Raw genomic sequence first — 72,089 nt, forward strand, 5'->3', positions numbered from 1 at the left:
CATATGTGATATGACAGACAAGTTCGGAACACAGAAGTTGCCCAGTTCAAGGATCGCTGGCTCTTCGATGCCAGCGTTTAATACAAAAATGTACCTTTTTAGATTTGTGAGATCTACTTAACAAGTGCATTTAAATTGTTAAGAACCCACATTAAGAAAGTAATATTGGCAGCTTCAGAGAGGCTGCTGTATTGTCAGATCCCTTCTTAGGCTTGCCTCGCACGAGTCCTCAGCTTCCCACAAAGCCCCGCTCACCCCTGGCTCCACCAGCGTCTCATTTCCTGTAGGAGAAGGCTTTAGTCCAAGTGGACGTCTCTTCAGGCAGTGCTTAGGGGCCAAGAGACTGAAGTCCAAAAGCACAGGGTCTAGGGATCTTCTGGGTGCTCAAGGTTACCCTGGATCAGGAGTGTTGAATCCTGCTTCCTGCTCCAGCTCTTTCCTGGTTCCTGTCTTCTGTCATCAGGGTTGAGGATGATAAAAGAATGTAGTTAGAAGTCATTTGCCACTGCTCTTAACCACTCCTCCCTGCCATCTCCCAATCCCTTAGGGTGATACCAGGGGAAGCTTGATGTTGGGGCTGAAATGACTCTCCCCCTGGCCTTATCATCTCTGCTTTACCAGCATGGGCTGATGCCCTGCTAGATTTTAGTGCTGAGGCACTGTTACACCTGACTCAGTCCAATTAAAGATACTTAGCATCCTGTGGATCACCCCTGGAGACTTCCTCAGAGCTCCTCAAATGCCAGTAGGACTCTCAGAGCTGCAGCTCGATCTTGACTTGCATTTTAGAGCTGTGAGTTCCTTGGAAGGTCTAGAGGTGGGGCCATGGAGTGACAGAAAACAGGATTTTTTTAAAAGTTTATTTACTTATTTTGAGAGGGAGTGCACACACGTGCATATGTGTGCGTTGGAGAGGGGCAGAGAGAGCAGGAGAGAGAGACTCCCAAGCAGGCTCCATGCCCAGCGAGAAGCCAGACTCAGGGCTTGATCTCATGATTGTGAAATCATGACCTCAGCCGAAACCAAGAGTTGGACACTTAACCAACTGAGCCACCCAAGTGCCCTGGAAACAGGAATTTGAGAAGGGGGGTATCTGTATCTTCACTTTATACTCTTATCAACTGAATGTAACTTTAAATGGAATAACTATCTTTAATATCTATAAATGCATATTGATACTTTTAGGGTGAGATTATTTTTTATTTGTTGCATTAATTGTCAAGGGGTATCCTAAACATTAAGGTGATTATGGACCACCAGCAAACCTATGATGACATAGTAAGTTGAGTGTTTTTTCAGTTTCAGTATGATTTGCTCTTAATATCATCACAGTAAATTAGCCATATAATTCATGAGTTTTAGAATGAATTAGATGTAATATTTTGGATCACTGAAACTAATATTGCAATAAGAGGAAAAATCAAGTCTAATGCTTGCATTTTAATTTATTACAAAATAAATATGCCAGATTTGTCTACAGTTCAGGAACATTGCATAATTTATAGTGACAGTTCATTTTCAAAAGAACTAGGTGCTTTTTTTTTTTTTTTTGGTAAACTATAAAACAAATTGGAGAGTGACTCTTATCCCATGAGTTATTTATAGTGGAAGATTAATAAAACCATTAAGCATGATGAATGAATTTTTGGTGACAGGCTTACAGCAAGAATAAATATCAGCAACAACAAAAATATAATGATTTTACATTTTTAATCAGTCCAAAGAATTTTCCTAAACATCAAATTAAATGATTTCATTTTTATCTGGTACAATATTAAAACTTTTATTGTACAAGCTACATTTAACATGCATTGCCTATGCATCCAAACTAATTAAAACTCCTGAGGCTAGAGGCCACATCTCATGTTCTCACAGCCTCTGCATCCAGGGTATTACCCAACACATAGTAGGTGCTTGCCATATGTCTGTGGAATAAAATATGAACTTAATAATGATTTATACAGTTTTCAAATAAACTAGTCTATATTAGGAAAGGAGGTATATGGAGAAAAAGGCAACAACTTCATTTTGAATGGTCATTTACCTAAAAAAAATAAAGAATGATTATTTGGTTAGAAGCAAGTTGGCATGTAGGGAGGTAGCTTCTCATGTAGAGTTAAGTTTGGGAATTAGTATATAGTAAAACTTAATCTAGAAAATTTCTTACATTGACCATTAAATTTAACATACCTGTTTGAGTATATAATCTGTTTCCAAAAGGGAGGGATGCAAGGAAAGTATATAACTATCTGGGTGTCAGATCCATCTGTTTGAAAGATACCTAACCAAATTCCCAGGTGAACAGAGCTTAGGGAGGGAGAGACACGCAGGGTTCCTGCTTGCTCACAAGATTGATTCCATTCTGTCTTAATATTAATCCTCTGTATTATATGCCTAAGAGATGCATAATGGTATGAGGATCAAACATAACAAGGAGTCACATTTTCTGTATCTTATAAGGGTCAGATGCTAAAGTCAGAAGCTCCAGTGCCTTTTGTCCTGTAAACAGGGGTTTTGTTAGGTGAAGTCCATGACAATTCTTTGATTCAGTGAAATAATCTGCAAGTTGCCTCAGCTCCAGGCTGAAGTCATGTTGGAGCGAAGTTGGCACAGAGAGGTCTTGAGCTGGTCTGACTGTTTGTTGAAGGCCTGTTTGGTTGGTTACTGCTCTCAGGTCACAGCATACTACAGCATGCCAGTGAAACCGAGATATCATTTATGTTTGGAATTTGATTTCACCTTGTTCTGGTTTCTGAAGGAGTCTGTCCAAAGTTTTAAGATGGTCACAAGGCAGATTGCACGAGGCATAGTGGATCAGCACAACTTGTCATCATGTAAAGAAAAATGTGCAGTCTGGTGGGCAGTCTGAAGTTGATTAAATGACTGAAGTCCATCATTAATAATGTTTTATTTCTGTTCCATTTGTGTGAGTGCACTGTACGTTTCTTAGCTTTTCCTTTAATGATATCCTTACCCATTTCAGGGCCATGCAGGGCTCCATTTTTAACCCACTTAAGGAAACTGGATGATCAAAGCTGAACCAAGGGTTATCCGGAAATAACTTGATGATTTAGATGCCAGGAATGCTGAGTTAATTTTAGGCTTGAAATATCAGTGGCTGCGATGACTTATCTTAGCAATGAGATATATTTCTGACAATACTACCAGAGAGCTTCAGCTACAACGTGGTTTTTGCAGGTCACAAGGTCACTGATACTTGCCGTATTGTTGAATAAAATCCGAATGATGGAGAGCATGGATTTTGTGAGCTCCACGAATCTTTGTGCTCGTCTCATTTAATCACACTTAATATTTCCGACCCAGAGTGGAATATAACGAACCCCATTCCAACAGGCCTGACATTCTGTCGGGGCAGAGTAGCTGGAGCTCAATAGGCTGAGTTGCTCAGGGGTAAGAGTCATCTACATATTGCTTTATCCCTACAGCATCCTCTGGCCTGCCTGCCATGGATGCTCCTCTCCTTCCATCTGTGAATCCTACCACTTGAATTGTTCTCCATTTACAAAATGGGAATACGTGTCCTTCCTTCCAGTGCCTGTGATCTTGTGTGTAAAAGTGCTAACTGTATATGGCATTTGAATGTACACTGAGAGGCTCCATACACACACGGACACAGCGTATCATCGCTGTGGAGGTGGCATGTGCTGTACCGTCGTAACCCAGAGTGCAGACTCAAAACCCACTTGTTTGCATACTGTGCGCATAGAAGTAATTTCCATGAGAGAGGACCTCAAAAGATGGGCAAAACTGGATAAATCTTATGTGTGTGTGCTCTGGACTGAGGTCTCCCCAAATTCATTCGTTGAAACCCTCTCCCCCACCCCCACCGTGTTGACGTTAGGAGTAAGGTTGTAGTTAGGTCTTGAGCATAGGGTCCTCCTGCTGCGATTAGTGCCCTTACAAGAAGAGACACAAGGTCTTTCTCCCTCCATGGAAGGACACAGCGAGGAGGCAGCTGTCTGCAGCTGGGAAGAAAACTCTTATCAGAACTGCCCCGGGGCGCCTGGGTGGCTCAGTCAGTTAAGTGTCCAACTTCAGCTCAGGTCATGATCTCACGGTTCGTGGGTTCGAGCCCCGCGTCCGGCTCTGTGCTGACTGCCAGCTCAGAGCCTGGAGCCTGTTTCAGATTCTGTGTCTCCCTCTCTCTCTCTGACCCTCCCCTGCTCACGCTGTCTCTCTCTCTCTCTCAGAAATAAATAAAACATTAAAAAAAAAAAAAAGAACTGCCCCCCCAATGCCGGTGCTCTGATCTCAGACTCAGAACCCCACCATACTGATTCCCTGATCTCAGACTCTAGCTGCCAGAACTGTGCTCAATGTCTGTTGTGTAAGCTGCCTAGCCTAAGGTATTTTGTTAGAGTAGCCAGAGCTGACTAAGATGGTGTGTTTCAGAAAACATCTAGAACCTAGCATCATCCCTCAGGGTAATAGTCTTATGCTGACTCATGTCTCTTTATATGCAAGAATCAGCTTACAGCAGGACAAAGGGGTTACAATTCCAGATTCCTGCTTCGGTCAACATTAGTGCTGTGTTAGTGCAGGGTGCTGCTGTCATGAGGGCCTGAGAAGCTTTCTTTTTTGTAAGGATGCAGTTACGTGAGGTTTTTAGGATAGAGCGACTGTGTTGCATACAGTTTCACATGGTATGTATGGGATTGTGTTCCACATGCAACTCTGCCATATGTATGTTTTTTTTGCAGAAATGTTTCTGGTTTTTTGTTTATTTTGAGACACTTTAGGATAATTCAAAACATCTCTTGCAGGAAAGGTCTATGATCACTTGCTGTCACTGAAATTCTTGAATTCTGATTTGTTTTCTTTAAATATTTTCCAAAAACTCAGTTGGTTACAAATTTTAAATTTTGTCTGTCATTCCCTACCCCTTCGTCTTTTCTGGAGTTGTATTGCTTGAATGCTTATTTCTCCAGAAAAAAATATTCACTCTATTTTTATTTCCCCTGTTTCTGTTGTTGTATATTAGGCTCTTGTCATAGTTTTTTTCTGTCTCTTTTATTTTTTTAAGAGTTTTAACACATTTACAGTATATATAAGAACAAGGTAGAAACATACACAGAACATTTTCCACAAAGTGAATTTTCCTGGATAAGGAGTTTATTATGTTACTGAGCCTATGATAGGGAAATGTCATCAGCAGATCAGAATGAGAAATGGGAACTCCACCCCCACTTTCTCTATCGTTTACACTGATCAATTTAACTTTGATTATCTGCTATGTGTAAGAGGTAAAGTGATGGCAGATAAAACTTAGCTTGGAGTTTGAAAGCACACATCATTCTAGCAGCGCACACAGGCATGCATTTGCCCTTGGGTTTCTGGGAAGACCTGACAAATCCATAGAAACAGACTTTATAGAATATGTAGCTACCCTGTCCATTTGAGATCATGCAGTGTTTTTTAAATGTTTTATTTATTTTTAAGGGAGAGAGAACATAAGCAGGGGAGGGTCAGAGAGAGGAGGGGACAGAGGTTCAGAAGCAGACTCTGCGCTGAAGGCTTCAGGGCTGACAGCAGCGAGCCCGGTGGGGGGCTCGAACTCACTAACTGTGAGATCATGACCTGAGCTGAAGTTGGACTCTCAACCGACTGAGCCACTCAGGTGCCCCCAGATTATACAGTTTATAATGAACATGTTGAACAGGTGTTTTTAAGTCATCTCAAGTTCTTTTCAGAAATGGAGATATCCATTAATAAATAAGTCACCAAATAAGCAAAGAGATATGGACATATTTTCACCCCCCCCCCCCCCCCCCAAATCAGCACAGTACTGCCATCAAAGCTGGAGAGGCATAGATTCAGGCATCAGGGTCAGGAGCACTCTGGATCGTTTTTCAGGTTGGCAGTCAGAGTTGAAAGCCCAGTTCTGCCACACACGGTAGTCCATCTGCCAACTGATGTACCATTAGAGCAAGGACAAGAAGAGTAACTCAAGGAGGGTGGTGTGAATGCCTAGAGTTGGGCTGCTGTTCCCAATAAGCTGATGATTAATAGCGTAGCAGCACATCTGGCCCTCCACATGGAGCAGAGCTCAGAGAGGAGCCTTAGCTGGCCCCTCTTGCTACTTCACTGGCCTCCACCAGCAGCTACACTCCATTTCACATTGGCAAAAGAAGATTTACTCAGAGTCTTTGGACTTATACAGCCTCTGCATGACACAGTTTGTCCCCGGATCTGCGATTCTGATAGACTGCTACATCTGAATACTCACTGGATTTCACTGGATACGTTTGTACTTATACAGTGCAGAGTTAAGGTTGTGGGTTTTGGTTGATTTGTGTGGTTACTTTGCTGGGGGTGCTATAACAAAGAACCGGATACTGAGGGGCTTAAACAGAAACTTGTGTCATAGTTCTGAAGGCGGGAAGTCCAAGATCAAGGGGTCAGCTGGCCATGCTCCCTCTGAAGGCATCAGGGAGGGATCTGTTCCAGGCTTCTCTCCTGGCTTCTGGTAGCTTACTGGCTTGTGGCAGCCAAACTCCAGTCTTCACATGGCATTCTTCCGGGGTGTGTGTCTGTGTCTAGATGTCTCCTTTTAATAAGGACACCAGTCATATTCTGGCCACCCTACTCCATTGTGACCTCATCTTAATTAATTACATCTACAACCACCCAATTTCCAAGTAAGGTCACACTTTGAGGTAGCTGAAGTTAGGACTACAACATATGAGTTTTGGGGAGACAAAATTCAGCCATTACAGTGCAGTTGGCATGAAGATAATTGGCTTATAGAGGGTTAGCACTAGTAGGATCCTAGAAGATTAATTATCAGATGCAACCCTCTTATGAGATTAGTGGGCAGAAAAGAGCACATTGTTTTAAAAATTAAATTGAGTGAAGTGTCTTCTAAATGTTCTATAATAATTAAAGCTCCTTTATGATTTCTCATATCTCTTTCCCAGCCCAAATGGCCCGTCTCTTCTTTCTCTGACTCTCTGCCTTCATCCCAGCCTATCTCATCTTTATTGCCATCAGAAAATCTTCCTTAACTATTTTCACCAGCACACTGCCCAGCTCTGTACTTGTAATCTGCACTGCTAACCCTTAGTAACTTGGTTCATTCTATCTCCTGATTTTTATTAACTGACATTTAAAATGTATATACCCTACTTTATATTTTTTTCTTTAAAATTGTTTTAAATGTTTATTTATTTTTGAGAGAGAGAGACAGAGTGTGAGCAGGGGAAGGGCAGAGAGAGAGGGAGACACAGAGTCTGAAGCAGGTCCCAAGCTCTGAGCTGTCAGCACAGAGCCTGAGGTGGGGCTCGCTCTAACTCACGAACCATGAGATCATGACCTGAGCTGAAGTCGGATGCTCAACTGACTGAGCCACCCAGGCACCCAGATATCACTTTACATTTTTGTCATGCCATGTGTTTATTAGATTCCAGGTTTTTGTAGATGGAACATTTTCTAGTTCTGTTGGTAAAAGGAACTCTGATACCTAGGCACACGAAGCTTTTCTGACATACAAATTTTAATGACCTGAGTTTGAAGAGTGGATGTGCAAATGTGTGGGGATCAGGCTGTGGGGTGAGGTAGTAAGGAGTAGTTGAGTTAATGAGTGCCTGGCTGACCATTCCGTACTCAAAAGTCAAACTAGCTGCCATGTTGCACTTTGATAATGTAAGTCGTTTGAGGGGAATGTATATGCAATCATGTATTTCAGAATTTTAGAAGATTCCCAGGAACATAAGATTCTACTGGTCTTATCTCTATAATATGGTTATATATTCCTTGAAGGCAGGAAGCTTCCCTTTTCCTCCTTTCTGCCCAACGTACTTCTGGGGGAAGGGATGCATGTTAACTTATTACATTATTTATTAGTAAAGCCAGAAACCTCTGAATGTAAATAAGGTGAAGAAAGACACATTGTTTTTTTTTAATTTATTTTTAAATTTTTATTTATTAATTTATTTTTAAAGCTTATTTATTTTTGAGAGAGAGAGAGAGCAGGGATGGGGCAGAGAGAGAGGAAGAGGGAATCCCAATCAGGCTCTATGCTGTCAGCATAGAGCTCGATGTGGGGTTAAGTCTCACTAACTGTGAGATCATGACCTGAGCCAAAACCAAGAGTCGGATGCTTAACTGACTGAACCACCCAGGATTCCCATGAAATCAATATTTAAATATATTACTCCCCCCATGATTTAGAATTGTATAGACATTGTACTTTATGTCTAGTGTATGGAAATGTCTTGATGATGAATCCACTTAATACCTACATGTATTATCTTGTCTTCTCCAGTTAATTGAATGAACAAATGTAGTCAACCTTAGTCATGAAGTTCCAGGACACAGTGTGACTAAATAATATTGTACTCCTAATTCCTAACATGAATTTTTGTAATGATATTACTTAGAATCAAAAGTTTACTGTAATCCTTCTGCAAGGTTTTTAAGACATCATCATGAGGTAAGCCTGCCACCTGCTGGGCAAGGTTCATCACTTCATTTTACGTTGCAGATAACTTTGGCATTTTTCATTACAGCATAGGAATGTAATACAATTTGAAGCAATTCTGCATACAGACTTTTGAGATTTCCTAGGTTGTCACAAATTATTGAAGCTTGCACATTCTAACAGTTGTCATCCCCAAAAGGCTTTCATATTTATTCTTCCCCCTTTTAAAAAATTGTTTTAATGTTTATTTTTGAGACAGAGACAGAGACAGAGTGTGAGTAGGAGAGGGAAACACAGAATCCCAAGCAGGCTCCAGGCTCTGAGCTGTTAGCGCGGGGCTTGAACTTATGAACCATGAGATCATGACCTGAGCCAAAGTTTGATGCCTAACCGACTGAGCCACCCCAGGAGCTCCTATTCTTCCCTCTTGATAACGATTGATAACAAATCTACAGCTGTGTATTTCTGAGTCTTTGATATAGTCTAAGTTCGATTCTGGCTTCTTTCTCTTGAGCAATTATATACCAAGAATCTATCTGTAGGTAGGAGGTCCCTAAATGCTGCTAAACCTCCTGCAGAATTTCACTCCTGTGCCCCTTCTTTTTCTGATCACTGTGGCACAAACAGACTGGTAATGCTTCTGTGTCTCCTTTTGGGACCTCACCGGTGACTGCCCCCATTCATCTGGCTGGCCCTGGGCCCAGCCTTAGGTCATTCATCACTCAGTTCATTCAAAACCTCGATTTTCTCATTTGTAAAATAAGATTAATAATTCTGCTTCCAGTTGTTTTGAACATTAAATTAGGTAATTCATGAAAAGCAGTTAGTTTCATTATTATTATTCATTAACCTTATAAGAGTTTACTGTATGTCTATTATCAGTAGTTGGAAGATTCTCTGAGATATAACAGTATTATTTCTCTCCTTAGCTATATTATCAAATCCATTTTTTAAAATCCTTCTTTTCTTCCCTTTGTACTTTGAAGATCCCCTTCACTGGCAGATGGACTTTGCAACCCTAGGGACTAGAAATTGAGCCCATCACTATTAATGTGACAGAAATCATCTGGAGGCTGGAGAGAAACAGCCCCATGGGTCCTTCAAACATTTGAAGATTCTCTACCTTTACTTGTATGTTAATTAGTCTGCCCTCATTAAACCTAACTTTGTACTTGCTAGAAAGAGGGGATAATCATTATGACTATATCAGTAAAAGAGAGTAAGTGAGGTAATTAGTTCAATAATGTTAATTAAGTGCTAACCATATGCACTACTGGGAAGGTGCTGGGTACAGAAGATGGGGGAGAGAGCCCCCATTCAGAAGCAGTTCACAAAAATCTCTCAACTGTTTTAATTCCAATAAGAAGTTAACACTCCTTATAAACTGTCACATTTGGATCTCTCAAGGTTTCTTTTTTACCTTTTTAGGTCCTACAAGCTTCAAGGGCCTGAAGTTTCTCATGTTTGCCTTCTCTCCTTGGTGACGTTGACAGGTATACCTGCTAGATGAGTCTCTGGCTATCCTGCATAAACAGTGTTCACAGTGTAAGTTAAGCACTTGACAATCACATTCGTCCTTTGAAGTTTGGTTTATTTATTTTTGAGAGTGAGAGAGCGCGTGCTAGCGAGGGAGAGCTGGGGGGTTGGGGGGGATAGAGAGTCTCAAGCGTAGGCTACACTGTCAACACAGTGCCCAGTGTGGGACTCGAACTCACAAACCATGAGATCATGACCTGAGCCGAAATCAAGAGTCAGATGCTTAACTGACTGAGCCACCCAGGCGCCCACAGTCATCTTTTTAAATGCAGTGTTTAGCAAGCTCCTGCCAAATGGGAAGTGTTCCATAAACATTTATTTTAATTATTGAAAAGAATGTTGAAGTTGTCAGGGTGCTATTTAATTTGAAAATGCTCAGTAATGGAAGTTTGGGAACAGCAGATAATATGTGCATCATTTGGTGTTCTTGGGCATAAAGAGAAGATGGCACAGCATCTGGGGCCTGAGACTGACACCCAGGAACTTGTATCTGTCTACACTTCCTGTTTCTTAGACTGGAGTTCCTTGGAACTCAGAGTCAGCCTCCCGCCTGGGCAGATAGGTAGTTGAAGCATTCAGAGAGAGATGTTGATAATAATTTTATTTTTACTAATTATAGAAGGAGTACATGTTCATTTCAGCTAATCAATAAAAATCCTCACCTGTAATAACATGACCCAGAGATATTGCTTGTCTGCATTTTCATGTAAGTCACTGGGAGTTTTACAATGAACACAGCGGTGTGCAATTCTTCTCCTCTCATTCTCTCTAAAAGCCACTCTAATCAGGCCTAAACTGCCCCCCACCCCACTCCACAGAACTCCTTTTGTCCAGGTTACCAAAAACTTCCACTTTATGTGACCTGGTGGGGCAGTTCTCAGCTGTCAGCTAATGGACCAATCAGCAGCTCCTGGCATGGTTGGCCATCCTCTCCTCTTGCGGCTCTTTGTCTCCTGGCTTCTGGGGTGCCAGGCTGGTCTGGATGTTTCTGCCTCATTAGTTCCTTCTCAGCCAACTTGGCCTCTTCTTTCCTGCATCCTGTCCAGGTTGGTTTGCTTTAGGCTTAGTTCTTGAACTTTTTTCTCTCTACATTTGGTGATTATTCAAGCTCAAGGTTTGAATGCCGTATTTAGCTGCTGAGCCCCAAATCTCATCTCCAGACCCAACCTCCCACCTCAAATTCCAGACAGACATTCCCAATGGCCCACTGTGCATCTCCATTTGCATGTTTTATCATTTGAGAGAACAGAAGACTATGCATGTTGACTATGAATCAGAAGTTTAAACAATGGTTATAAGGCCATTGGTTGGAAGAAAGGACAATTGTCACGTGTGTTTTAGTCTGCAGCAAGCACACGTCTGGAGACCATGGCACATTTCAGGATCCTCCCACCAAATCTTTCAGGCTATAGCCAGGAATGTCCTGAAGCTACTTTGAATAACAAGCACCCAACAACTATCCCCATGTGGGCATTTTTCTGTGAGCTCAACCAGATGCTGCTTGGAACTTCACTGTAGCTCCAACCACTTCCAGAGAACAAGTGCTTCAAAACTCAGGCCTCTCACTGGCTGACTGATGGAGAAGGAGATACTGGGTAATGTAGTCCTGGCCTCTTCTCAGCAGTTAATGTAGCAGAGGGTGCCAGTTATGATCCTTTGAAAGCAGTATAACACAGATGTCTGGTAGATGTCTCAAAAATAATACATCCGAAGCTGAATTCCAGTTCTTTCTTTTCGAACTAGCTTCATTTTCTGCCTTCTTTTTGTTACTGTCAACTCCATCCCCCAGGTGCTTAGACCCCAAGCTTTGGTTTTTGATTCTTCTTTTCACACCTCACATTCAGTCCATTAGGAAATCATTATTTTTAGAAATCTGGACACTGAACGTCCCTTAGCCGCCCATTCTGCTCTTTCTTGGGTGTGAGCCACCATCCTCTCTTGCCTGGATTACTGTGCTAGACTTTAAACATCCTCCCCGCTTCTCCCATACCCCTGCAGTTCAGCAGCCAGAGCCATCCTCTCAAAAGGGAGTCATCTCTCTCGGGTCACAATCTTGCAATGCCCCCCCACCCCCACCCCTTATAAAGTGAAAGCTGAAGTCTTTACAGGGGCAACAAGGGACTATGGCTACCCAACCCTCCTCTCCTAATGCGGTCCCTCTTGTTTGATTTGCTGCAGCTGCACTGGTCTCCTCCCTGTTCCTTGAGCAGAAGAGGCTAACACATGCTTTGGGGGCTTGCTGCTCTGCCTGATACCTGCTTGGCTAACTCTCTCTCTTGAGTCTTGGTTCACCTTCGCAAAGGATTAGGCTAACCTCCCATTTAAAACTGCAGTATTATCCTCTCTCCAGCACCCCTAGATCCTTGTCTACCAGCACCATGCCCCCTCCATGGCCCTTTTTACCTTCTAATATACTGTAAGATGTTCTTATCAATTATGTTTATTACTTGTAGCCAGTCTGCCATGCTAGAATGTAAGCTCCACAATGACAAGGATCTTTATTCCCTGGTATCTCAAACCTTTAGAACTGTGCCTGGAAATATGGGTATTCAGTAAATACTAGTTTAAAAATGGGTATATTCTTTTGTCAAGCAAATAAGTGGGATCCTGTTGTGTAAACCATTTTAGAAAACTCTTTTGCCTAATATTTCTTGAAGATTTTTCCATGGCAGTGGACATACTACTCAAATAGTTTTTCTAACTACATTGTATGTCACTGACAATTTTCATTAGTTTAATGTTTAATTAATTTACAGGTTAATGGCAACATCTTTTTAAAAAAGCTTTATTGAGATGTAATTCACATACCATAAAATTTATCCATTTAAATGGATCCAGGGCCAATACATATTTATTGAGGGCATGCTATCTTCTGGGCATTGTGATATGCTCTGAGGGTACTGCTGTGAAGAGAATGGGCCTAGTTTCTGTCCTCACAGAGATTTTTTTTTTTCTAGGAGAGAGAGAGAGAGAGAGACAGCATGAGCAGGGGAGGGTCAGAGAGAGAGGGAGACACAGACTCTGAAATATGCTCCAGGCTCTGAGCTGGCAGTCAGCACAGAGCCCGACGTGGGGCCCGAACCCACGAACCGCGAGATCACGACCTAAGTGAAAGTCGGACGCTCAACTGACTAAGCCACCCAGGCGCCCCTATCCTCACAGAGATTATGATCTGGGAAGAGAAGGAGACAGGCAGGCATTAAGAACTGTACAAGTGATTACTTACTATTATGGTAAGTGCTATCAAGGAAAAGAGGGTGCTATATGAGGCACTAGCAGACTGCCCTAATCTCATCCTGGGGCCCAGAGCAGGGTTCTCTCACTTCCAAAGTGGAATTTAAACTGAACCTTGTAGGATGAGTAGAAATTAAGCAAGTGAAGGAAGTAGGGTAAACTGGGGGCCTTAGAAGGAAAGTTGTTACTGATAGACTTCTGAGCTGTTTCATTCTTTCAGTGATATGTGCTGTGATGAGGGTCTTTAAAATACTTCCACAGTTAATTCTTAGAACTAAAATTGCTAGGTCAGAATGTATGCAGGTCCACCCTCCCTTCATTCTCTCCCTCCCTTCCTCCCTTCTTCCCTTCCTCCCTCCCTCCCTCCCTTCCTTCCTTCCTCCTCTGCTTTCCTGAATTTTTGCATGTATGATGTTACTAGAAGGGCAGTAGTTTAGGTGTCTAGGGAATTCCAGGTCCCCATTATTTTGTTGCTTCCCTCCCAAGATGGGGTTCTGAAGGGGGTCAAGGAGCCTTGAAAAAGAATACCCTTGGCAAGTCTTTGTGAGTTGAGGTTGTCAGAGTTGCAATGTCACAAGCATGGAAGGCATCAAAAAACCCAAGCTTTCAAAGTAGTTTCCAATATACCTGAAGTGTATTAAGAAATGTTTTTATTTTCTCTTTAGTTTCTTCCTTACACCTAAAATTATTAAGAGTGGGGCACCTGGGTGACTCACTTGGTTAAACATTGGACTCTTAGCTTTGGCTCAGGTCATGATCTCACAGTTCAGGAGATTAAGCCCTGAATCAGGCTCTGCATGACAGCATAGAGCCTGCATGGGATTCTCTCTCTCCCTCTTTCTCTCTCTGCTCCTTCCCCACTTATGTGTGTACATGCTCTCTCTCTCTCTCTCTCTCAAAAGAAATAAATTTAAAAAAGTTATTAAGACCTCCCGGACCTCTAATTTTTCAATGGCTCTAATGAATACATGATTGTAGTATATGGATAATCTTGCTATTTAAATACTAAGTGTTACTGAAATTATGACAGTATTTCAGGTTAGTACTTAAATTTTCGATTTCAGTTATAAATTCCAAATAAAAGAAGACACAAAATGGTTTGCAGAAAGTACATGAAATGGGAATAAAAAAAAATCTGAAAGCAGGACTAGGAAAGAAAAGCAAATTAGCCTAGTGAAGCTAGTAAGAGTAAGAAATGAGTTACATATTCATATCAAGTGAGAGTGGGAATCCTGTAATACTTATTTCACCTTAAATTCATGAGATGGCTTCTTTATATTCAGTTTCTATTAAAAAATTGTTTTGCTCCTCTCTTTCCTCAGGTAATAGCAGGAATTCCGCTTCACTTTTTATTCACTTTACTCATTCACTCACGTTCAATGCCATGCCATCAGGGAGTTCTTTCTTTTGTCCTAATTAAAAGAAAAGGTCTTGCCTCCACTCTATGACATGGTCTCCCAGCTTTACCCTTGCTCCATTCCCAACCGTTTTCCATGCTGGGGTCAGAGTGACCTTTCAAAATCCAAGAACGGTTCTTGCTGTTCTCCTGGTTAAAACCCTCCAATGGCTCCCCACATCCATCAGAATAAGTCAAACTCTTGCATGACCTGCAAAGCCCTACCTAGTCTTCTCCCCTCGGCCTGCCATCTCTCTGACTTTTTACCTTTTATCCCTCCCCTCTTGTTATGAGCTGAACTATGTCCCCCTAAAATTCATATGTTGAGGTCCTAAGCCCCAGGACCTCAGCATGTGACTGTATTTGGAGGTAAATACGTTAAAATGAGATCCTCCAATATGACTGGTATGACTGGTGTCTGTTATAGGAAGACGAAATTAGGACTTCGCCACATACAGAGGGAAGGCCAGGTGAAGATGTGGGGAGAAGATGGCCATCTGGAAGCCAAGGAGAGAAGCCTCAGAAGAAACCACCCCTGCTAACACCTTGAGCTCTGACTTGTAGCCTCTAAAACTGTGACACAATAAATTTAAGCCACTCAGTCTGTAGTACTTTGTCCTGGCAGCCGAGCAGTGTAACACACCTTTGTTTATTCTTTTTTTTTTTAATGTTTATTTTGAGAGAAAGAGAGCAGGCACACACAAGTTGGAGAGGAGCACAGAGAGAGGGAGAGAGAATCTCAAGCTAATAGTGTGGGGCTCCATCCCATGAACCATGAAATCATGACCTGAGCCAAGATCAAGAGCCAGATGCTTAACCGACTGAGCATCCAGGCGCCCCACCTTTATTTTCTCTTTAGTCTCTCTGAAGTCTTCCTGGTTCCTCAGACAAACCAAGTACTGTCCCTTTTCAGGGCCATTGCCTCTCAAGTTCCCTCTGCCTGGGGTGCTTCTCATAGACACATGCATGGCCCACTCCCTCACTGCAGTCTGCTTTCTGCCCCAATGTCACCTGTTCTAGGGGCTTCACTGGGTCTTGTATTAAAAATAGCACCCCCAGGGGCACCTGGGTGGTTCAGTCGGTTATGCGTCCAACTTCAGCTCAAGTCATGATCTCACGGTTTGTGAGTTCAAGCCTCTCATTGGGCTCTGTGCTGACAGCTCAGAGCCTGGAGCCTCCTTCGGATTCTGTCTCCCTCTCTCTCTGCCCCTCCCTTGCTCATGCTCTCTCTTTCTCTCTCAAAAATAAATAAACATTAAAAAAAATTTCTTTTAATAAAAAAATAAAAATAGCACCCCCGCTTCATCATTATTTATCCTCTTACCCTGTAAGCACTCACATTATGTAAAATGCTTTATTAAACATTTTTTTGTTGCCTGTCTTCCCTCACCAACCCTGGCACCCACTGTAAGCTCTGTTTTGTTCACTGCTGTGTGTTGAGTGCCTGGAATAGTAGGTACTCAGTAAATATTTGCTCACTTAAATGAAAAGAATGAATACGTGAAATTTTTAATCCTTGAAGCATAAAAGTAGAGTCGCTTTAAACTCATGTTAATCAAACATAACATTTTTAAAATGACACTTTTTTCTTATTTAAATTTATTTATTTATTTTTAATTTACATCCAAGTTAGTTAGCATACAGTGCTATAATGATTTCAAGAGTACAGTTCAGTGGTTCCTCCCCTATGTTTAATACCAGTGCTCATCCGAACAAGTGCCCTCCTTAATGCCCCTTAACATTTAGCCCATCCCCCCACCAACAGCCCCTCCAGCAACCCTCAGTTTGTTCTCTGTATTTAAGAGTCTCTTATGTTTTGTTTCCCTCCCTGATTTTATATTCTTTTTGCTTTCCTGCCCTTATGTTCATCTGTTTGTATGTGAACGAGTGAAGTCATGATATTTGTCTTTCTCTGACTTATTTTACTTGGCATAATAGCCTCTAGTTCCATCCATGTTGTTGCAAAACGCAAGATTTCATTCTTTTTGGTTGCTGAGTAATACTTCGTTGTATATATACATATACTGCATCTTCTTTATCCATTCATCTGTCGATGGACATTTGGGCTCTTCCCATATGTTGGCTATTGTCCATAGTACTGCTATAAACATTGGGGTCCATGTGCCCTTTTGAAACGGCATACATCTATCCTTTGGATATATACCTAGTAGTACAATTGCTGGGTCATAGAGTAGTTCTATTTTTAACTTTTTGAGGAACCTCCATACTGTTTTCCAGAGTGGCTGCACCAGTTTGCATTCTCACCAACAGCACAAAAGAGATCCTCTTTCTCTGCATCCTCACCAACATATGTCATTGCCTAAGTTGCTAATGTTAGCCATTCTGACTGGTATGAGGTGGTATCTCATTGTGGTTTTGATTTGTATTTCCCTGATGATGAGTGATGTTGAGCATTTTTCGTGTCTATTAGCCATCTGGATGTCTTTTTTGGAAGTGTCTATTCATGTCTTTTGCCCTAAAATGACATTCTTGTAGTTACCACTGGGTTCTGGAGAAAGGCATTATGGTTTTTTACTTAAGGTAACTTAAAACCTTAATAAACACACATCACCAGTTAAAATTCATTTATGTTTGATTTTTATTAAGACTTCTAGATTCTCCAAAAATTTTAATTAAACCTACTTTTGATAAGTTAATAATTTCTACCCATGAGATTTAATTAGCATTTGAAAATGAATTTGAAGCTATACCAGGCTGTACAAGTATTATATGAAAAGCATGAAAGATATTCTTATATGGAGGGGAGGAAATTGCCAAAGTTGACAAGCATTCAGACAAATCAAAAGGAAACCATGCCAAGTGACAACTTCCCTTTTAGCCTAGTTTGAAGTGTCCATATTTATTACCACAAAGACCAAATGTTCCAGCTGCTTCCATTCAGTGTGGACCATGTGTGATGACACCATGGTTTCCACACAGAAACGTCATAGATTAATACTAGGAAATTAAACCTATGTAATTTTGATCAGATCCAAACCGACTGTGGTTGTATGGATATGACTTTCAATTTGATTTTTCAGTACATGGTAGTTGCCCCCTTGCTGTCCTTAGATCTGTTTTTTCATCACTGCCTCCAGGAACCTTTGTTTATCCAACTGAAAAAAAAAAAAACTGTGACTAATTTACTAGAGGTATTAAAAATTAACTTATTTTTATATTTATTTGTTAAATTTCTTTTTGTTTGTTTATTTTAGAGAGAGAGAGAGAGAAGCAGGGGGAGGGACAGAGAGAGAGACATAGAATCTGAAGTAAGCTCCAGTCTGAGCTGTCAGCACAGAGTCTGACATGGGGCTTGAACCCACCAACTGTGAGATCATGACCTGAGCTGAAGTCAGACACTTAACCAACTGAGTCACCCAGGTGCCCTGAAAAATTAACTTATTTTTTTAAATTATAAAAGTAAAGAGTCATATTACAGAATATTTTGAAAAAAAGAAAAAAAACCCAATTGTTGCTTTTTTGGTAGATGTCTTCTTAGTTTTTATAGTTGTAATTAGAGTATATGTATGCTTTCATACCCTCGTTTTTCATCCATATTATACATAATCATTTTAACAGTGCTTCATAAAATGAATGATACTGCTTCATAGCGGTGTTTTAGTGGTTGCCTAAAACTTAGTTAAGTGGATAACCGTAATTGACGTAACCCATTTTCTTACTGCAATAACTTCAGTCACAAAACCTCATCCCCTACCCCCAATTTTTTGCTGTTTTAAATTACAATGACTGTCTTAATGTTTTTTACTTTCTTCCATATTTTGGGTAATTCTTTACTATGAATGTCCATAAGTGGAGTTCCTGGTGGGTAGTAAAGGGTTAACTCAGCAGGTCTGGGTCACTCCAATGAGACACTTTCCCTGAGACAGGGCTGGTTTGTGACTGGCCCTTGGCTGGCTCATGGGAACCGAGCTCTTGGAATATTCTCATTAATGAGTGTTTCGCGTGTCTGGGGTCTTGAACCATGCTGTAACTGCTTTTCTAAATCATTTTCACTAACAATGTGCTTTACAGTGAACACCTGTTATCCCCCTGTGACTGGATGGGCTCCAGTAACTGAGGCCCATCATTGTATGTATACAGGTCCAGGCACCGTGTGCATTTGTGGTTGACCCCTGATAAATGCCCTGGACAACGAGCTCAGGTGAGCTTCCCCTGTTGACAACACTTTGCCCTTGCCGTCACAACATCATTGCTGAAGGGACTCAGCATATCCTGTGTGACTCCACTAGGAGGGGACTCTTGGAGGCTTGTGCCTGGTCTCCTCCAGACTGCGTTTGTCCCACGTGCCTCTTCCCTTTGAGATTTTACTCTATCCTTTTTGCTGCAATAAATGTCAACTGTGACCGCTACAGCTTCTGGGTCTTCTGAGTCCTTTTAGGGAACCATCAAGGCTGAGGGTGGTCCTGGAGACCTGGTTGGCATTCAGTTGCCGATAACAGAAACTACTCTAGCTAATTTAAGCAAAAGGTTTTATCATGTATTGTTATAAATCAATATATAAATCATCTACTCTGTGTTGGTGACTTAGAAACAAATGCAAGGCATTTATATCGTGCTGACTGAGAAATTTTCATTATTTTTGAAACTCCTGAAGAAGACTTATTTTACTTTTATAAATAGAATTTATACTTTCCTTTTTCTTCTCATGATAGTGGAATTGTTAGGTTCATCTCAGGCCTCTTGCAGGCCCTGTGTCTTTCCAGGTTCTCTTAAATAACTACCACTGGTTGTCTTAAAAATAGAGACAGGCTTAGGGGTGCCTGGGTGGCTCAGTTGGTTAAGTGTTTAACTCTAGATTTAGGGCCAGGTCATGATCTCATGGTTTATGGGATGGAGCCCTGCGTTGGGCTCTGCCCTATTATTTGGGATATCCCCTTCTTGAGATTCTCTATCCCTGTCTCTCTCCTCCTCCCCCTGCTTGTGCTCTGCACTCTCTGTATCTCTGAAAATAAACACACACTAAAATAAATACATACATACATACGGGCTTGGAGCCAGCTAATGTAAGCTTCGAGGTGAGATTTTTGCTCAAGAACTTTAGTTGTTGGAAGATATAACATCTGATCCAGATGTCAAAAAAATAATAACTATGATGGATATATTTATACATACCTCATTTTACTATGCTTTGCTTTATTGTGCTTTACAGATAATGCATTTTTTTTTTTTAACAGATTGAAGGCTGTGGCAACCCTGCATCAAGCAAGTCCACTGGCACCATATTTCCAATAGCATTTGCTCGCTTATTGTCTCTGTGTCACATTTTGGTATTTCTTGCAATATTTTAAATTTTTCATTATTATATTTGTTAACATCTGTTATTAGTGGTTATCACTTGCTGAAAGCTCAGATGGTGGTTAGCATTTTTTTTTAGCAATAAGGTATTTTTAATTTTAATTATTTATATTTGAGAGAGAGAGAGAGAGAACGAGAGAGAGCAGGAACAGTGGAGAGGGTCAGAGGGGCGGTGGGAGAGAGACAGAATCCCCAGCAGGCTCCGTGCTGAGTGTGGAGCCCAATGTGTGGCTCCATCCCATGACCCCGTGATCATGACCTGAGCTAAAATCAAGAGTCAGATGCTCAACTGACTTAGCCCCCCAGGTGCCCCATAAAGTATATTTAAATTAAGGCATGTACTTTACTTTTTAGACATAATGCTGTTGCACACTTAATAGACCACAGTATACTATAAACATTTATATGCACTGGGAAACCAAACAATTCATTTGACTCACTTTATCACAATATTTGCTTTTCTTGTGGTGCTCTGGAGTCAAACCCACAGTGTCTTCAAGGTATGCCTATATCCACAAAGGATGTCATAACTGACAATGGTTTCTTAATTCCTGGAAGGAACTTATAACTTAACAATGACTAGATCTTGGAACATTGTGCTAATTTGTTACAGAGCAATAGAAAGCAAATACAGGGTATTTATGATGCACTGTCATAAGGAGGTCCTATTCTTTTTTTTTTTTTAATGTTTTATTTATTTCTAGGAGAGAGAGAGAGACAGCGTGAACAGGGGAGGGTCAGAGAGAGAGGGAGTCACAGACTGAAACAGGCTCCAGGCTCTGAGCTGGCAGTCAGCACAGAGCCCGACGCGGGGCCGGAACCCACGAACCGCGAGATCATGACCTAAGCGAAAGTCGGATGCTTAACTGACTAAGCCACCCAGGCACCCCAGGAGGTCCTATTCTGTGACATATAACATGCCCATGCATAGAAAAACATCTTAGAGGATGAATGATAAATGTTGACAGCAGTTTTCACTGGGGGGTGAGACAGCAAGTGACTTTTATCACTTATATTTACTATATTGTTTGAAAAAGTTTTAATGAGCATATGTTACTTTAATAATTATGTGGGGGAAAATACAGATCTGAAAAGGAGAGAAAGAAAATCATTAAAAAGTATATCCTAAGTACCTCAAAGGGGTGTAGTAGATTTAAATTACATAACTGATAACACTGTTTTTGTAAATTGTGCAGTATTATGAAACTATACTGTAGCATATTTTTCTAAGTCCCTGATCTCTCTTCCTTATTTAGAACTAATAGGTCTGATGTCTTTATGTGTACTTGGTTTCAGAATTTTATTTTAAAGGGATATCTGTGGCACAACATAATGTCTGTGGTACTCTTACTGAAAATCATCTATAATGGACAAATTCTAACTACATTTTTGCAACAAGCTTTCATTACATTTTCCTAAAAATAGAAAAAATTCACACTGCATGCCATTTTGAATTTATTACATTTTCAAAAATAATTTATTGTAAAATGTTAGTTTCAAGGAAAATTTATGGGAGATCGTACAGCAGCTAGAGTTCCTTACAATAAAGTCCAGGATGAAAATAATTTTGTATGTTGAAAATTTATCAAAAGGTCTAAGTAGATTACAAATATATTTTAGCAATCTGATGAATTTAAGGGCACTTTAAAAGGTGTCTAGGTAAACTACTACAGATATGACATGCTTGGTGAAATCCAATCTGTACATCTAATGCCAATGATCATTTCTTCCTGCTAAAACATAAAAGTAATTTATCTGAAAAATCCATGAGTACTATAATGATTTCTTCATAAAGATTCTTTAATAATTTGGGCTAATCTCTGGAAGGCCTAAAATAGAAAAGAGATAAGAATTAATGAAATTACACCCTCTAGTTCCATCCATGTTGCTACACATGGACAGATTTCATTCTTTCTCATTGCCATGTAGTACTCCATTGTATAGATAAACCATATCTTCTTGATCCATTCATCAGTTGATGGACACTTAGATTCTTTCCATGTTTTGGCTATTGTTGAGAGTGCTGCTATGAACATTGCGGTACATTAGAGGGTGTTATGCTGAGCGAAATAAGTCATGCAGAGGACAGATACCGTATGTTTGCACATATAGGTGGATTAGGAGGAAGTTAATGGAGGACCATGAGGGAGAAGAAGGGGAACAATAGTTGGGGAGAGGGAGGGAGGCAAACCATGAGAGACTCTTGAATGCTGAGAACAAACTGAGGATTGGTGGGGGAGGGGGAGAGGGGAAGGGGGGTGATGGGCATGGAGGAGGGCACTTGTGGGGATGAGCACTGGGTGTTATATGGAAACCAACTTGACAATAAACTAAGAAATAAAATTAATGAAATTACAATGCTACTTAGGAAAAGTCTGTTATAATTTAAAAAGTTGAAACAGAGCATTTATCTTAGGTTGAGATGAGGCAATGAAAAGTCAAATTTAACATCAACTTTATTGGGGTGGGATGTCTACTAATACATGTAGATATAAGCCTGTCAGATTCCCAGGGTATCTGTTTATTCTTATATCCCTCAACATCATTATTTTCCATTTTCTCCACAACACAAATTATTTTTTCATTTAATCTCTCACCTGCACATACATTCTGTATTGTTCCAACTGTCTAACTCTATTCATATGTTAAAGCAGACATAACTTCTGAAAAGTATATTTAGTGATATGAGAAAGCAAGTAAACAAAGAACACACCAAGAACCAATCCATGTGCAAGGGCAAGTATAGACTCTTCTCAAGGTTAAGGGCACTGTTCAATTTATGGCTCTTCTATTTGGACTCCCAGACACACAGTCCTTGGGAACTCATTTCTTTGCTTCTTGTTATTTTTGCTAAACCCAGGCTTATGATTAATTTAAGAATATCATTGTATTTGACCCTTGCTGATACATTTTTATTCAGGGAAAGAAACTGATGGCTTTGTACTGTTGGCTCATGTTAATTCCATGAAGAAAGGAAAGAAATTTTCTTCAGAACATGTTAGTAATCTGCTCACACTGCTCATCAAGTCTGAAAACTATTCCTGAAGACAACAAAATTGAACTCCAATTTGGTCTCATGCATTTGTCTATTTACAACCGTTAAAGTGTGTCTTTTAATAGTAATTCATGACTTTTTAACTGATACGTGTTTTTCAGAAACCCAAGAAAGCATTAAATGTTATAACTCACATAATGAACACAAACACCAAAAAATAGAATTGATATCTAGTGTTACTCTGAAAGTATTGTACTCACCAAATCCATTTGTTCTGGAGAAGCTGAAGAGAAGGACACTCTAAAGTAAGGGCTAGGTGCTGAGGTATTAGTGTAGAAAACATTTCCAGGAAGTATTAATACCTAAGAGAGTTTATGGAAAACAAGTGACTATTATTATTAATGTAGACCAGAAGAATAATTATGTGACTCAAAAATCTATTATGATTTTAATAATGAGATTATTAGAGATATGAGATATAGAGATGGGAGATAATGTCTGATATTAAAATATTATGGGCTGGCGTGGAGGGCAACTTTTATATTAAGTAAGAAGTCATGTTAAAGAAAAAGTATAACTCTTCCCCCCTTTTACCTCTTTCTTCATGGCTTTTTCCTGAATCAGTTGTTTTACATCAGAAATGCCTTTAATTTTAACCCATAAAAACATTCCAGCAGTAGGAACATGCCATTCTGCCAAACCTACAAACCAAAGAAGAGAATAAATACTGCTAAAGCCATTTTTGAGGATGTCAAATCAATCACTTAATGATGTAATCGCAGTAACTGTCAACTAGAACTGCCAAAAAAATTCCTTCAGGGATAGCATTTTTAAAACAGAATTTTATGAGACTTGACAGTTGATATTCTTAGTTTGTTTCAAAAATAAGAGAGGTGGTGAAAGGCGAGAGGGAGACTCATGTATATATTTCTAATTTTAGTCAGTCCTAGGGTAGTGTGAAGAGTCTAGTGCCTATGTCTGCTTCTCTTAGTTAGAACCATAGAGAAGCCAAATGTGGCTCCTTCAACTTAAGGAGATTCTTCGACTACTTCTACATTCTCCCAGTGCTTCAATGAATCCAGTCATTTATATAATAGTTTTGAAGTCCAATGGATTAGAGTTTTCATCAGAATGTAATTAATTATGAAAAGAAGTTCTTGAAATTCAAGACCACATGCATTTGTAGGCTTTATGTTTCATTGAGTATTAGGATAGAGAAACCGAGAAGGAAGGATAATTATTTTAATTATCTTTTTTAAAAACTTGCTTTTGAATTGAACCTCTTATTTAACTCCACTATACAAAGTGGTAAGATAGCACTTTTATCAAAAAGAGAATTCTGTATTTGCTGAGAATTTGTAAGGAACGAGAGATAACAGAAATAAGGGAATTGGTTGTTTTGTTTACTGTTATTCATACTAAAGGCTTTCCTAATGATATCATTAAAACCATGTAATTCATTAGTAGAAAATTAAACCTAAACCATCCTGCAATCACATTAGCAATAGATAACATCAGACAGATAAATGAGGTTAACAATTAGAATGCAAATAATCTGTAATGAGAGAACTGCTTTAGACTGCACTGTTTTGTCTTTATATAGTCTAATTAGAAAAGGAGTATACTGTTGTTCGACAATTCCTTGGCTGTTTGGGGAAAATTTTGAAGTAACTCTAAAACCTTTTGAGTATCGGCATCATTTAACTTTAAGTTATTGCTGATGGATTTTTAGACTAAAAGGTCTTTTTTTTTTCTTCTTCCTTTAAACCACAAGTTCTTCGCAGCAGACAGGTAAAGTAGAAGTAGGTAGAACAGTGCCAGGGTTTGCAGATTGTTACTTCCCAGACTCCTTACAGGGCACCAGTTCTTGACATGAATACTCCCGGACTCTTGTTTCTTTTCTCCCAGGATTCTTATCAGTCACTATGAGGTGTTTGTCCCCCACTCACGAAAGTGCTAGTGTCTATCACGGGACAGGATATATTTTCACTTACCACTTAACCATTTGTCTGCAGCTGCCAGTACTGCATCCTTCTGCTTCCTATAGAAATCAATAACCCTGGAAGAAAAAACAATGAGAAGCATGTGTTAAATACATGGATTGAAGGAACCCAGAGGCTCTGGAGTCCAGTCTGTAAGACTCTGTTTTCCACCTTGATTAAAATGTTGAATACTTGAAATGGGAACACAGCACGTTTGCTGGACCTGTCTGCTGGTAAACTTTGTACAATTGCATTTTTTCCCCTTTATTTTGGAATAATTCAAAAATGAAAATGAATAGGAGAATCCCATTTCTATATAAAATATGGAACCCAAATTACCATACCTCCCTACATGAGCCAGGAACCCTTCTTCTCCCCATTGGTGTAGAAGCTGTGATACTAGTAGCTAAAAGAGAGAAGACAATAACAAATGTCATGGTTCACTAAACATGTGACATTTGTTTACTGTGACATTAAAGTGCTTGTTTAATGTGACATTAAAGCAAATCACTCTTGATTACCTGTAAGCTACAAGAAAATAAAACAAGCTGAACCAAGCTTTACACGGTGATTTAAAATAAATGTTAATTAATAACAATGACAGTAAAATAACAAATGTTTACATTGCTATACGCCAGAAACTATTATATTTATATATTGTAGATAACCTAATCTCCATAATACCCTTATAAGGCTCTTATTTCTATTTTACGGGTGAGGAAACCAAGGCACAACAGTTGAGTGAACTTTCCTGAGGTCACACAGCTGGTCACAGACATAGCCTGGATTCAAGTTAGGCGGTCTAGCTCCAGATACATGCCATTAATGACCACACTACTGCTTCTCTAAATATAAAACATATATACTAGATATATAGTTACATAAGGTTCTCAGTGACTTGTCTATATAAGATGGAAGTTTTAATGTTATAGGTGGATAGTAAAGTTTTGTTGATAACAGATACAAAAAATATGGCGAAAAAACCCCAACTTGATCAAAATGGGGACATATGTTCTTTATGGAATGTACGATACCAAACAGGTGTCTTGGGCTTAGTATACTGTTCTATTCATTTTGAGTTCTTAGGTAGCAATTCCACCTAACATTAGGATCTGATTCTTAAGATTGGATTAGGGATTGATCCCACAATTTCTCAAAGCTTGTGAGGAAATTTATACATTCTCCAAAATTAATTTTACTTTATTACTTATTATTAAACTAAAATGCATTACAACCAGTGTCATCAGGGGAGGTTAACACCTGTGGGACGAAGGCAAACGAGGAATCCCTAAACAGGTTTGGAATCCTTATGCTCAAAATGGATTTGAAGACGATGAAGCTAAAGTTATGTTACTTCAGTGAGGCCACTTCATTTTCTTCAAGTTCAACAAAGTTTTTTATGGAGTTGTGTCCCTAGCATCTATCCTTCTAGATGAAGGATGAAATCATTCATGAAAATGAATAAGACACCCAACTCGCAAGGAGCTTGGTCTACACTGCAAACACCAGGTTAATTCAATTCTTATTTGCCTTTTATTTACTAAAAACATTTTTTTTACGTTTATTTATTTATTTTGGAAGAGAGAGAGCTAGAGAGAGAGAGACGTGCATGAGTGGGGTAGGGGCCAAGAGAATTCCAGGCAGCCTCTACCCTATCAGCGCAGAGCCGACGTGGGGCTTGAACCAACAAACCGTTAGATCATGACCTGAGCCAAGAGCAAGAGTTGGATGCTTACCTGACTGAGCCACCCAGGCGCCCCTCATTTGCCTTTTAGAGTAAACATCTATGGTATGTGATCTTCTAATTCCATCCATACTGGAACTAGAGATTCAGTATCAGTGACTTTCCTCCCTGCCACCTCAACCCAGTCTTACCTGCTAATATCTATTTTCTATTCTGATTGTTTAAAACAACAACAACAACCCCTATTTCTGAAATTGTCCTTACCTGTGTAAAAGTGCTGGGGTGCATAGTTGAAACCTGTGTGTGAAAAACAACTCTCTCTATCAAGGGTTTTGGACCAGTTATAAACCCTAGTCTCAACCTGCACAAAAAGAGAAAAGGCACAATACCAACCATGTATTAACAAATATTACCTATCACTTTGCTGCTTTCATTAGGAAGACACTTGTGACCTAGAGACAATCGGGCCTAATCTATGAAAATGTTTTAACAAAACTACTTACTATTTAAAATACAACTTTAAGACTACATTTAAGATACAATGTAAGTCTGACCAAGTATTTTGAAATGTGTTTTTTCATATATGAAACCCAAAACCTGACCAGTCCCACTATAACTTTAGATTAATGCCCACATACCTTTGATTACTGGAGATGAATAAAACAAAAAATGGCATATACTAATATTAATAATCAAACTGATTTTTTAAGGTAAGGGGAATACAAGCATCTTAAATGAAAATTATTTGACTAAAAGACACTCAGGTACAGTCTATCATTTTTAGATCTGGCCATAAGTGGAGACACAAGGCCTTACCCAGAGGAGAGGACTTTTGAAAAAGAGTCAGCTCTGATGACACGCCCATCAACATCCATGGAAAGAAATGTTGGCGCCCAGGACTTGAAATGGAAAAAATATATATTGTTGGTTTAAGGATTCTTGTTAGTGACTGTATAATTATTTTGTGTACAGAAAGGAGAGAGCATAGGTTTGGATAGGAGGAGCACAGCCATCTTTTCTGTTATCTTAATTTCAACCCTTTAAAATGGAATAAGAAACATGTTCTTTTATTACTGCCTGCCTTTCTTCATGGCTATTCTGCCAAAAGCACGCAGAAGGGTTCATTTACTCATTTGATTAAGATATTATTATGAACTTAGGGAGATCTCAAATAGGCCCTCCTAGCCTCAAAGGTTGACATGCAGAATCAGCAGATTTAGAGGAAGGATTCAAGAAAAATTTGTCTGGATTAGATGAAAATGAAGAGGGCCAGCAGCATTCAGGGTTATTTAGAGAGAGAATGATCCTTAGAACAGCTAGAAAGATAAAACAAGATGAGAAATGTAGTTAATCTGCCACATTGACTTCAATGTGGCATACAAGAAAAGGGGCCTGGTCATGTTGAGGGCAGGGAATAGGTAGGTAGATGTGATATGCAGTAAACTATATAGAAAAATCAAGAGTTTTGGTTTTTATCCAGCATATTCAAAGGGAGCATTGAATCTAAGTATGTTTTCTGCAGCCCTGAGAGCAAATATAGTGTTTGATTTTGAAGAATCAGGCATTGGGAGTCTGTACCACCGCTGCCATCTATTAAGAGACCGTGATCATGAAAAGTGGCAAGCATATGTAGTGAAAAAGAATCTAAAAATCCATTATTCTGCAGGTAGGGTCCAGGCTTTCAATGACAGGGATGGCAAATATGTGGCATGCTGCCAGTAATGCCTTCTCCTATGTCCATAATAGACATCACTGATTAAGTACGACCCTCTTTTTCTTTCAGCTTGAGTGGAGCTTCCCAATCCTTCTCAGACATTCTAGTCAGCCACTGCTGAGAAACTGTACTTGACACCTCAAATGAAACCTACTTCATATCCCTTGTATGATGTTTAAAAAGCTATGAACTAGGATTTGGAGTTCAAGAAAACCATCAGCTCCGACTTACTACTTGCCCAAATGCATGGTTTAGAGAGCTAGCTACTATTTTAAAGGTAAGTCATTTCTGGAGTAGTAATGTCAGACACGAGAGGTACTAATTCTGTGATAAAACTGAAAGATTCAAGATAGAAGTGGTAGCAAATTATTAATAACTGTATTTAATTTCAATGTAAAGGTAGATTAGCGCTGATTCAGCCATTAAAAATCACATCAGTGTAACTACTTAAAAATCACATCAGTGTAACTACTTACCTTCTAATTGTGAAATAAGTTCACATCACCACTTACCTTGCTGAACTGGAGAAAATAGTAAGGATCATCTTCTATTATGAGGAAATCATATTTTCTTGCAAGCTAAAAAGGGTTAAAGTGGTATATTTAATCCTTAAGGGTTAAAGTGGTATATTTAATCCTTAAGAACTGTCTAAGCTGAAAATCACTTGGAATCATAATTCTTTGTATTCATCCATCCATCCACCCATTCATCCATCCAAGAAGCTACTGAGTACTTCTGTCCTGGACAATGAGGATAAAGAGGTGAGTAAGGCACTGAGGCCTCTTGTTCACATGGAACTTACATTCCAAGTTCTGGGAAAGACGATGTACATAATGAAAAGAAGAAATAATAGATGAGAGGTTTTAGGGGCTACTCAGAACATTAAACAAGGTGATATTTGAGTCGGGGGGGAGGGGAGGTGATAGGGTAGCTATTTCAGATTGAATTATTGGAAGCCTGTCCTGACAATGTTACATGAGAGCTCAGAATCACAGGATGAAGCCAGTTGTGCAAATATCAAGGAAGAAGATTCTAGGCTGAGGGCTGCGTGAGAGCAAAGACCCTTGGGTGAGAAAAAAACCCTACACTTGACATGTTTAAGGGGTGGGAAGGAGGCCAGGGGGCTGAAGCAAGAAGGATGATAAGAAACGATAAGGCTTGAGAAGAGACTACTAGGTCACATAGCTTTACAAGACATGAAGGAATTTGGATTTTACTTTAATTGCAAGGGGAAGTCACACGAGGACTGTAAACAGGAAGACATGGAGATTGGCTTTGCGTTTATATTTCAGCAGGGGGAATGACATGACTGGTTGCTGCGTGAAGAAAAATTGGTTGAGGATTGGAAGTGGAATGCAGCAGGGGTCCAGTGAGGAAACCATCCTAGCACACCAGTGAAGGAAGGTGGTGACTGGGAAGATGGTAGTAGTAAGGAGAGAGAGAGAAATAGGTGGATTTGGATCCATTTGGTGGTGGAGTCCACAGGATGAACTGGATGTAGGGGGTTGGGAGAGGAGAGAAGGGAAAGAGAAGTATAAAAGGTGGTTGTTTATGGCGGCTCTATTTATGGAGGTGGAGAATGTGAGGGGTGTGACTTGGAGGCTGGGGTGTGGCTGGACTAAACCAAGAGTTCTGTTAGGTCATGGTAGGTTGGAAATACCTATTAGACACTTATGTTGGATGTCGGAAACATAAGTTGGATGGAGAAGTTGGAAATAGAGAAGTCTGGAGTTCAGGGGAAAGGCATTTCTATTATGAAGAATGGAATTTACAGTCATAAACTGGATGAGACTATCTGGAAGTAGTATGTAAATAAGAAGAGAACTCACGACAGAACTGTGAAATGTGTGAAAAATAAGACAATACTTTGAAAAAATGTAAAAATGAGTCAAAGAAACTGAAATCTTTATGATTCCACTGTACAGTCTATATTGTTTAATATGGCTTTGGTACTTATCTTTTTAATGTTTATTTTTATTTTTGAGAGACAGAGAGTGGCAGACCATGAGCTGAGGAGGCGCAGAGAGAGAGGGAGACACAGAATGCAAAGCAGGCTGTAGGCTCTGAGCTGTTAACACAAAGCCCGACATGGGGCTCAAACCCATGAACTGTGAGATCATGACCTGGGCGGAAGCTGGATGCTTAACTGACTGAGCCACCCTGGATCCCCTTATTTGGTACTTATTTTTAAAAGGTATTTGTAGCTAAGATCTAAGGAGGACAGTCAGGTACCTAAAAGAGACTTTACAAAAGGCACTTTTCTCTTATTTTTCAAAGATTTTTGTATAGGTGGGTATGTGTCTGATATTTAAATTTTTTTTAATATTTATTTTTGAGATATGTATATATACATATTAAGAGAGAGAAAGAGTGTGAGCAAGCAGGGAAGGGGCAGGGAGAGAAGGAGACACAGAATCTGAAGCAGGCTCCAAGCTCTGATCTGTCAGGACAGAGCCCAACACGGGGCTCCAACTCATGAACTGCGAAATCATGACCTGAGCTGAAGTTGGACGATTAACCTACTGAGCCATCTAGGTGCCCCTGTGTTTGATAATTTTTTAAAAAATCAGTGAAAAGCTTAGGCATCATTGTCAGAAAAGGGACTTTACAAAAGGAACATTCCTTTTATTTTTAAAGAATTTCTTTGTAAGCTGAAATGATAAGGAGTAGGAAAGAGAAGAGACAAGTTGAAAAATAAATATAAACAAATGAAAATAAAACGGGGAAAATATAAATATAAAACAACTATTAAATAACCTCCTAAAACGTAACATCATGTCAAAAATACTATTTCTTTTTTATGAAAATAATCTAGTAAAGGAAAAAAAACTCATAGTTAACAAAGGATGGAGTAATTTCTTGTGTTAAAATTTATCAGAGCACTTGGCATAGAGGATTTCCTTTTATTAAAAGCTATCTTCCTTGTAAGCAAGAGGCTAATAAAGGGAGCTTGCACAGTACTCTTCTTAAAAGTCAAAAATAAACGAGAACATAGCCACAGAACACATTCTTTTAAAATACCTCATAGATTTCCTTCTTGCGGTCAGTTGCTAACGAGTTTCCAGTAGGGTTGTTGCCATTTGGGACAGTGTAAAGAAATTTGGGGGTGTTTTTCTTGGGATTTTTTGAGTCTTCTGGTTTCCATTTAGAAAGTATTTCTTTCAGAGAGTCTGGAATAATACCATGTTCATCACTGGAAACATTAATAATGTTGCAGCCCAGTGGCTTTAGCTGTTAAGCACAAATAAAAAGAAAAGCCCAAGATTCAGACATGATTACAAAATGTGTCATTGGTTCTTCTTACACTAACCAAGAATGTTACCATTTAGGTCCTTAAATGTATAAACATGCACTCAGCTCTACACTGGAAGGGTTGAGGTTGTACATGCTCATTTTATTGTTGCCCTGGGGTAGATGCCATTATTGTTCGAAAGTATCCTCTGCCAGTTCCCAGAGGAAGGAGTATACTTCCTTGCTCTTCTATGTCAGGATTGGCCAGCTACCATATGTCTTGCTCTGGTTGATAAATTGTGAGCAGAAGTGATGTGTGCTTCTTCCAAGCAGAAGCTTTAAAATCTAGCTTGTGGTTCTCTATATCTCTTTTCCTTTTGCATTGAAACTGTGCATGTCCCAGATGGAGGCTGCTTCTGTCAGCTTGGGGCTTCAGATGGAGATGACATGGAACAGAGCTGCAGCTGCCTTTCAGTGGACATGGAGTATATGAAGAAATAAACCTTTCTAGCCGTAAGCCAATGCAATTGGGGTTATTATGCAGCATAACCTAGCCTCTTCTGACTGAATTAAAACTAGTTCATAAAGTAGATGGTTATTTATGAATGCCTTCTTTGACAAAGCAAGTTAAACATAGAGAAGCATCTGTTATGCAAATACCTAAAATAGTTACTAGCAGGGGTGATATTCAAAATATTTACCAGGTGGCATAGCACAGGAACATCAGAAGCAGTATCTGACTGGAATACAGTCCTGGAGGCCCCCTGCATTCTGTATGATGGGAAGTTAAGGGTGGTCTTAATGGAGGGGCCAGGGGCACCAGGGTGGTGATGGGCGTGAGGAGGTATGGGAGGGCAGCACTTACCAAGGTGTGGGATAGCATTTCACACTTTACCAACTGCTAAGCCTGAAATGATGAGTACTGGCCTTGCTTATAGACCAACTTTTATAAAAATCTTGTGGAATCTTATTCTTGGATGACCATAAAGAAAAAAGTTGAAACCTAAGAAGTAACAATAGAGGGAGAGGCAAGATGGTGGAGAAGTAGGGAGCTCCATACATTTCACTCACCCCAATCTCTCAAATGGAGAAGGCCTGAAGCCATAGGCCACTGAACCATAGGAGTTTGGGAGGAAAAGAGACCGAGTCCACTGAGAAGACAACCTCATAAGTGTGTGAGTGTGAACTGGGGAAGATAAAAACGGGCCGGGACCCGGAGACAAAGAGGGAGGGGAGGGAACCCTCTTCGCAGGGAGCCACAGAGAGTCAAGGGGAAAAAAAAGAGCAGCTGAAATTGCTCATAGAACTGTCCCTAGAGAAGAGAAAAACCTCGGCTCAGGGCAGAGTGATCCTGTTTATAGCTGTGGTGCTGACTTTGGGCTGGGTGCCCTGGTCCCAGGTGGCGCCAGGAGAAACTGCTCCGCTGCTCTCCCAGCTGGATCGCTGGCTGGGAAGGACCCAGCCCGCAGGATTATATTTTCGGCAGTATCAATAAAGTGCACAGACTAAGACCTGGAAACGAGGCAAGGTTTGGGACATAGAACATGGCCCACCTTGGCTACACCCACAGCACAGGGAGATGGGACCCAAAAGAGTGATTTGTAATGCTTGGTTCGAGAGAGGACTGGGGTACTGCCATTTTTCTCCCCACAGCTACCAAACTGGGACCTCAGGGAGCGGCCCCTGGGTCGAAGTGGAGGCTAAGACCTGCCTACACCAAACCATGCACATCCGTGCTAGAGAGCTTTTTTTTTTTTACCAGAACCCCAGGGCAAGACCAACATGGATGCACTGCCGTGATTATTTCTAGATCAACTCTTTCTATTCTGATATATTTTCCCTTGTCTCATTTGTATCCCTCCTCTCTGCTGGACTGGGTACTCTGGTCACAGGTTTGCTTAAACAGTCACATTTAATTCATTCTCTAGATGTATATTCTATACTTCCACTGCTACCTTTCTCTCTCTCTCTCTCTCTGTAGTAATTAGACTATCTAGTTTCTCTGAGTAACATTATCTTTGTTTCATACTCCTCGCCCCCTACTATATTCTGCCTTTCTCTATCTGAATTAAGCCTCTTAGTCTCTCTGCCTGATCACTGTCCAATTTCACTTTCTCCCCGCCGCCCCTGTCATCTCTCTTTGTATCTGCTCTTCCATCAGCACTGCATACACCCTGCTCTTTATTTGTAGCTGAGAATTCTGGTTTTATGCTTTTAGACTATACTTTGTCTTTTGGCTTTTTTTGCTTTTTTCTTTTCTTTCTTTTTCTTTTCTTTCTTCTTTTTCCCTTTCAGTTTGCTTGTTTCTTGGATTTGTCTGTGTGTTTGCGCGCCTTTGATCCCTGTGTGTTTGTCTGTCTGTTTTCCTATCCAGAGCTACCTCAAGAAACAAGCCAAAGTACACATGGTGGAGAGTCCCAGATACCACTACAAGTAGGGAAATAAAGTAACCAAAAACAAGAGACACCATTAAAAGAATACTTCCTTAATGGACAGGCCCTGGACAGTCAATGAGCCTTCTTTAATACAGCAGTACTCACAGGTGCAGAGCTCATAACAAGCTTTTAAAACTAACAAGAGACAGAAAGCTAGCCAAAATGATGAAATGGAAGAATTCACCTCTCAAGAAATTTCAGGAAGAAATGACAGCTAAAGAACTGCTCAAAACAGATATAAACAACATAACTGAATAAGAATTTAGAAAAATAGCCATAAAATTAATCACTGGGCTTGAAAAAGGCATGGAAGACATCAGAGAAGCTATTGCTACAAAGACTATGGATCTTAAAAATAGTTGTGATGAATTTAAAAAATGCTATAAATGAGATGCATAATAAAATGGAGGCATCCAATGCAAAGATTGAAGAGGCAGAGAGGAGAAGAGGTAAATTAGAAGACACAGTTATAGAAAAAGAGGAAGCCGGAAAAAAGAGATAAACTGTTCCAGGAACACGAAAGGAGAGTTCGAGCGCTGAGTGATACAATCAAATGGAACACTATCTATATCATAGGAATTCTAGAATATGAAGAGAGAGGGAAAGGCACTGAAGGTGTACTTGAACAAATTACAGCTGAGAACTTCCCCAATCTGGGGAAGGAAACAGACACTGAAATCCAAGAGGCACAGAGAACTCCCCTCAGATGTAACTTGAATTGATCTTCTGCATGACATATCACAGTGAAACTGGCAAAATATAAGGACAGAGAGAGAATTCCGAAAGCAGCTATGGAGAAAAGGGCCCTAACATACAAAGGGAAACCTATCAGAGTAGTTATAGACCTATCTACTGAAACTTGGCAGCCCAGAAAGGTATGGCAGGAAATCTTCAATGTGATGAACAGAAAAAATATGCAGCCAAGAATTCTCTGTCCAGCAAGACGGTTATTCAGCATAGAAGGAGAGATCAAAGTTTTCTGAAATAAACAAAAATGGAAAGAATTTGTCACCACTAAACCAGCCCTACAAGAAATCCTAAGGGGGACTCTATGAGGGAAATGTTGCAAGGGACACAAAGTTCCAGAGACACCACCACAAGCATGAATCCTACAAAGAACACAATGACTCTAAACCCATATTTTTCAATAAAAACACTGAATGTAAATGAACTAAATGCCCCGATCAAAAGACATAGGGTAGGAGAATGGATAAAAAAACAAAATCCATCTATGTACTGTCTACAAGAGACTGATTTTAGACCAAGGACACCCTCAGATTGAAAGTAAGGGAATGGAGAAATATCTATCATGCTACTGGAAGTAAAAAGAAAGCTGGAGTACCTATACTTATATCAGACAAAGTGGATTTTAAAGTAAAGACAATAATAATGGATGAAAAGGGAATTCGTTAATAATTACAGGGTGTATCCATCAGGAAGAGCTAACAATTATAAATGTCTATGCACCGAATACAGGAGCACTCAAATACAGAAAACAATTAATCACAAACAGAAACAAGCTTATGGATAAGAATGTGCTAACAGCAGGGGACTTTAATACTCTACGTACAGTAATGGATAAATAAGCTAGACAGAAAATCACTAAAGAAACAATGGATTAAAAAAAATGTTTTATTTATTTCTGAGAGAGAGAGAGACAGAGTGAGCAGGGAAGGGGCAGACAGAGAGGGAGACACAGAATCTGAAGCAGGCTCCAGGCTCTGAGCTGGCTGTCAGCACAGATCATGCTGACAGCACAGGTCATGGAATTCACTTTCTTCTCAAGTGCACATGGCACATTCTCCAAGATAGATCACATACTGGGTCAAAAAGCAGCCCTCAATAAATATTAAAGAATTGAGAACATACCATGCACACTTTCAGATCACAATGCTATGAAATTTGAAATCAACCACAGGAAAAAGTATGCAAAACCTCCAAAAACATGGAGGTTAAAGAACACCTTACTAAAGAACGAATGGGCCAATCAGGCAATTAGAGAAGAAATTTAAAAATATATGGAAACCAATGAAAATAAAAATACGACAACCCAAACTCTTTGGGATTTGGCAAAGGCAGTCCTAAGAGGAAAGTACATTGCACTCCAGGCCTATTTCAAGAAATTAGAAAAAGTGCAAGTACAAAATCTAACAGTGCACCTAAAGGAACTAGAAAGAGAGCAACAAGAGTACCCCAAGCCCAGAAGAAGGGAAATAATAAAAATCAGGGCAGAAATAAACAATATTGAATCCAAAAAAACAGTTGAGCAGGCCAATGAAACCAAGAGTCGGTTTTTTGAAAACAAAAACAAAAACAAAATTGAAAAACCTCTAGCCAGGCTTCTCAAAAAGAAAAGAGAAAGCACTCAAGTAGACAAAATCATGAATGAAAATGGACTTATTACAACCAACCCCTCAGGAATACAAGCAATCATCAGGGAATACTATGAAAAATTATATGTCAACAAACTGTGCAACATAGAAAAAATGGACAAGTTCCTAAACACACACACACTACCAAAATTCACATGGGAAGAGATAGAAAGTCTGAACAGACCCATAACTAGTGAAGAAATTGAAGCAGTTATCAAAAATCTCCCAACAAATAAGAGCCCTGGACCTGATGGCTTCCCTGGGGAATTCTACCAGACATTTAAATTAGAGTTAATACCCATTGTTCTCAAGCTATTCCAAAAAATAGAAATCGAAGGAAAACTTCCAGACTCATTTCATGAAGCCAGCATCACTTTGATTCCCAAGCCAGATAGAGACCCTGCAAAAAAAGAGAACTACAGGCCAATATCCTTGATGAATACGGATGCAAAAATCCTCAACAAGATACTTGCAAATCAAATGGAACAACACATAAAAAGAATTATCCACCATGATCAAGTGGGATTCATTCCTGGGTTACAGGGCTGGTTTAATATTCGCAAATCAATCAGTGTTATACCTCACATTAACAAAAGAAAAAATAAAAATCATATGATCCTGTCAATAGATGCAGAAAAAGCATTTGACAAAATACAACATCCCTTCTTAATAAGACCCTTGAGAAAGTCGGGATAGAAGGAACTTACTTAAACATCTTAAAAGCCATCTATGAGAAGTCCTCATTATCCTCAATGGGGAAAAACTCATAGCTTTCCCCCTGAGATCAGAAACACGACAGGGATTTACACTATCACCACTGTGGTTTAACATAGTGCTGGAAGTCCTAGCATCAGCAATCAGACAACAAAAGGAAGTAAAAGGCTTCAGAATTGGCAAAGAAGAGGTCAAATTTTCACTTTGCGCAGACAACGTGATACTCTACATAAAAAACTCGACAGACTCTGCCAGAAGGCTACTAGAACTGATCCATGAATTCAGCAAAGTTGCAGGGTACAAAATCAACGTACAGGAATCGGTTGCATTTTTATACACCAATAATGAAGCAATAGAAAGAGAAATCAAGAAATTGATCCCATTCACAATTGCACAAAACACCATAAAATACCTAGGAATAAACCTAACCAAAGATATAGGAGATCTGTATGGTGAAAACTATAGAAAACTTATGAAGGAAATTGAAAAAGACAAAAAAACGAAAAAAACATACTATACTCATGGATCAGAAGAATAAATATTGTTAAAATGTCTTTACTACCCAAAGCAATCTATACATTCAATGCAATCCCAATCAAAATTGCACCAGCATTCTTCTCAAAACTAGAACAAACTATCCTAAAATTTGTATGGAACCCCGAATAGCCATAGTAATATTGAAGAAGAAAACCAAAGCGGGAGGCATCACTATCCCAGATTTTAGTCTCTACTACATAGCTGTAATCATCAAGACAGTATGGTATTGGCACAAAAATAGACACATAGACCAATGGAATAGACTAGAGAACTCAGAATTGGACCCATGAATGTATGGCCAACTAAACTTTGACAAAGTGGGAAAGAGTATCCAATGGAAAAAAGACAGCCTCTTTAACGGATGGTGCTGGGAGAACTGGACAGCAACGTGCAGAAGAATGAAACTGGATCATTTCCTCACACCATACACAAAAATAAACTCAAAATGGGTAAAGGAACTGAATGTGAGACAGGAAACCATCAAAACCCTGGAGGAGAAAGCAGAAAACAACCTCCTTGACCTCCACTGCAGCAATCTCTTACTTGAGACATCTCCAACAGCAAGGGAATCAAGAGCAAAAATGAACTATTGGGACCTCATCAAGATAAAAAGCTTCTGCATGGCAATGGAAACCATCAATAAAACTAGTTGTCAACTGACAGAATGGGAAAAGATAGTTGCAAATGACATATCAGATAAAGGGTTAGTATCCAAAATCTAGAAGGAACTCACCAAACTCCACACCTGAAAAACAAATAATCCAGTGAAGAAATGGGTAGAAGACATGAACAGACACTTCTCCAAAGAGGACATCCAGATGGCCAACAGACACATCATCAGGGAAATGCAGATCAAAACCACATGCCAGTAAGAGTAGCTAAAATGAGCAAATCAGAGGACTCTAGATGCTGGCGAGGATGTGGAGAAATAGGCACCCTCCTACACTGTTGGTGGGAATATAAACTGGTGCAGCCCCTCTGGAAAACAATAGGGAGATTCCTCAAAAAGTTAACAATAGAACTCCCCTATGACCCAGCAATAGCACTACTAGGAATGTACCCAAGGGATACATAGGGAGTGCTGATGCATAGGGGCACATGTACCCCAATGTTCATAGCAGCACTCCCAACAATAGCCAACACATGGAAAGAGCCTAAATGTCCATCAAATGACAAATGGATCAAGAAGATGTGGCTTACCTATACAATGGAATAAATACTCCATGGCAATGAGAAAGAATGAAATCTGGCCATGTGTAGCAACATGGATGGAACTTGTGGGTGTTATGCTGGAGCAAAATAAGTCAGGCAGAGAAGGACAGATGCCATATGTTTGCACATATAGGAGGATTAGGAGGAACTTAATGGAGGACCATGGGGGAGAAGAAGGGGGAAATAGTTGGGGAGACAGAGGAGGGCAAACCATGAGAGACTCTTGAATGCTGAGAACAAACTGAGGTCTGATGGGTTTTGGGGGGGAGGGGGGAGATGGGCAGGGAGGAGGGCACTTGTTGGGATGAGCACTAGCTGTTATATGGAAACCAATTTGACAATAAACTATGCCGGGGGAAAAAATACAAAAAAAATAGAAAAAAAAAGTAACTAATTTAGTGGGGTCCTGAGAAAATAAAATTTTCCAAAGGATAAGAAAACACTCTTGGCAGTCAAATGTGGTATTATGTACTAAGTGGGAATAATCCAGACAAATTTATGACAGATTTAAAAGTTCTCAGTCTGAAAAAGCACATCTACCATGAATAAAACAAATTAATACTGGGCCATGAAATAAATACATATTGCTTACCAGCACACTTCCTCATAGTGTGGCACACAGTTTCTGTTTGGGTAGGGGAAAACATTTGCGCATGCATTTACGTGGACTCTGGTTTTATATTCACACGCATTATATAAGGAATTTACTAAAGTAATTATTATTTACTATCCAGTCATTAAGAGCAATTATATTACTTTAGTTTTTTATCGTGATAAGTAGATATATAACAAATTTTACCATGTTAGCCATTTTTTATGTGTACAATTCATAGCATTAATCACATTCACAATGTGTACATCCATCATCACTGTTGATTTCCAAACTTTTTCATCATTCCAAACAGAAACTCTGTACTCATTAATCAGTAACTCATTAATCAGTAACTCTCCATTCCTCCCAGACCCTGGTAACCACTAACTTTCGGTGTCTGCAAATCTGCCTATTTTAGATACAAGGAACATAGAAGTGGAGTAATACAATATTTGTCCTTTTCTCTCTGGCTTCTTTCAGTCAGCATAACGTTTTCAAGGTTTATCCATTTTGTAGCATGTGTTAAAACTTTGTTCCTTTTTATGGCTAATATTCCATCACATCACATGTATATGCCACACTTTATCCATTCACTTGTTGATGTACACTTGAGTCGCTTCTATCTTTTGGCCATTATGAATAATGCCACAATGAACATTTGTGTACAATTATCTGTTTGAGCTCGTTTTCAGTTCTTTTGGGTACATACTTGGAGTTGAACCAACCAGCCACGTGGTAATTCCCTGTTTAATTTTTTCAGAAACTGACAGACTCTTTTCCACAATGGCTGTACCAATTGACATTTCCACAAGGGTTCCAATTTCTCAACATATTCAACAATACTTATTATTTTACACTAAAAAATAGCTGTCCTGGTAGTGTAGGTAGTACCTTCCTGTGTTTTTGATTTCTATTTCTCTAATGACTAATGAGGTTGAGCAACTTTTCACGTGCTTATTGGCCACTTGTATATGTTCTTTGGAGAGATGTCTATTCAAGTCCTTTGTCCATTTTTAAATTAGGTTATTTGGTTTTTGTTGTTGAGTTGTAGGAGGTCTTTATATATTCTGGATATTAAGTCCTTATCAGATACATGGTTTGCAAATATTTTTTTCCCATGCTGTAGGCTATCTTACCACTTTCTTCATACTATCCTTTGATACACAAAGTTTTTAATTTTTAAAAAATGTTTTAATGTTTATTTTATTTTTGAGAGAGACAGAGCACAAGGAGGGAAGGAGCAGAGAGAGAAGGAGACACAAAACCTAAGCAGGCTTCAGGCTCTGAGCTGTCAGCAGAGCCCGACGTGGGGCTTGAACTCATGAACAGTGAGATTGTGTCCTGAGCTGAAGGTGGATGCTTAACGGAGTGAGCCACCCAGGTGCTCCACAAGTTTTTAATTTTTGATGAAGTCCAATTTATCTATTTTTTTGTTCTTTCTGCCTGCTTTTTGGTATCATATCTAAGAATTTAGTGCCATACCCAAGGTCATGAAGATTTGCCTGTATGCTTTAAGATTTTATAGTTTTAGCTCTTCCATTTAGGTCTTTGATCCATTTTGAGTTAAATTTTATATGGTGTGAGGTCAGGGTCCAATTTCTGTCCTTCCATGTGGAAATCCAGTTGTCCCAGCATGATATGTTGAAGAGACTATTCTTCCCCTATTGAGTGGTTTTGATACCCTTGTTGAAATAAATTGACCATAGATGTGTAGATTTCTTTCTGGACTCTCAGTTATATTCCATTGGTCTATATGTCTATCCTTATACCAGTTCCACACTATTTTGATTACTGTAGCTTTGAAGTGGGTTTTGAAATTAGGGACTGGGAGTCCTCCAACTTTGTTTTTTTTCAAGATTATTTTGGCTATTTGGGTTCCTTCCAATCCCATATAAATTTCTGCAAAAAAGGCTACTGGAATTTGATAGGGACTATATTGAGTATGTAGTTTACTTTGGTACTATTGACATCTAAACAATATTAAGTCTTCCAATTGATGAATAGGTGATGTCTTTCCATTTATTGGGGTTTTCTTTAATTTCTTTCAACAGTGTTTTATAATTTTTAATATGCCAGTCTTTCATTCCCTTTGTTATATTTAATTTCAGGTATTTTATTCTTTTGGCTATTATTATAAATGGAATTATTTTCTTTTTTTAATTTTTTTTATTTATTTCTGAGAGAGAGAGAGAGAGAGAAACAGCGTGAGCAGGGGAGGGTCAGAGAGAGAGGGTGACACAGAATCCGAAGCAGGCTCCAGGCTCTGAGCTAGCTGTCAGCACAGAGCCCAATGAGGGGCTCAAGCCCACAAACTGTGAGACTATGACCTGAGCCAAAGTCAGACGCTTAACCGACTGAGCCACCCAGGTGCCCCTGGAAATATTTTCTTAATTTGCTTTTCAGACTGTTCATAGGAAAAGCATTTTTTATAAGAAAAATTTTATCCCTACTTAGAAGTTTTGACAAAATATGCCTTTCATTAAGACTAGCTTATTGCTTTAAATATTAATCTTAAAGACAATATTAAGCTTGAAAAAGAGAATCCAGTGTTAGAATCAACAGAGCATAAAAGTCATCTCATTTGTTTCCCTATTTTAAGCTAGAATTACTTTTCTATCACTTGTATTAGATGACAGTTCAGAATAACTTTGAGCACCCCCAGTGATGGGCAGTACTGTACCTCCCTAGGCAATCAGGAGTCAGGTGAGGCTCATGGCTAGGAAGTTGTTTGAGTTGAAATAGCTTCCCTCTAGTTTCCACCCTTTTATTCCAGTTCTGTTAAGCTGAGGACATGCAGAAATTAATCCACGACTATCTTAAGTATTGTACCCCAAACAAACCTAATTCTCAGTGGTGTATTCTGACTAGTGCACGTCAGCCAGATGATCAGCTTTCTCATTCTGGATATTATAGTCGGATTAATTTAACACTAGAGTGGAAAGTCCTAATTATACCATGTTAGGTTACAGTTGTATTAAATTGACATATAACATGATTATACTTAGGCATACAGTAGTAAAAGACAGTAATGGAAAAATAAGTTTTTGTAAATGAAGTTGCATTTCAAGTGTAATATTAAGAAAGCTGGACATGATTCTGCATCCAAAAAAGCAAAATTAGTAAAGCCTAATTTTAGCATTTACGTATTTAGAGTTTGTAAAAAAAAAAAAAAAAAAAAGTGGAGGGTACACTTAACATATTTTGTATATATCATTTAAGATTCTCCTATTTTATTTTTCAGTGGCCAGATAATCCTAAAAGTGCAATATTTTCTTATTTATTATAAGAAAGAGAGTTGCCCTTTAGAAAAATGTGTACTCACAGCTTGAAGGGTTCCTGAATAAACAGGTTCATTTAGGAGGACATTATCTCCAGGATTAATGATCATTTCAAACACCTAACAAAAGAAACATAGGTTAGTTTGGAATGTATTATCTCCCTTCTTAGTGTCCTTTTTTAGTTTGAGTTTAGTTTGAAGATTCTAGAGTAGGAGTTGGCAAATTTCTGTAAAGTGCAGGATGGCACATATTTTGTGGGCAATAATATCTCCAGTACAACTATTTATCTCTGCCTCTATAGTGAGAAAGAAGCCAAAGACAATATGTAAACCAACAGGTGTGGCTGAGTTCCAACAAAACTCTATTTGTAAAGTCAGATGAAGCCTGACTTTCAAGCCATAGTTTCCCAACCTCTGTTTTAAGGTAAGATAACTAGTTTGGCTAAAATTCATTTATTCCTTTTACTCCTTCTTTGAAAATGTATTAAATATTTACTATAAGCCAAGCCTCTGTATGGTATGGAGACAAAATGTTGAGTATGGCAACATGGTTCTTATCCTCATGGAGGTACTAGTCCAATGGGAAAACTAGATGCTAATCAAATAATTACTCAAATAAATGTATACTTTAAAACAATGGTGAGTGTTATGATGTATAAATGCACAATGTTACATGGGCTCACTGTAAGAGGACTTGGGCATTCAGGGAATTTTGGGCATTCAGGGAAGGCTTCCTTGAAGTGATGAAATGGTATAGGGGATCACAATAGGTACATTTTGAGAAACTGAAAAGAATTCTGTGGCTTGAAATGGAAAGTAAAGAGGAGGGTGGAGTGAGATCAGATAGAAGTAGACAGAGAAATACCATGTAGGCATTCAAGCCACACGAGGCCAGTAAGAATTTCAGGTAGAGGCTGGAAAGGAGGAGTCACATTATAGATATGCATGTTGGAAAGATCATTCTGGCAGCAATATGAAAGAATAAAAGGTGAGTGTGAATACATGTGGAAAGTTTGGGAAGTTTTGGGATTCTCTGTAACGTTTTTGCTGTAGTTCTGGAGGGAGATGCAGGTTTAGCCTGACCAACAATGATGGAATTGGAGAGGAGAACTGAAGAGGTATTTGGGAAATCCATGTCAAGAGAACACAATGCCAAGAGAGAGGAACGAGGAAGAGGAAGCATGAAGACTGACTCCTGGAAGGAGTGACGCTATTCACTGATAAACAGAACCACAAAGTTGTCCATCTCTGGGGGAGAAGGTGAGGAATGTGTTCTGGTTTGAGATGCCTTTGAAACATTCTGTCATGGTTCCAGGTGGACAGATGGATCACATGGATTTGGAAGGAATATATAAGTTACTAGCTATGATTGAACACAGGGTGTGAATGGAGGTACCCAGGGAAAATATATGGACTAAGAGAAGAGGTTTGAGGACTGAGCCTTGAGGAAGTCCAATAAATGATGGATATGTAGAGGGGGACATTGCAAATAAGGCAGGACAATTGGGCCAATGGGTGTTGAGACAGTCAGAGAAGAGTGTTTCAGAAAGGATGGGAAGATCAACAATGTTAAAGGATATTTAGAGGTCAGGTAAGACAGGCTTGACAGGTTTTAGGAGATTTTGCAGAGAGTATGATCTCTAGACAATAGATACTTCTAGCCTAAATCAAAGGGGGTCTATTATGACTACATCTTACATAATTCATGGAATCATCTTTTCTTTCCTTGTGGTGTATCTCAATCCTCACTCTCATCTTACAACCTATATCTCATGACAAACAGTATGGCCATTATCAGCTGAGATAGACCATTTGACTTTTGTCTCCTGATTTGACCTAGGATGTCCCCTTTCCCTTTTTCTTAGGAGATTTTGACCTTGTATGACAAAAGCTACCCTCCTCCAGAGGGTTTCTAAATTATTCAGCTTTACAGGACATCCTAGGACCAAACAAATTACTTGGGTGGCATATCCACTGTCAATTGATCAAATGAAAAAAAAAAACCTAATTATATACATTTTCCATGTCAATTAGGGGACATGAGAATAGCACTGTTTAATAGATGTAGAAAGAGACACAGGTGACTAAAATGATGAACAAAGTGGAAGGAGTTCCCACTAAGTAAACCAGATTCCCACTAAGGCCTTTGTAATAACATGTCTGTAAATGAAGGAGTTATTGATGTATTCAGCCATCTATGGTATCTTCCTTTGATATTACTGATGTTGTGACAGATAAAGAAGAAATTGTCTTGAGCATCTTTGTGGGGGGGGAAAAAGTTCATAGTATACCTTCTACGAATTTAACTGAAAAGAACTTTTTTCGTATTAGTCTATGGAATCACGAATGTTTCTTTTTAAATTTTTGTAACGTTTTTATTATTGAGAGACAGAGAGAGACAGAGCATGAGCTTGGGAGGGACAGAGAGAGGGGGAGACGCAGAATCTGAAGGAGGCTCCAGGCTCTGAGCTGTCAGCACAGAGCCCAACACAGGGCTTAAACTCACAAACTGCAAGATCATGAACTGAGCTGAAGTCAGACACTTAACCGACTGAAACACCCAGGTGCTCCACAAATGTTTCTTTTCAAGCAAACACTCCCACAGTAGCTAATCCTCTTTTTTCCCCAATTAAATAAAAAAAAGAGGGAGGAAAATTATATTCTTATTACTTCAATGCATCATGCTGTAATAATTTAATTAAAATTTTCATTAACACTAACTAGATTATAGCTTTCACATTTTCATAAAAAGAAAAACAACGCTACTATGGCTTAAGATAAGTAAGAGTCCTTTTTAATCTACATGTGAAGACTGAATGTAGAAAATCTTTAGGGCTAATTATTCATGAAAAAGAAAATTTAAAAAAACAGATGAAATTGAGAACCATAGGTACAGTCTCTTTATTGTGAGAACCCGCCAGTGGTGGTTACATATATGGACTTCCCAGAACTCAGGAGAGAGGCAGATGGAATAATTTAGAGAGAAAGAGAGACGTGGAGAGGTGGAGAGAGAGATAACACAAGAACTAACTCAGAAAGAAGTCAGAGACAGATATATACGTAGAGATCTAGGGAAGCACATCCAAGAAGACCAAATGTAAGCAGTTTTGAGTACAGATGCTTATATAAGCAGACATAACATTTCAGAACTATGAGGATATCCGCTCTAAAGACTTTAAAAATCATACTGAAATTTGATAACTACATAAATCAAAATCTAACCTGAATCTTTGAGCCAGATGAAATTAAGCAGTGCTCACTAAGCTTCTGGTAGGAGTACTCCCTTCATGGGAATCTTGTTTTAATGACTCCTAGCTCTGCGTCATTAACCACATGATCTACACTGAAGTACAATCAGGTTGGTAAATGTCTTTAAATTCCCTGTTTAAAATTCTAGGTAAAGATAGATACGTGACCGTCTTGTGGTTAGGTGACCGATGAGTGTAGTTAAGAACATATTTGATTCTTTTAAAAAATTTTTTTTCTTCAATATTTATTTTTGAGAGAGAGAGAGAGAGAGAGAGAGAGAGACAGTGAGAGTGGGGGAGGGGCAGAGAGAGAGAGGGGCGACACAGAATCAGAGGCAGGCTCCAGGCTCTGAGCTCTCAGCATAGAGCCTGACGTGGGGCTTGAACCCACACATCAAGAGATCATGACCGGACCTGAAGTCAGACGCTCAACTGACTGAGCCCCCAGGTGCCCTGGAACATATTTAATTCTTAATGTGCGGTTCCCTGTCCTTTCAGTCTTACCTTACAAAGACCGTCTTGGCTGCCAGATGTTACACATATGTCCATTTGTCCTTGGCTGCTTGGATAATTGATGGTGGGAGGATTATGCAATTTTACTTGTAACTGTTTTAGCCAGGACAACAGCTCTGGGATTCTAAAGCATAAAATGTATTTTCAAATTTATAGTATTAAAACTCGTAATAATAGTGGATAAGAATGGTAGCTTTACATTAAGCACTTTATACATTCAATTTAAAAATCCTCAAATGCTTTTTGCTAATACTAGTATCCCTCTTTATAGGACAAGGCAACAGACTGAGATTAAGAAATTCACATGAAGTCAATCAGCTCATATTAAATGAGCTGAGATATGAATCTCCATCTTTCTTATTCCAAAGCCTCATCTCTTTCTTTTCCTAGAGCACTCACTGCATCATCAATTCTTGGTTCTCCTAGGGAAATTTCCATAGGTTACCTAGAAGTTCAGTCTCAAGTTCTTTTCATCATGAAAAGAAAAGCCTATGCGTCTATTACACATACTTCATATTTACATAAAGTGCTATATTTCAGTGTGTTTTTAAATCACAGAACAAAGAAGATTGCTAAAGTATATTTTGTAGACACTCCATAAATGACTCTTTATCACTGGGAGAAGACCAGCTAAGGAAAGTCATAAAGTGTGTGTTCCAACTTTGTTTAAAGAAATTAAAGACCTCTGAATTGAGGGCTATTTCCATAGCTGTCTGCAACTATTAAGGGAATCTAATTATTACAAAATTACCCCTAGACTTAAAATCGCTGCTTTCCGGATTGTCCTTCTTGTCCCTTCTCCCAACGTGCTTGTTCCTCTAGCTCTCTCTCTCTCTTTGCTTCTTCAGTCTCAGCTCCAGTGGTACTTCCTCTTAATTATTCTTTGGAAACTCTTCCCCAAACCTTCCTACCTGTTGAATCCTCAGTTAAAAAAGACACACCACTTTATCAATGGGCCTTGGAATATTGCTCATGAAAATGAATCAACAAGATTGTGTTTTCTATTGATAGCTACCCAGCACTTTGAGAATACTGAAGTGCTCTCTTCATCATCTCTTCATCAAACTGGATGGGTTTTCCATTTTCTACGGTGATAACAGCAGTCTTAAAAGGGAATGTGTTGGGGTTTGGTGTTCCAGTAGCTAAGGAGATGACCGATTTTGGTGACTTGATCAATGTCTCAGCTACAATAAATTTGGAAAAGAAGAAGAAACTTTCAGTGAAGATTTTCATAAACAAATATATATCCATATATTGCATTATAGTCCATAAAACTGTAAAGCTGAGCAATTCCTAGTGGTAGAATGCTAGCTGAAAATAAACAGATAAAATAACTTCTTCTGGACCTGCTCACTGGTCGTGGAACTAAAGACAGATGTCCAACTGAGAAGGCAGAGGGATCCGGAAGATAAGCAAAGGGCCGCGATCGCAGAAAATCGTCCTCCGTTGAGCGCCTACCTGCCGGTCAAGCTTCAAGGCTCACTCCCTTCTCTCCAGCTTACCAGGCCCGCCCCACTCCGCACACACCTGCACCTTGTGCCTAACTAACATCTACTCATTTTGCTGGCAAGGGCCTTTCTACACCGCACACCGTCCCTCTTCCAAGGACGTGTCCCCCAACAGCCTGTGCCTCCCTGCCTCTCTATTGCTACACTGGAGCGGAGATACCCAATTCCGCGCCTTCCGTTCCAGCCCGAGTTCTCCGAGAACAAAGCGTGTGCCTGCTTCAGGTCTGCACGCAGAGCCTGGCTCGCAGCGGGCTTTCACAGCTCAATGAATGGGTGCGATCGGCGCGGACCGTGGGCACCACCCTCTGGGGCTCTGCGGGAACCCCCCACCCCTGGAGCAGAGGCGCCGGGCCAGCACTCACTCATGAGTCGGATGGCAGAAGGCGTTCTCGCTGCGCTCGTGGCCGTGAGGAACCGTGCGTAATTCATGTCTGATATCCAACCTTCGGTGGCTGAAAACTAGAAAAACAAACAGCGGCGTCAGGTAGTGCCTCCCAGCTCCGGAAACGCCACCTGGGTCGTCGCCCCGCCGCTGAAACTCTCCGGCTGGAGGCTGTGCCCCGCGTCTGGGTCCTTCAAGGGCCTGGGGCGGGCGGCGGACCAGGCTTCCGCTCCCAGCCCCGGGGCCCCACGCGCTGCTGCCCCCCGCCGCGGGGGCCTGGTCAGGGCCCACCTCGCCAGGGCCTGCCTCGCCCCCTCCCGCCCCGCGCTGCAGCCTATAGCCGCCCGCCGCGCTCGCCGGCCCGCTTTGGGTCAGCGCCCTCCGCGCGGCGGGGGGAGGAACGGCCTGCCGCGAGGCACTTGCACCCTTTGGACCGGTGCCCGAGTCCATTCAAAGCGAACCCGACTCTTGACCTCGCAGCTGGGAGTCGCCGCATGCAAGCGGCCGGGTCGGCCGGGGCGCCCTCCTGGGAGCTTGCGGAGGGGGTCCTGAAGGGTGGAGGGGGAGGGCCGGAAGTCCGCCGCGATCCTAATCCTGGAGTACCACCTGGTGGCTGCTTTGAGCCATTGCAGCGGGCTTCCCGAACTGCATTCGGCCTCGTGCGCACTCCACGTTTCTGCGCGGGCGGTTGCCTGGCTGGCTTTCTCTGGCCAAGCAGCTGGCGCGTCTCATGCCCCCGGACGCTTTTGTGTTTCATATTGATCTTTCATAATAGAAGAATAGGCACCATCTCGGGAAGTCGCCAAGGCGACCCAGATAATTTCCAATGTGACTGTCAGATATGAACATTTGGGAGTGAGGGTGGAAAGTTGAAACCTCTTTTGGAAGAATCACTCTGACAGGCTCCTCAAATTTTAGTGTTTCCTCTCCCCTTGGATTTTCTGACCATTCATTATGGACTTCGTTTAACTGATTTAGGATTTAGATTCATCTTTTTGGGTCTAGCACCCTGCCCTCTTTCTTACAGAATAATCCTCCCCACCTTCCACCTGCTCCCTTCCACCCTCAGTTTTCTCTGTGATTTCGCCTTCCCGAATCACCAAAATGAAATGCATACTTTCCCATGTGAGCACTTAGTGAGAAAAGGGTTTGAGACTGTCCCTCTTTTTTTATTCTTAAGTGGATATAAAAGAGTCATTTATTTTTAACAAATTCCAAACTGGCTTCATTCATTCAGTAAACATTTATTGAGTACTTCCTGGATGAGTACTGACATAGTCAAAGGGTTCTCTTCTAGACATAAATAGATTGGTCCAGGAGACACTTCTATCCTTATCCAGGTCCTGGCAACCAAAGGATGAGGTAACCCAGTGAAATACTTTATGCCAACAGCTAAATACCAGAAGGGAATATCATTAGTGAAGCTGCTAGAAACCCAAGAGACAGTGGAGTTCCGGATTCAGAGTCTTCAAATGGTTTAAATCCCCCCTGATGATTTACCAGCTGGGTATCTTTGGACAAGTTACTCTTTTGTGCGTAAGTTTTGTCATAGTGCTGTTGGCAGGATTAAATGCGAGCCTCCCTCTTAAGCATGTGAGCACAGTAGCCTGCATATTGTAAAAGCACTCAATAAATGTTAGCTGTGATTTTGGGGGGATGCACTGTCATGTGCGGGACTTGATCTCCCGAATAGTGAGATCATGACCAGAACCAAAGTCAAGAGCATGCTGCTTAACCAACGGAGCCACCTGTGTGTCCCAAATGTTAGCTGTGATTATGAATAGTTACAATGTTTTCACTTAAGTACTCAGCCTTCAAGTGTTTTGGGCTGGAGAAACTACTTGGCAGCTTTTAAGACAAAGTGCATCCTTAATTCATTCGTGAATGCATTCAGGATCTTTCTTGAGATGGTGTTTTTTTAAAAAGGATTGCCCCTGAATGTTTCCAGAAAATAGCTCAAGAAGTTCTAAATACATCTAAAGAAGGTAGGTATAGACTAGGGTAGTTATGAAATATAACTAAAAATATTGATGTTACTGGATACTCCAGCTTCTTTTTGTCTCCAATAAGCGTGGTCCCCTCTCACACTTAACACAGACTTAAACTTTCCTTTGATAGTAGGAAAGGGTGAAAGCAGTTTGGAGTTTGGCGCCAAGGAAACACTCAAAAGATTAGCTTTTGCAACCACTTTCATACATGGGTCTGTGACTTTTATAATATTTATTATATAGACAGAACTAATCCCTCCTTCCCCCATTGCCAGTCAGTAGAACACAATTCGAGGAACCCAACCTAAAGAGACTTAAAGCCATTGAGTCATAAGATGCAGGTTTTCAGTCTTGAAGTTGAATACGTAGGATACCTAGTTGAATAGGTAGGATGGTTGAGGGTGCTGAGTGATTTTTAAAAAAAAATTTAATGTTTTATTTATTTCTGAGACACACAAACACACGCACACCATGAGTAGGGGAGGGTCAGAGAGAGGGAGATACAGAATCTGAAACAGGCTCCAGGCTCTGAGCTAGCTGTCAGCACAGAGCCCGACATGGGGCTCGAACCCATGAACCGTGAGATCATGACTCGAGCTGAAGTCGGATGTCGGATGCTTAACCAACTAAGCCACCCAGGTGCCCCGGGTGCTGATTAATTATAAGTGCGGTAAGGATTTAGGCCAGGTACGAAGGCAGAGAATTGGCCCATGAAGAGAGCTAATGGGATTCACAGGATCTTAGGGTTGTGCTCAGAAGACATGAGGCAGAAAATGGTCACTGTGGTGGGAAAGGGACAGGCAAGAACTAAATTTGAGAGAGCTTACCTGACAATCAGAAGCTGAAAAGTGATTTCCAGAGAAATCAAACAGACCACACTTTGAATTCATCAGGAGCCATCACAGAAGGAGTTCTCCTGAGGCAGTAAAATGAAGGAGCAAGGCTCACAGCTCAGTGCTGCCTTTTTAAATAAAGTCTTGGCATAGAACTGCCTGTGGTAGAATTAAAGGGGGAAGGGTAGTTCTGGATCCAGTCATTCTCTAAACATTTATTGAGTGTTTGCTCTGTGCTAGGAACTGTAATAAATTAAAAAAACATAACTGAGACAAGTCACCGGTCTGGAAGAGCAAGTGTTTGTTGGTTGAGGGGTTAACAATTTCATATAACTCAACATCTGCAGCAGAGGTCCAAGTTGCTAAGAGAAGCAGAGAGAAAGTAGTGGTTATTTCCAATGGACAGAAGTTCTCCATTGGGTTAGAATTATAAGCTTCTTTTCCTCTCAAAGTTCTATTATGATCTTAGCCATGGTCAGTCTGAAAATCAAACAGGGTCATGTACAGGCTAAATGTCATCCTTTAGTATTTTCACTTAAAGGCGAGAGGTCATTATTGGAAGAATTGCTTCTCACTTGACGGATTTATCACAGGGCCTTTTCCACAATCTGTGAGAGTTTCAGAACCTCAAATCTGTTCAAAGAAATATTGTTGACATTTCTAATTTGTGTACTTTAGGGCTCAACTGTTGGGACCATTTTGGGTGGTGAATGGAGATGGAAAATATATGTGTTTAGGGGGCTGGTGTGGGAAAGAATATCGTTATCTATTCTTGTGGGACTAAAAGTTGTCCCCAAATTTTAGCAGCTGTATTATTCTTCTGGGGCTGCCATAACAAAATACCACTGACCCAAATGGCTTAAACAACAGAAAATTGTTTTCTCTACTTCTGGAGGTGAAAGATGTCAGCAGGTTTGGTTTCTCTTGAGGCCCCTCTCTTTGGCTTGCAAATGGCGGTCTTCTCACTGTGTCCTCAGATGGCTTTTCTTTGTGTGTGACTATCCCTTGTATTTCTTCCTCTTCTTACAAGGACAATAGTCATTTTGTATTAGGGCTCCATCCCAACAATCTCATTCAACCTTAAACACCTCTGTAAATGCTCTGATTCCAAATATAGTCACTTTAGGAGTTAGGCCTTCACTGTATGAATATAGGGTGGAGGACACAATTTAGTACATAATAGCAGTTAAAACATCAAACACTTTTCTCATAATTTCTGTGGGGGCAGGAATTCAGTGGCACCTTAGCTGTCAGTTCTGGCTAGGGTTGTCTCAGGAAGTGGAGGTCAAGATCAATGGTTAAGGCTGCAGTAGTTTGAAAGCTTCTTCCTGGGACTAGATGATCTGCTTCCAAAGTGGTTCATTCACATGATATGTTAGTTTCCTGGGGCTGCTAGTGTAACAAAGTGCCACAAACTGGGTGATTTAGGGCCACTGAAATGTGTTGTCTCTGTTCTGGGGGCTAGAAGTACAAGATCAAAGTGTTGGCAGAGTGATTCTTTCACACAGCTGTGAGGGAGAATCTATTCCATGCCTCTCTCCTTCATATTGGTGGTTTGCTGGCAGTGTTTGATGTACTGTGGCTTGTACCTGCTTCGGCCTGATCTTTGACTTCATTTCCACTTAGCATTGTCCCTGTGGGCATACTTCTGTGTCCAAATTTCCCTTTTTCATAAGGACACTAGTCATATTGGATTAAGGCTCACCTTAACGACTTTGCTGTAACTTGATTACCTCTGTAAAAACTCTATGTCCAGATAAGGTCATATCTTTAGGTCCTCGGGGTGAAGACTCCAACTTATCTTTTGTGGGGAGGGGACATAATTTAACCATAACACGTGACTATTGGCAGAAGACCTCTTGCTGGCTATTGGTAGAACTCAGTTGCTTTCCACTTGTACCTCTCCATAGAGTTGTTTCGATGGCTTAGTGATGTGCACAGCTGGCTTCCCTCAGGTTGAATGACCCAAGAGAGAAAGGAAGAAGCTTCAGTGCCTTCTATGACCTTATCTTGAAACTCACACTGCCACTTTTGCCATATTCTGTTTATTAGAAGTGATTCTTTAAGTCCAGTCCATTTTCAAGGGGAGTGGAATCAGGGTCTACTCTTTGAAGGAAGGCCTGTCATGAAATTTGGACTTTTTAAAAATTGATTTTACTTTTAAGTAATCTCTACACCCAACATGGGGCTCAAACTTACAAACCCAAGATCAAGAATCACATGTTCTACAACTGAGCCAGCCAGGTGCCTCATAGACATGTTTTAAAACTACTGCAGATGGGATCCCAGGTTAGGTCAAATTAGACAAAAATATTCATTAGGGTAGTGGAATATATATATATATTTTTAATTTATTTCTAGGAGAGATAGAGAGAGAGAGAGACAGCATGAGCAGGGGAGGGCCAGAGAGAGAGCGAGTCACAGACTGAAACAGGCTCCAGGCTCTGAGCTGGCAGTCAGCACAGAGCCCGACGCGGGGCTTGAACCCACGAACTGCGACATCATGACCTAAGCGAAAAGTCGGACGCTTAACCGACTAAGCCACCCAGGAGCCCCAGGGTAGTGGAATAAAATGAAGGCAGGAATCAAGGCATAGAGATTATACCTGTCATAAATACTAGAATCAGGCCCTGAACACTCCAGACAGGAGGAACTGCATAGTTAGGTAAGGTTATTGGAGAGACTAAACAAAAGAGGTGATTTTATATAAAAAGAGAAAGAATTCTTCTGAGGAAGAAAGTTGTACCTGCAAAGCTGCCTTTTCAATTTCAGATATTGTGGTTTTCAGTTTTATAATTTCCATTTGGTCCCTTAAAAAGTTTCTATTTTTCTGTTGAAATCAACTCTATCTTTCATCATTGTAAACATGTTTTCCTGAAACATTGGTTTATCATTGTTATAATAGTTGCTCTCACATCCTTGTTTGCTAATTGAAACATCTGGGTCATCTCAGAGTTAATTCCTTTGTTTTTTTCCTGAGATGAAGTCACATTTGTCTTTTGAATTTATCTTGGCATGTGACTGTTAGGCTGTAAAGACTCTGAATTTTGGTATATTTCTCTAAAAGCATTGAGGTTTTTCTGTTTCAGCAGGCAATTAACTTGGTTCATATCAGAATATAATTTCTATCTCTTGGTCAGCAGTTAAAATCTCAGCTCAGCTCTTTTAATCTTCAGCAGGGATGCTCAGAGATATTTTCTGTGTGTGCATGCTGCATGGTTCAAGGATCAGTCAGGGACTTGGGCAGAGAATACACAGACTTATACACAGAATTTAAGATGCCCTGTCTCAGGCTCTTTCTTTTCTGGGATTTTGTCCTTCACTTTTCAGTGCTTGTGGTTGCTCTGAACTCTTATCTTCTTGTTCTTTAGACCAGAGAGGCTGCAGTTTTCCCTCTGGAGGTGGCTGCCTCATGAGGTGTTCATTTTTGCCTGTTCTTGTGCTGGAAGTTATAAAAATAGGAATCTCTTGTTTCAAGTATAGATTCCCTCCAGATTCTGCAGGCTTTTGTTCACTTTGAGACCCCAGGTTTTCTTTGTTTCCATTTTTCTTTCCCCTTCCTTCCTTCCTTCCTTCCTTCCTTCCTTCCTTCCTTCCTTCCTTCCTTCCTTCCTTCCCTTTTGCATTTTGTGCAGAACTTATATTTGTTGTCTTCAGGAGGTTTGGGTCCCCTAAGATCATACTTATTTATATCCAAAGTAGAAGCCTATGACTGCAACCTTTTTAAAAGGATGGGAGGTAATATAGTGCAGTGATTATGGCCTTAGAATTAGACTGCCTGATTTCAAATCTCAGCTTTGCCACTTATACTCTGTGTGTCCTTTCATTGGGCAAATTATTTAACCTCTTTGTTTCTAAGTCACCTAGCTTGTAAGTTGCATTAAAATGTTACTCATCTCATAAGATTATTATCAGTGTTAGTTTTTTTTAATGTTTTATTTATTTCTGAGAGAGAGACAGTGTGAGCAGGGGAGGGTCAAAGAGAGAGGAGACACAGAATCAGAAGCAGCCTCCAGGCTCTTAGCTAGCTGTCAGCCACAGAGCCTGATGCAAGACTCGAACCCACGAACTGTGAGATCATGACCTTAGCCATAGCTGGATGCTTAGCCAACTGAGCCACCCAGGTGCCCCTCAATGTTAGTTTTCTTATATTTATTTATTCTTGAGAGAAAGAGAGAGAGAAGGAATATGAGCAGGGTAGGGACAGAGAGAGAGGGAAACATAGAATCCGAAGCAGGCTCCAGGCTCTGAGCTGTCAGCACAGAGCCCATTGCAGGGCTAGAACTCATGGACTGTGAGATCATGACCTGAGCTTAACCAATTGAGCCACCCAGGTACCCCTCATAGGATTATTATCAGTGTCAAATGCATATAGTTTGCTTTACAGCATCTGACATATAAGTGCCTAAAAATTATTAGCTGTTTTCATTCTTATCATCAACAATATTAAATTAGAAATATTAATGATAATTAGCAATATTAATGATAAAAGGGACAGCTCAGAATATTCTGAGAAATCCTACTGAGAAAGGACCTGGGTTGCTCAGTCAGTTAAGCATCTGACTTCAGCTCAAGTCATGATCTCACGGTTTGTGGGTTCAAGCCCCGCATCAGGCTCTGTGCTGACAGCTAGCTCAGAGCCTGGAGCCTGTTTCAGATTCTGTGTCTACCTCTCTCTCTGCCTCTCCTCTGCTCATGCTCTGTCTCTCTATATATCAAAAATAAATAATAATAATAATTTTTTTAAAAATGAAAAGATTTATCTCAGGGCACCTGGATGGCTCAGTCAGTTGAGTGTCTGACTCTTGATTTTGGTTCAGGTCATGATTCCAAGGTCATGCGATTGTGCCCTGGTTGGGCTCCCCAATGAGCATGGAGCATGCTTAAGATTCTCTCCCTCCTCTCTTTCTCTCTCTCTCTCTCCCTCTGCTCCCTTCCTTGCTTGCACATGTTCTCTCTCTCCCTCTCTCTCTCTCTCAAAAAGATTTATGTCAAGATTTCTCAGAAAAATTAATCCATTATATTAAAAAGAATTACCAAATGTTTACTAAGTGCAAACTTGGGCCGATATTACGAAGACAAATAACACAAAGTTCCTATTACTGATGAGCAAACATACACATGTGTACATCCAGCAGGTACTATAAGTCAACAAATAATGATAGAACAATGTGAAAACTACAAAGTGAGCAAAGTACATCTATAAAGCATTTTTTATGGTTAATTTTAAAAGAGACACTTTTCCCTTCTTCAACATATTTACCACAGAATCTATCCATGATATGAGAGAGGTTTGTTTTAGACAATCAAGTTTATTGGTGAGCATTCTGGGCTTAAAATCTGTAGTAAAGAGGGATGTATAATATTATCTTGCCTACCCAACTATTAGAACTACAATATGGGCATAAACTCAGAAAAGAAAGAGAAATTTTTGGTCTGTTGACTTTTTTTTTTCAAAAAGAAGTATGCAGGTGGCAGTTGAAACAAGATTCAAAATAGGAAGAAAGGTATTATTCTTTTTGGCAAGTTGAAGCCCCCAGAGCAAGGGTTGATTTGAAAAATATTTGTTTGACAGGTGCTTTAATAGGCACTGGGAAGAGCTGAGAAGAAAGGCACACAGTGCTGTGATAGTGTACAATGGCACAGTGATGTTGTCTCTGGGTTGAAGGGAGACAGTCTTCTGAGGAGATCTAAAGGCCGAGTAGAAGTAGGCCAATGTACAGTGGCTGAAAAAAAGAGCATTTGCAGTAGCAGAAACAAAACATGCAAAGGTTTCCTAGATAACAAAACATGGTATATTCAAGTAAAAGGAGGCTAGAAATTGAAGAGTTAAATGGAAAGAGATGAAACTAGGGAGGCAGAGATCAAATCAGACTAGTTTTTGTAGGCTCTAGTCAAGATTTTAGTTCTTATTCCCACAGTAATTGAAAACATGGAAGAGTTCAACTGGGAACATAGAAGTAAGGATAGAGGTGGTGTAGGAAGGGAAGCACGTTAAGTTCATTTTGACTTCAACATGCTGGATTAGAAGAGGCAAAATTGGATGAAGGGAGATTGATTAGGAGATTACTATACTAATGCAGACGAGAGCAGACTATTTTGGCTGAGAACTGTTTATCATGGTGGAAACCAATAGAAATGGACAAATTGGGAAACAAAACTGACAGTACTTGATGGATTGAAAATGGATTCAAGGGAGAAGGAAATGACAAAAATCATTTCTGGGTTTCCAGTGGCAGATCTGGGTGGACAGTGGTACTATTTAGAGATATTGTGGGTTTGGTTCCAGACCACTGTAATAAAGGAAATACCACAACAAAGCAACTCAAATGAATTTTTGGTCTCCCACCACATATAAAAAGTTATGCTTATTAATATACTGTAGTCCACAAAGTGTACAGTGGCATTATGTGTATAATGATATATACGTATTAAGGCAATGTATATCGATCCCATAATTAAATACTTCATTGCTAAAAAATGCTAACCATCATCTGAGCTTTTGGTGAGTCATAATCTCTTTGGTGGTAGAGGGCCTTGCCCTGATGTTGATGGCTGTTGACTGATCAGGGTGGTAGTTGCTGAAGTTGGGGTGGCTGGGGCCATTTCTTGAAATAAGACAACAATGAACTTTTCTGCACTGATTGACTCTTTCATGAGGATTTCTCTGTAGCACGTGATGCTGCTATATAGCATTTTACCCACAGTAGAACTTCTTTCAAAATTGGAGCCAATCCATTCAAACCCTGCTGCTGTTTTATCAACTAAGTTTATATAATATTCTCAATCCTTTGTAGTCGTTTGAACAATTCTCACAGTATCTTCACTAGGAGTAGATTCCCTCTTTCACCTTGCACTTTTCTATTATGGAGATGGATTCTTTCCTCAAACTTCATTGATGGACCTCTGCTAGCTTCCACCTTTTCTTCTGCAGCTTCCTCACTTCTCTCAGCCTTTACAGCATTGAAGAGAGTTAGGGCTTTTCTCTGGATCAGGCTTTGGCTTAAAGAGATATTGTGACTGGCTTGATCTATCCAGACCACTCAAATTTTCTCCACATCAGCAATAAGGCTGTTTTGATTTCTTATTGGTGTGTTCACTGGAGTAATACTTTTAATTTCCTTCCAGAACTTTTCCTTTGCATTCAAAACTCTGCTAACTATTTGGCACAAGAGGCCTAGCTTTCAGCTTATCTCAGCTTTTGACATGCCTTTCTCACTGAGCTTAATCATTTCTAGTTTTTGATCTAAAGTGAGAGACATGTGACTCTTCCTTTCACCTGAACACTTAGCCATTGCAGGGTCATTAACTGACCTAACTTCAATATTGTTATGTCTCAGGGAATGGGGAGGCTTGAGGACAGGGAAAGAGATAGATAACGGCTTGTCAGTGGATCAGTCAGAACATATAACATTTATTGACTAAGTTTGCTTTTTGGGTGCAGTTTGTAGCACCTTATTACAATTACAGTAGTAATTATCAAAGATCCCTGATCACAGCTCACCATAATAAATATAGTAATAATGAAAAAGTTTGAAATATGGTAAGAATTACCAAAATGTGACAGAGATATGAAGTAAGCAAATGCTGTTGGAAAAATGATGCCAACAGACTTGTCTGACGCAGAGTTGCTATAGACCTTCAATTTGTTAAAAAAAAAAAATGCATTAACTGTGAAGTGCAATAAAGTGAACTGAAGTATAATGAGGTATGCCTGCACTGAGTTAGGGATCATAGGGGGAGGTTAGATTTCGGTGATACTATTGTGAGCTTAGAAGGAATGACAGTTCTATTATTTTTACATATATCAGGATGCCAGAGTGCAGAATGGTGGATCTTGTAACCACAAGTATATTGAATGGATTGGGTAAGAATGTAGAACAGGATTTACATCAGTTTTTCTTGGTAGTTTGGCAAGAAATAGAGTAGCAGCAGAGAATGAGAAGAGAAGAGACAGGACCATATTTATCTGTAGAGATGAACTTCTCTTTTTTTTCTTTCTTTTTTTTAAAAAATGTATTATTTATTTCTGAGAGAGAGAGACAGCGTGAGCAGGGGAGGGTCGGAGAGAGAGGAAGATACAGAATCTGAAGCAGGCTCCAGGCTCTGAGCTAGCTGTCAGCACAGAGCCTGACACAGGGCTCAAACCCACGAACTGTGAGATCATGACCTGAGCTGAAGTCAGACGCTTAACCAACTGAGCCACCACGTGCCCCGATGAACTTCTCTTCTAAAGCTACCAGCTGATGTTAGTGTTTGTGTGAAGCACTTGACCGAATGGAAGGAAAGGGAAATGGAGCAGTGCAATCCAGCGTCAGGCTGAGAAATGCTGACTTTGTTTCCCTTATCCTTCTAACCTGTCTTCAAACTCTCCAGGGTAGAGGCACCCTCTCTCAGAAAGGGTTAAGACCTCTGTTTCTACCTGGCATTCTCAGGGTGTGTTTGTGTATATGTTGAGCTTGAAGACTTGGCTTGAATGATAAGATAACATGTTAATGATTGAGCGTGCTTTGAGTAGAGACAGTTCCTAATTTTCAAAAGTTCATTCTTTTTTTGGCTGATTGAATGAAACTTAATATTTTATCCCCCTAGAAACCCTGTTATAAATGGTGATTGAATTTTTCAGATGTTATTTCTATTATTAAAATATATCCTGAGTTAAAACTTGAACTTCTGGAAAAATCTATCTGATCAGGTTTAGTTTGATGTAAACTCGAAGAAGTCTGATTTCATTCTGTGCCATTATTTCAAAAAGCGTTTACTGAGCACTTTATATTTTTAAGATACATGTTGGGCACAGAGGATACACTAGTAAACGTGGCAGATGTAGTCCATACTTTTGTGGAGTTTACACATTAAATACATAAATAAGTGTGTGAACAATAGAGGGTGAGTAAGAAGAGGTAAGAAGACATGACCAAGCTGAGGAGCCTGAACAGCTCTGGTATGGCTGGAGTTGGAAGAGTAATGAATAGGGAGCCGAGTGTTGACTTTGGGTGGCGGGCTGACGAAATCACAGAAGGGTTTGTTATCCATATTGAAGATATTTTGACTTGATCCTAACTGTACTGGATGTACTTTATTCAAGAGAGTAGCATGTCCTTATTTGTGTTTTTAAGGTAACTCTGGCTACTGAGTAGGCATGAAGAAGGGCAAAAATAAACACGTGGAGCCAGCTAGGTGTTTTTTAAGGTAACAAGGTGAGAGATGGTAGAGGCTTGTGTGAGATAGCAGAATGGGAATGGAGGAAACAAGTGGCTTGAGAGGCATTCGGTGGATAGAATAGAGATTTGCGATGGATTGATGTGGAGATGGAGGAGCTAAGGTTGAATTAGTGTATTCACTTCCTGGTACTGCCATAATGGAATATCACCACTGGGTGGCTGAAAACAACAGTAGTTTATTCTCTCACAGTTCTGGAGGCTGGAGTTCCAAAATCAAGATGTCAGCAGAGCCACACTGCCTCTAAAGGCTTTAGGGAAAACTCTTTCCTTGCTCTTTCTAGCTTCTGCTGGTTGCTTGTAATCCATGGCATTCCTTGGCTTGTACAGTAAGCACCCGATTTTTGCCCCTGTCTTCCACATGGTCTTCTTTCTTCTGTGTCTCACTTTCCTTATCTGGACACCAGTTTTTGTATTTAGGATCTACCCTAATTCAGTATGTCTTTTTATTAAATTGATCACATCTGCAAAGACTTGATTTACAAATAAGGTCACATTCATAAGTTCCGTGTGGACATGAATTTCAGGGGACACTGTTCAACCCACCATAGCCAGTGACTAAAGGCACCTAAAATATAATAATCTGAGAGATGAGAGGACAACCAGAGAAGAACAGACAACGGTGAGAAGGACAACAGAGAAATGAATGTTTTGAGAAGGACTAATCACTGCTGAGAGGACAAACATCTTTAGGTTCAGAACATGTTTCTCCAAGTGCTCCTCATCTGAGGAAATGGTATGGCTGTGTAGCCAGTTAGTGAGGCCAGAACATTCTCACCAGAGCCCTCCTAAAATTGTATCTTGAAAATGTCTACTTTTCTCTACAACTTCTGGGTCACTGTCATATCTTTCTTAGCCTTGAAACCAGCCTCCCTATATCTGCTATAACCACACTGCAGCTGAAAGAAAGTTTTTAAATTGCAGATTTGATTGTATTTATGTCCATCTAAAGTCTTTCCATGACTTCCCTAGGAATCCAGAATAAAATCTCAAGGTCAAGAGTAAAATGTCTCAAGTGGCCTTTGAGAGTCTATGTGACGTAGCTCCTGTCTGCCCCTTCAGTTTCATGTCATGCCACATTCTCTCCCGCTCCCTCACTCCAATACACTGGCCTTCGATCAGACCTTCCAACATACCAATGCTCCTTCCTACCCCAGGATTTGGCATGTGCCATGTCTCTTCTGGAAAGTCAGCCCTTTGCTGAGCCTCCCAGATTTTCCTTTGTAATGATAATACCAAGTGCAATTCAGTAAGTACTTTTGAAATTATTTGTTATATTTATATTTCTTCTGCAAACCAGTAAAGCCTATGAGGGTAGGTATCACTTTTTCATGCTAACCACTAAATAGTGTCACTGCCTTGCACAGTATTATAGGTAAAAGGTGTCTTTTGGAGTCATGCAGTGGAGTGGCCCTGCCATTGAATTTTGTGACCTTCTGTAGTATCTGCCCCATAGGGGATGCTCATAAAATAGTTTTGGAGTCACTGTATCAATGAGAGGATATGAGAACGAGTAGAATTGTCTGAGCTCTACAGGGAGAAAAGAACAGAGCTTAAGGTGCTCTAAATATAAGGGCCATGAAGCATTGAGAATGCTAGCAAAGGAAATGGGGTATTTCCAGAGATGAAAATCACTGTGGTAGCACAAGCACTAAAGAGAGTAAGAATGTGGAGGAAGGAGAGAGTGGTCAAGAATGTCCAAGGTGCAGTGTTCAATCAGGATAAGACAGAGAAGTCTTCTTTGATTTTAGTGATGAGGAAGTCATTGCCAAACTTGACTTGGATAATTTTGTGGTGTTTGTTGTAGAAGCAAGATTGAAATGGGGTGAAGATAAGTAGAATATTAGGAAATGACACTTCGTAGCTATTCCAAGAAGGTTAATTGAAGGGGAAGAGAGAGTTTCAGCAGTATCTATAGGCTGATGTGGAGGATAGAAGAGGGTTTTGGTTCAGAATAAGATGATTAGCCTTGGATGGAAGGTAGGATGGTTTTTGGTGGGGAAGGCAGTCATGTACAATTTGTAACCTCATGCATGGGCTAAATGTTAAGAGTGGCCTTTTTTCTGGAACATTTCCTTGCAAAGAGACAAAAAAAACTGTCACAGCCTATGCGGGGCTTATTGCGCTGTGAGGGAATATATTTCCCCACTCTGAACTGGAAGTGTACTGAGCTGGAAGTATACTCCTTCATTCTGCTTGTGTGTGTGTGCATTAATGGCCCGTAGGCATGCCTGCAGTGTTCTGTATTTCAGACCCTAGAGTGGAGGACTCAGGGTCTCTCTACTATGGTGCAAAGTGGGGCAAGTCACACTGCCCATATTGGCTGCAGTTTGGATGTGACTTCGGGGCCAGCACTGCAAGGGGCTGGATCTTGTGCACTCTCTCCTCTTGCTCTGAGAAAATGCTGTACCACATGAGCCTGATGTGCACATTGCCTATTCTCAGCAACCTCAAGTTACACACTGATCTCTTTCCTGAGTGACACTTACCTGCCTTTTATCTTTGGCTGCATAGCCTGGCCACCCAGTGAATAGTGAAACACATTTTCCTTTGTAAATGGGTGTGGAAATAGGAAAACAGATATAGAAGAGCTTATCTACTTGTTTTTCTAGAGGAGTAGGAGGTCCTATGTTTTGTGGAGGTGGGGTTGTGGAAGGATTGGGAGTTTGATGAGAAGGAAGTGGACTTAAATATATTTGTTATGGAGAATAGAGAAGCATTATAGCCGTGCTTATTTTAACCCCCTTTGAGGTTGGTAATTACAGTTTGGGACCAATCTGCATTGTTAATGAGATTTGTCTCTATCAATATTTAGTGCTTCGAGTGCAAAGAAAAAGGATTGTTTGATTCATCCAGGATGGGGGTTTTTGCTGTGGATGCAGTGAGAGATCTGTGGAGCAATAGAGTTTAGAACATTAGAAAGAGATTTATTGAGACTGTACCTTAGAGGGATCAGGAGGAAGTCATGAAATGAAGCAGCTGATAGATAAAGAGGAAGTTGAGGGTTTCTATTGGTAGATTTGCCCCGGAAGTTGAGTAACTCATGTAGTAAGAGTCATTAGTGAGTGAGGTGGAAACATGGGAGCTTGTGGGCAGTGAGTGAGATGTGTGAGTGTATAGAGACAGAGTGCTTCCAGGTAATGACAAGTTTCAGGGAGTGTCTGTAGAGTGGTAGCTGAAGTGGTAGAAGAGACAAAGTCAAGAACACGAGAAGTCAGGGCACTAAGTCATTTGTCCACATGGGCAGCAAAGTCATCCCAGATGATGGCAGAACTTGGAATTAAAGGAATACATTGAGCTGCATGGGCCTAGCACTGAGGGGGATTGGCATATGACAGTGGCAGGAAAGGTGGAGTAGAGTATGTGTGTAGGAAAAGTGTATAGCCAGATTGCATGAGTCTCAAGGAGGCAGGAACTTTTGTAAGAAGATGCTAGAGTAATGGTGTGGATGTGGTTTTGGGAGAAAGTGGGATAGCAACTTCATTTTCCAATTGCAAGGTAAGTGAGATGTAGGAAGATGAACAGTTTACTTAAGAGAGCTGCAGGGAGACTAGTATCTTCAGACGGTGGCCAGGCTTCAGAGTTTGGTAAAGCCACAAAGAGGAGAGCAGAGTTTCATGGTCTAAAGGGATTAATGATGACCCAGTCATTCCAAGGCTTGGGAGAGGGGGGTTGTTTATTTAAGGAAGGACTCCTATAGGACATTTGTCTTGGCTAGGTGTTATTCAGATATTCCCTGAAGCAGTGTTTCCCCAAACACAGTCTGTAGGCCACTTTCATCAGAATCATTTAGAGACTTATTGAAAACTCAGAATCCTGGATTCTGCTACTTCGCAACCAAACTTGAATCTGACAGGAGAGGGGTGGGAAGTGTTGAAGAGGTTGGTGGTGTGATGGAAAGATGCTTAAGAATCTGGTGTTTTCTTTCTTTTTTTAAAAAAATGTAATTTATTGTCAAATTGGTTTCCATACAACACCCAGTGCTCATCCCAAGTGCCCTCCTCCATGCCCAACACCCACTTTCCCCTCTCCCCCACCCCCATCAGCCCTTAGTTTATATTCTCTGTTAAAGGTCTCTTATGGTTTGTCTCCCTCTCTCTGTAACTTTTTTCCCTTTCCCCTCCCCCATGATCTTCTGTTAAGTTTCTCAAGATCCACATATGAGTGAAAACATATGGTATCTGTCTTTCTCTGACTGACTTATTTCACTTAGCATAATACCCTCAGTTCCATCCACATTGCTGAAAATGGCCAGATTTCATTCTTTCTCATTGCCATGTAGTATTCCATTGTATAAATAAACCACACTTTTACCCATTCTTTAGTTGATGGACATTTAGGCTCTTTCCATGATTTGGCTATTGTTGAAATAGCCAATATTGTTGCTATGAACATTGGGGTACATGTACCCCTATGCATCAGCACTCCTATATCCATTGGGTAAATTCCTAGCAGTGCTATTGCTGGGTCATAGGGTGTTCTATTTTAAGTATCTGGTATTTTCTAAGCTCCCTTTTACAAATTAATTAAGAGAACCACAGCTCTGGGAGATAGTGGGCACACAATTCATGATCGGGTGCTTGGACCACTGGATAATGGAGTGGAGCAGCCAAGGAGTACATGGAGTCAACTGATATTAAATGGCCATGGGTCATGTCTGCTCTACCTGGATTGGACAAGACTGGAATTTTAATTATTCCACACCAAACTTTTAATAGCTGAAAATGATCTTAAAGCTGTTCTTAAAACTGAAAATGATCAAAAACTTTTGGGACCTGCTCCAGATAATGTGAAGGGGCAGGCACAGAATCTGTCTGAAGGCAGTGGAGGTAGAAAAAGAAATCTACTTCCTAAATATAATCCCATCAGGTTCAGCCCCTTCATTGAACTACTGGCAGTGTCTTTCCATCAGGACCCCATCCATCCCCAATTAAGTTTTTGTCAGTAGTTCTGTTACCAATTGAAAAATTTCATCTCATTTATGACCTTTCCAGAAAATTAGATCTTAAACTTTTTACATTTTATCCTGTTTCAGGATGTGATAGACTGCCATCAATCCAGCTCACTTGTGCTGGCACTTGTCAGTTAAAGGGTAATGTTTGTGAGTTCTGGCAATTTCCTGTTACTTGAACTCAGGGCATCAGCAATGGATATTCTGGTTGGAGCTTTAGAGGCTTTTGCTCCATCTGCACCACTATCTCAGCTATTAGTGGGCCAGTGTAACACTTCTCTATGCTTGTATAGCCCCCCTCTTTTTAAAAAAAACTTAATGTTTATTTTTGGGAGAGAGAAAAAATAATGTTTATTTTTGTGAGCGGGGAGGGGCAGAAAGAGAGGGAGACACAGAATACATAGCCCACTCCAGGCTTCGAGTTGTCAGCACAGAGCCCGACGTGGGGCTGGAACTCACGAACCATAAGATCGTGACCTGAGCCAAAGTTGGAGCTTAACTGACTGAGCCACCCAGGTGCCCCTGTATATCCCTTTTAATATCCCAGGATATTTATAAGCCCAAAGGTTGGGGAGAGGACAGGTCTCTGAAGGGATAGTAGGTAGGAAAAAAATCCACCTGTATTTGAGATTCCAAAGCAGTTTACTGGCCTGGGACACACATGAATCCCTAACTATTATGTAACTATTATATACTTACAACTACTATATCATAATTATTACATGTGAGAGCCCATCGAGGACACTAAAAATTTGTCAGTTCTTCATAGATTAACATTTCATGTTTCATTTCTTTTAGACTAGAGCCAAGAATATTTCTCTAGTTTCTTTCTAGATGGACATAGGTTGTTAGAAGAATGATACATAGAAGTGGAGCACATTTCATCTCATGCAGCTGTGTGGAAGAGGCATTAAAGCAAAATTAGACCCAGGGATCTGGAGAATTAGAGTAGTGGCTTAGACAACTTTATATGAAATACATCAGGCTACTGACCCTAATGAGGTTCTTAGAAACTAGCCTTGGGGGCGTGTAACAGAAAGCTATTTGTTGTATGCTCTCTCCTTCTTCTGGGGCACATGACCAGCCAGTTTTAAACTCTATTTTCCAGCTTCCTTTGCCATTACGTGTGGCTATGTGGCTAAGTTCTTCCCAGTGGAAGGTGAACAAAAATATATTGAAACAAAAATTGCTTAAAAAATATTTCTTGCTCCAGACTCCCTCTTTTCATACTATGTGAGCTGCAGCATAGACATACATGTGACTCAGTTTCAACCATGCAGACGAGGACAACCTTCTCACACAGGGATCAGCATACAACAGCCCATAGGACAAATCTGGCCTTTTTTTGACTTATTTTTATATTATAAATGGTTGAAAAACCTCAAAAGAAGAATAGTATTTCATGAGATGTGAGAATTATATGAAATTCAAATTTCAGTTTCCATAAATAAGTTTTATTGGAAAATAGCCATGTTTGTTTTTTAAAACTTACTGTCTGTGGTTGCTTTTGCATCAGTGTTGAATAGTTGCAACAGAGACCATGTGACCTGCAAAGCCTAAAATATTTGCTATCTGGCCCTTTACAGAAAAAGCTTACCAAATTCTGCTATAGCATATGGCTAAGCATAAAATAAAATGAAATCTGGGACCCTGAATATCCTGAGGGAGCAAGAATGAATGGCTAGACTATTATGTTCGTTACAATACTAAATTAGGGGTGCCTGGATGGCTCAGTTGGTTGGGCATCCGATGTCAGCTCATATCATGATCTCATTGCTTGTGAGTTCAAGCCCACGATGGGCTCTGTGCTGACAGCTCAGAGCCTGGAGCCTGCTTTGGATTCTGTCTACATCTCTATGTCCCTCCTTGGCACGCATGCACACACATACACACACACACACACACACAAACACACACACTCTCTCTCTAATATAAATAAACATGAAAAAAAATACACTACATTAAAAATTTAGTGTCTTCTAAATACAGAAATTAATATTGGAAGTAGAATGTTGTTGTAACAAAAATTTAAGATATATGACATTGGCTTAACAGTTGAGCCATGGATGGTGAGGAAAACTGGAAACAGGTGACTCTTGTCATACTGTGGGAAGTCATTCGGTGAAGCCCCTCTGCTGCTCCCCATGATAATTCAGAAGTCAGATCATGAGTTCGTGGAGCCTGTTGTCCTAGGGGAAGATGTTGCCAAGAGTCAGAGTCTTGGCTATTCCTTGCTGCTTTTCATAAGGTATTATAAATATGGGATGAGCTCAGGCAAGACCTGGCAGTTTGCAAGCAGAGATGAAAGCAAATAGGCTTTATCTGAGAAAAACAAATTCTTCCAAATTTAAATATTGGGAGGCAAAATTTGCTCAGTGTATTTGTTAGCTAAATATAAGGTCCCAGCTGCCCAAACCAAGCCCACTGCCTCAGATAATACTGGGTCTTCAATACAGTAAGATTCTGTCTCTCCCTGTTGCACACACACACTTGCTCTCTGTCCCTCTCTCCTGCTCACATTCTCTCTAAAATAAAAAAATGAGCATAAAATTTAAACTTACATTAGGCTCTTAAGCTCTTCAAGTTGTCTCTACAAGACATCTGAGCAGTTACGGTGGCATCTTATGGAAGTTTCAAGGCTGTGATGCATCTTTGAAAAAACCATGGTTCTTAAAAATAAAATGTCAAGACAAAACTAAGTCAAAGACAAAATTAATAAAGGTTGTTTATTCATAAACTTGTGATGAAGAAACCCATCTACTGTCACTTTTGTTTTGGCAGGAGTTAAAAAATGTTAGAAAGGAAAGTGATTTTTGTGTCATAAAAAGGGAAAATTTTGAGTGTTCCGTAAGCCTTCTCAGGTGAGGTTTTAGAAGTATAGAATACTTACTAATTGTAATTGTAATTCTTTGGGTACACTGGGGAGTCCTTGGTTGGCTGCAAGGTGAAAAATGAGCAATTTTATTTATTTAAAAATGTTAATGTTTATTTTTGAGAGAGAGATAGAGTGAAAGAAAGTAGATGGGGGAGGGGCAGAGAGAGGAGCCCAGATGGTCCAAAGCAGGCTCTGTGCCAATGGCAATGAGCCCAATATGGGGCTCGAACTCATGAACCATGAGACCATGACCTGAGTTGAAGTTGGACACTCAACTGACTGAGCTACCCAGGTTCTCCCAAATGAGCAATTTTAAAACATTTCAAAAGAGGAAGCATTGTTTAATATCAAGGTCAGAGGGTATCTGTGGCTGGTCATTTGTGGAATGGCAGTGGTGCCTTTTTTACTGTAAAAAGAAGCTGACTGCCACAGTAGACAGTTTCTTAGAAGGAAATGATTATTAAATGTTAAGGCTTTTTTCTGGATGTTTGTCTCCAGCATAGTGAAAATTTATTTTTGGTACCCTCGTTAGCAAGTGTAATGAGGATGTTTCTAGGACAGCAGGTGTCAGAGTGTGAGAAATGTCAGAGATTGTTGGGATGTCAGGATGTCTAGCTTTTGTGATCACTTCTGTTCTCAAAGTGAACAGTACTTAAGTATTGGTGACAAAATGTATCTGTGATCAGGGATGATAGTCCATGTCATCTTGAGAATGCAGCAAGAAGATGGGTTAAAAGCTGTGCAGTAAGTCTAGAAATTTTGGTGCAGAGATCTTTGGCTAGGAGACTCTAGATTAAGAAAACAAACAACAGTCTTACTCACATCAATGTGGACCACGAAATTCTCCATCTACACTCAGCCTGTGGTTTAATGTAATTCTAGTTAGTGAAGAAACTACTTTCCCCTCTTTCCTTTGCCTGCTTGTCTCCTGCCTTATTCTTTCCCCGTTTTTCTTGCGTTCTCCTGCCTCTTGCCGCGCCTGCTGTGCTGTCTCCTCCTGCTCCGTAGCGCACTGTCTTCCGCTTTAGGAAAGTTTCTTCTGGTTTCTGCTGGCCTTTTGTGGAAGGGTCTGGAGGCCCGAAATGGCCCCCGACGGCTCCCCACCGCCCGTCCCCACCGCCTCTCCCCAGGATCTGTGCTCGTGGACCCAGGGACGCGCTGTTCTCTTCCGGGGGCTGCTTGTGGCTCAGATGAGCGCTGTCCGCTCCCCTCTTCTCTTTCCGTCAGCGAACCTGAAAGGCGCGTGGGCAAAGTGCGGCCACACATCCTGCTCCTCACCAGCTACCCCGTCCTGCGTTCATGCCGGAGGAACGGGATTTACTTGTAGTCTGCTGGGTCTTCAAAAAGAAAAAAAAAAAAAAAAAAAGAAAAGAAAAAGAAAAAAAAAAGAGAGCAAAGTAACGCCAACGTTGCAGGCCAGGGATGCACTTCCTCAACGAAGACTTGACTGTGGGGCCAACCAAGTCTCTGGCAGCTGGAAAAGGAGCTCTCCAAACACCTAGAAGTCCCAACAGAACTTTACAGGCCACTGGAAAGCAGAGTGGGGACATTTTATTAATAGCCTGAGTCAGTGATCAGATGAGGGAATCTTAGAACTTTGCAAAGGGAGGAATTCACCTTAACCTGTAACTCTTCTGTGTTTCAGAGCACATTCTGGGAGACTGTGATAAGGAAATAAATGAATGCCATGGGGCAGTGGATTTCTTGGAAACAGCAAAGCATCTTGGGACGAGAGCTTCCCCTGAGCTGAACTAGAATTGGCATAGGGCAGGCTGTCACACCTAGCTTCCTGAGACTACTTGGGCTCCAAATGGAAGGAGAGGCAGAGGCAGAGGTTTGGATTTCCCCAGTCCTCCAGTTATAGACTGATGATAGGCAGGTGATCACTGCATCCAAATATTCTGGTTGCTGTCTGAGCCTTATCCCAACCAAGGGAAGGAAATGACATTATTTACTGTGGATTGGCTACCAAAGCCCAACTTTGGAAAGTGTGAGTATTAACTGCTGCTGTCCTAAAGGAGCAACATAGGTCAGTGAGGAGGTTGACATTGCTCCTGTTGTGGGTGTGTTAACCATGTCTTTTATTTCTATCTCCTGACGGTTTGATGTCTTGAAGCCTTGCTGATCTCAGAGGGACTGCCTTCCCAGGGCCAGTTCCTCAAGATGGGAAATAGCTAGCCCAGGAGTGTGCTTTTCAAATGCAAATCAACCACTATCTAATTACCCCAGGGCTAGGTACCAGGTGACTAGGAACAGGTCTTTGCCCAGAGCCCACTGAACTTATTTAAAGTCCTCAGGTTGCTTACCTTGGCTTGCTTGTTTCTTTCCTTGGAAACCACAAAAAAGGCTCTTGTCAAAGCTTCCTCCCCTCCCTCTGCCTCCTGGATGACCTTGGTACTTCTCTGTGTATCGCCTTCTATTTCTTGGGATCCGTCTTTTCAGTTCAACAGACTATCTGTTGGCCTCATCATACCTGAGTAATAATAAAAGTTATATTTTAAAACAGTGGCCCAGTGAAGGGAATAGACAAACAATTCTGGTGGGCAAGATCTAAACACGTTGAAGTACTGTAGGCAGCAGGTGGTACCACTTCCCTGGATGGCGACCCTGCTCATGTTGTATACCTCTATGCCTCCAGAAAGATTGAGGCTGATCCTAGGCACAACCTACCACCTTTCATTCTCTTCCTCGGATTTGTACCTTCCAAATCTCTCGAATTAACGTTAAAGAGTTTCGCTTTAGGAGACTGTCCACATTCCAAGTAGTGTAAGGAGAGATCAAGAAGGAAACTCTAGGGGCATCTGGGTGGCTCAGTGCATTAAGCGTCCAACTTCATTGTCAGCCTCTGTGGTGACAGCTCAGAACCTGGAACCTGCTTCGGATTCTGTGTCTCCCTCTCTCTCTGCTCCTTCCCCACTCGTGCTCTGTCTCTGTCTCTCAAAAATAAATAAATGTTTAAAAATTTGAAAAAGAAGAAAACTCTAAGCCAAAAGTAATGCTTTTCCTTCCCTGAATGGAGGTTTTACTTAAGGTGAGCAATAAGAGATAAACTGAATATCTTGGCTGGGAACACTTCACTATCTCTTATTGATCGGTCTCCCTTCTGGGAAGTAGAGGAGGGGGACAAGGTGGTTCAGGCATGGCTAGCTTCCTGGGTGTCTACTTGGCTCAGCGGGAGCTCACACAGTCTTGCCTTGCTAAAGTGGAAGTACATGTCCTCTTTGTCTGCCCTGCCATCTTTAATTCTCTTCTGCTTCAATAGCAGCCGGAAGCAGATTATCAGGTTTGCTGCATAACTGGGTATCTGGCCAAAGAATGCATTCTGGGTGTGCTCTTTTAGCTGAATCCCCCAGTCTCTAAGAATGGCTTTTTCAGAACCCTTACTCAGGGTGGCAGGAAAGGAAGGTAAAACCCACATTCTTGGCCAGAGTCCCCTGTGAACTTATAGAATTTTTACTTTTTGCTTCATAAAGCCTGGAGGTGGTTGCAGGACTGACTCAGACACTGTTTAATATTGCCCCGGGGTGCTTGACAGCTTCTTATCTCTCTAAAAATATGAGCTCAAGCTGCCATAACAAAATGCCATAGACTGGGTGGCTTAAACAACGGAAGTTTATTTCTTTTTTTTTTTTTTTTTAATATTTTTATTTATTTCTAGGAGAGAGAGAGAGAGACAGCGTGAGCAGGGGAGGGTCAGAGAGAGAGGGTGTCACAGACTGAAACAGGCTCCAGGCTCTGAGCTGGCAGTCAGCACAGAGCCCGACGCGGGGCCCAAACCCACAAACCGCGAGACCATGACCTAAGCGAAAGTCGGACGCTTAACCGACCAAGCCACCCAGGCGCCCCGGGAAGTTTATTTCTCCCATCCAAGTACTAACCAGGCCCGACCCTGCTTAGCTTCCG

The 72,089-nt window shown here is 40.5% G+C and overlaps 1 protein-coding gene across 3 annotated transcripts; it reads right to left on the reverse strand.

Moving 5' to 3' along the window:
- Positions 1 to 21,417: 21,417 nt before the first annotated feature.
- AADAT (aminoadipate aminotransferase) lies at positions 21,418 to 48,873 on the reverse strand. 3 transcript variants are annotated; one of them, XM_039219203.1, is made up of 14 exons: positions 48,792 to 48,873; positions 48,299 to 48,395; positions 47,444 to 47,612; positions 46,420 to 46,552; positions 42,713 to 42,787; positions 31,319 to 31,528; positions 28,810 to 28,875; positions 27,400 to 27,482; positions 26,848 to 26,944; positions 25,244 to 25,305; positions 24,912 to 24,976; positions 23,512 to 23,618; positions 23,178 to 23,279; positions 21,418 to 21,751 (listed from the first exon to the last, which is right to left on the reverse strand). In XM_039219203.1, exons 2-14 carry the CDS (start codon positions 48,363 to 48,365, stop codon positions 21,710 to 21,712), a joined length of 1,278 nt encoding a protein of 425 aa, XP_039075134.1. In that variant the 5' UTR covers positions 48,366 to 48,395; positions 48,792 to 48,873; the 3' UTR covers positions 21,418 to 21,709. The 3 variants fall into 3 exon arrangements, with proteins under 3 accessions (XP_039075134.1, XP_039075136.1, XP_039075135.1); XM_039219205.1 differs by lacking the exons at positions 31,319 to 31,528; positions 48,792 to 48,873 and having other exon boundaries at positions 48,299 to 48,619; XM_039219204.1 differs by lacking the exons at positions 27,400 to 27,482; positions 48,792 to 48,873 and having other exon boundaries at positions 26,848 to 26,880; positions 48,299 to 48,619.
- Between the last annotated feature and the right edge of the window lie 23,216 nt (positions 48,874 to 72,089).

Source organism: Hyaena hyaena, unplaced genomic scaffold (assembly GCF_003009895.1).
Source record: "Hyaena hyaena isolate Hyena2069 unplaced genomic scaffold, ASM300989v1 scaffold_804, whole genome shotgun sequence".
NCBI classification, from domain to species: Eukaryota; Metazoa; Chordata; class Mammalia; order Carnivora; family Hyaenidae; genus Hyaena; species Hyaena hyaena.

Bases quoted from the DNA above. Each gene is read 5' to 3' on its own strand.
- AADAT (XM_039219203.1), bottom strand. From the start codon at position 48,365: ATGAATTACGCACGGTTCCTCACGGCCACGAGCGCAGCGAGAACGCCT. The intron at 26,945-27,399 runs GTAAGGCCTTGT...CTTTTTGTGCAG, and splicing joins TCAAAAGTCCTCTCCTCTGG to GTTGAGACTAGGGTTTATAA. The intron at 21,752-23,177 runs GTGAGTACAATA...TTTCTATTTTAG, and splicing joins CTCCAGAACAAATGGATTTG to GCCTTCCAGAGATTAGCCCA.